General features: G+C 34.6%; 4 protein-coding genes and 1 pseudogene across 6 annotated transcripts in view; 4 read left to right on the top strand and 1 right to left on the bottom strand.

Annotated features, from left to right (window-relative positions):
• Positions 1–9,855, top strand: part of LOC132558458 (NF-kappa-B essential modulator-like) — a 17,490-nt gene extending 7,635 nt beyond the window's left edge. For both annotated transcript variants that reach the window (XM_060223035.1, XM_060223034.1), the window contains exons 6-14: positions 592–731; positions 1,228–1,308; positions 1,658–1,782; positions 2,531–2,680; positions 3,259–3,364; positions 3,560–3,739; positions 4,351–4,671; positions 5,371–5,445; positions 8,625–9,855. In XM_060223035.1, coding sequence (XP_060079018.1) covers positions 592–731; positions 1,228–1,308; positions 1,658–1,782; positions 2,531–2,680; positions 3,259–3,364; positions 3,560–3,739; positions 4,351–4,671; positions 5,371–5,445; positions 8,625–8,756 — 1,310 coding nt within the window. In that variant the 3' untranslated portion in view covers positions 8,757–9,855. The remainder of the gene's footprint in view (positions 1–591; positions 732–1,227; positions 1,309–1,657; positions 1,783–2,530; positions 2,681–3,258; positions 3,365–3,559; positions 3,740–4,350; positions 4,672–5,370; positions 5,446–8,624) is intronic.
• A 4,687-nt stretch (positions 9,856–14,542) lies between these two features.
• LOC132558460 (protein cereblon-like) lies at positions 14,543–24,095 on the bottom strand. Its single transcript, XM_060223036.1, has 9 exons — positions 24,025–24,095; positions 23,273–23,457; positions 22,301–22,503; positions 21,534–21,701; positions 20,508–20,694; positions 19,497–19,562; positions 18,997–19,197; positions 18,552–18,745; positions 14,543–17,993 (listed from the first exon to the last, which is right to left on the bottom strand). The coding sequence occupies exons 1-9, from the start codon at positions 24,089–24,091 to the stop codon at positions 17,819–17,821; spliced, it is 1,446 nt and encodes a 481-aa protein (XP_060079019.1). The 5' UTR covers positions 24,092–24,095; the 3' UTR covers positions 14,543–17,818.
• Positions 24,096–24,217: 122 nt separating this feature from the next.
• Positions 24,218–31,290, top strand: LOC132558418 (dnaJ homolog subfamily B member 9-like). 2 transcript variants are annotated; one of them, XM_060222983.1, is made up of 4 exons: positions 24,218–24,311; positions 25,763–26,016; positions 26,593–26,955; positions 27,458–31,290. In XM_060222983.1, exons 2-4 carry the CDS (start codon positions 25,797–25,799, stop codon positions 27,526–27,528), a joined length of 654 nt encoding a protein of 217 aa, XP_060078966.1. In that variant the 5' UTR covers positions 24,218–24,311; positions 25,763–25,796; the 3' UTR covers positions 27,529–31,290. The 2 variants fall into 2 exon arrangements, with proteins under 2 accessions (XP_060078966.1, XP_060078965.1); XM_060222982.1 differs by having other exon boundaries at positions 26,593–27,141.
• A 7,229-nt stretch (positions 31,291–38,519) lies between these two features.
• On the top strand, positions 38,520–43,344 carry LOC132558428 (protein CLN8-like; annotated as a pseudogene).
• Positions 43,345–44,595: 1,251 nt separating this feature from the next.
• LOC132558466 (protein CLN8-like) lies at positions 44,596–45,435 on the top strand. The gene has a single exon (XM_060223045.1). It carries the CDS (start codon positions 44,596–44,598, stop codon positions 45,433–45,435), a length of 840 nt encoding a protein of 279 aa, XP_060079028.1.
• Positions 45,436–51,505: the final 6,070 nt, after the last annotated feature.

Genomic DNA, 51,505 nt, shown 5'->3' with positions numbered 1-51,505 from the left:
ATGGACATTAGTCACCGGAAATCAAAGTATTCCCATGATGTAGTGCTGATTGCATTGAGTGAATTTTGTTATGGACATAATCAACTTTTAGGTATTTTATTAAATATTGTATTCAAAACTATAACTGGTAAATTTTTTGACAGTAATTAAAAGGTGTTGCGTTTTCATTGATGCCGAGTATATTTGTGTTCATTAAAGATAGCGTAAAATTAGATATCTGCAAATATTTATTGTAAACCATAACCCCTGAAAACCTTTATTTATATGCCTTTGGTAAGATATGCTCTCTCTTTTTCACTGCTTAAGACATAGAATTTAATCTTTTTGAACTAGACCCACCCAGAAGCTGAAATTAGCTCCAGGATATTAAACAAGTATACGGTTTGATAAAAACATCCTTCTTTGCGTTAATTATTGGGTAATGCTGTTGCATGTGACTGCTTTAAATGATGCATATATAATTATATATATATATCTATGTCCAAACAGACCAACAGATTAAAAGATACTTGCTATATAAGTATATAAATAGTTACAGATTTGTGATTGTGTGGAGAAATCCAGTATTGTTTACTTTTTGGCATGTCTCAGGGGAGTTCCCATCTCGAGAAGAAGACCAGCGACAAAGACAGGGCATGCGTGTGGCCACACCCTCAGAGGTCATGGTTCAGATTCAAGATAACAGCAAGGTAGAGCAACTTCAACGACAGCTGTCACAGAAAGAACGACAGGTAATTTATATAATTGTCAATATTCTATGAAATCAGCTGCAACAGGGTTTTAATGAACTAATATTAAGCCCACCCTTGTAATAAGCCCATCTACACCAGAAATTCTATTGCCAGAGTTGTATTAAAATTGTTCGAAAATGCTTTATCTTTTTCTGATAATAAGCCCACACTCTTGCATTGATTCACAGGTAAAAGATTGTTAGTTTGTGGGTTAAAAATTCAGATCTAATCATAAGATTGCCATGCAACGATGGCTCCGTATAAATCTGGATTTTGGGAATTAACAGGTATTTTTATTCTGGAGAGATTCATTCAACTGGGTGCCATGTTGGATGGGATCATTTTGGGAACAACCTGAAATTACAGTGGAGATACCTTTGTAAACATGTCAGTTACATGTAGTATTGGAATATTATTTTATTTTACAAGAAGCAGGATATTTTGAGGATACCTCATTTGATTAGTTACGATTTTTGATACCTTAACTTTACTGTAGATGGATGAGCTTGTTATGGAGCTACACCAGAAGGACCAGGAGTTGCTGCACCTCCGAGATACTAACAGCAAGCAGGTGCAGGTAATTAATCTCAGTAATAAAATACAGTAAAACTTTGATGTGTCAAAGTTCAAGGGACTGTCGAGAAAACTTCAATACATCGGGACTTCGACTCATGAATGGTGACCGTCCAACCACAAAAAATACACCTGTGAAAGATGTGTATTGTACTCAAGGCAGGGGAAGAACCCTTTTCTAATGATAGTTTGTTTTGTTTTTGGTACTCAGAAGAAAAGCTATATGAATTCTTTGTTTTGTGATAAACAAGCAAGGCTCAGTAGGAAAGAGCATTACCTGTTTAATTAAAGTCCTGAAAATTTATTAGATAGATATAAATAAGTAATGAATTGTGTGATTTTTTCTGGTGTAGTCACCAACATACACTGGCGATGTACAGAGTTTGATGTCCCAGAATATGGCGTTGATGTCAGAAATCAAGGAAACAAGTGTGAAATTAGAATCAGCTAAACTGGCTGTGGAAAAGAAAGCAAACAGGTCAGTCTATCAGCTTCATAGCATATTAGAAAAAAAATTACAGAGAAATATTTTAAATCATCATGATATTATTGTTTTTCAACTAAACATTTTTTTTGTCAGAAATGTATTCGATTTAATTAAGATTGTACTTTCCTCTCTATTCAATTGTCTCAATTTAAACCCATCTATGATTCTCTCTATAGTAAAACCTGTTTATTGAGACCACTCATAGCTCCTGTGATCACTATCTGTAGTAAAACATCTTAATTGAGAATACATGCCATTCCTGTGACCACTGTCTATAGTAAGACCTGTTTATTGAGACCACTTGCCAGTCATGTAGCCACTCTTTCTACTGTAAAACCTGCTTATTGAGATTGTCAATCTATCTGGTGACCACTGATGTTGACACTGAACCAGTGTATGAAGACCATTAATCAGTCTTGTGACTACTCTGTCTGAGTAGAACCTGTTTATTGAGACCTCTTGCTAATCTTGCCACTACATACAGTAAAATCTGTTCATTTAGATTAAACTGCTTACAACCTGTTTGATAGGACCATCATGTTCTATAGAGTAAACCCATCCTGTGTCATAAGGGAACTCTTTTAACTAGTAAAATCTGTCTAAAGAAACCTTTTCTTTTGTCAATACTGTTTAGACCCCTTCATTTGAGGTCATTTTCTTGCAATAAAACCTGTCTAATTAAGTAGGGGATGAAATGAACTGAAACCTTCTTGGTAGTGATTGGAAGATTTCCTTACAGAATTGCCGAACTGGAGGAGAGATTAAAGGTGCATGACGGCTTCATGTCACAAAGAGATGAGGACAACGCAATAATGGAATCCTTACGTATGTCTCTCAAAGGATTCGAGGAAGCACTCAATGCAGAACGCAGGGAACACCAGAACACCAAGTATGTATTTACACATCTTATGTAGTGGAAGCAGTACTTTGTATTTCAGAACTATCACAACCAACTTCTAATTTAACCTCAAGTATAGCTCATTAGGGTGGAGACACTGTCAATATCTCATCCTCTAAATTCTAGCCCTCATTCCCAGGACTTTTTAATGTCAAATGGAAAGAAGCATTCTTTTTCTGCTTAGAGCTATTCATTTGTTTTATATCTCCTGCTATCATATGAGGAATGTGATATTAAAAGGAGATATGAGTTTTATCATGACTGTCTTGTTAAATTTCAATGTAGTACTGTTGGGATTGGGTTATTGATAAAAAAATATTCAAAGGCACAGTAGAGAATGCCTCGAATCTGCTTCTATTTTATATTGTTTTATGGTCAAGATAAGGTCATTATGACAAACTGGACCATGTCAAACAATGCAGGGTCATCACTCAAGAAACTGCTTTTCATTAGAGATTCTTACAAAACTTAATACAAAGCGTCGAGTATCATATCAGTATACTTCAGATGAGAATTGAATTTTTTTTTCGACGGTTCTTTAACCTGTTTTTGTGTTGATTTGCTTTCAGAAAACAATTGATGGAATTGAAGCAAACTTTTAATAATCTTACTGCTGACTACAAAAGTATACTGCAGAATTTTGAGTCCTTCAAGGAAAACAGTTTGAAACAACAGGTATGTAAAATAACACTTTACAGAGGGTATTGAGACAGTACACAGTACACAGTTGTCTGAACACCTGACATGGTCTATTTACCTCTATCCTGTACATCATAATAGATATAATCCACTCGCCGGTGAATAAGGAAGGAATGGGTCATGTTTATTCTATAGTCTGACTATAACAACATGTTTATGACTATTTTCCAGAAAATGTCAATTGACCCCTGTGAGAAACAAAGACTACTGGACAAAATCAGCCAGCTTACGGCAGAAATGGTATCTGGAGAAGAAGCTGGGAAATACCGTGATTCACAGATGAAGAGGATGAAAGAAGATATTGAAAAATTGAAAATAGACAATGAAACCATTCCAGTTCTGAGGGCACAGGTAAATATGAAAGTTAAAAAAAGTATTCAATAACATATTTGATTATCTAACTAAAAATACATGTGTTAAATAATACATGTAAGTATTAAAAGTATATTTTAAAAATTCTACTTAATACAAACATTTTTATAATGATAAATAGTGGGTGATCCTACGCTCCTAACGTCGAACTTTGTGATAATGTCTTTTGGATTCAGTAGAGTTCCTTACTAAGTAAACATGATAAAATCTAAAGGAATCTCAACAACACAAAGACCAGTTTTTGTGGTTGAGTTTCATTTTTATTTTATTATGTTAAACATTTTTGTAGTGTAATCAATATTCTGACCACTAGGGTCTACTTGAAATAGCCGGTGACAATCTCACCGAACACTCAGCTGAAGGCCCACCACATTCCATAGAAATCAATTAACAGGTAGTTAACAGTTAATACAAACCACTCAGGTACTGGGATTGAATCACATACCTAAGATCTTCAGTCTGATGCTCTGACGACTGAGCTATTATGCCCCTCCCCCTCATCTCTCACCTCCTTGTGCTAAGTATGTCAAGACTTCCGAATGAAAATGTTTTCATTCATGTAAACTTGATTCCAATTGGTTGGTCTGTAGGCTGATGTTTGGAAGCAGGACTTTGATGCAGAGAGGAATTCCAGAGAAAGACAGCATGCAGAAAACCAACAGTTAAGACAGGAGGTTCACAGTCTACAGCTTCAGAATCAACAGTTAATGGATGAGCTAGAGACACTGTCTAAGGGCCAGTTTGCTGAGATGCAGCGTAAACACGTTGGAGCTGGATCTCACCAGCAACAGATGCAGAACTATCTTCAGGTTGGAGGATCACCCACTCCTGTTGTCCACAGACCCCCTATACAGTACCCATACCAGGAAAATATCAATGTGACACCCCCAGCACCCCACACACAACAACAGGTAAATAGGATATATTGGATTCATGAGTTGATATAAAAAATACTGTATCAGTCTAGTTATCTGTGTATATAGTATTACTAAATATTCTCAAAAATTCTTATGCTCAAATCTTCTTCCATGCATGAGATCGTTTGTCTATAGTATGCATTTTCTTGGTTGTGAAATGCTTGTGTAAAATAGGTAGGTATTTCATTAGCACCTCAAGATATCAAGACACTGTATTATTGATAAATAAGAAATTGATTGTTGTGTATCAAGGTTGAAAAAATCAATATTTAGTAACAATTTCTTCTGATGAGCTTTCACATCTGAATTTATTTTAGTTAATCATGTACACCATTTCCAGATCAAATGTTGGATGATTCTAAGTGAGTTCAGCTCACTTTTTATCTTGTGAAGCAAAGTTGTTATAATTTATCTTTAACGTAAGAGCTTCTTACGCTTAACCTGATGTGCTTCCAATACAAGTCAATGCATCATTAAATTTTTCTTTCAGTATAACTATGGTATGGTTTTCCTAGCCTTTTGTTCCTATTAGCATTGACATGCATTTGTGCTTGCTCAGGTCTTTGAATGTGGTTGTTATACCGTAGAAATAACCCATGTCTCTTTAGGTTTTGAATGCTCAATGGGTTATTGTGTAAATGGATGACAGTGGGAAGAATTGTAGGTTATTTTTGTTTACGATTTTGTTTTCAGCCAGCTCACCGTTATGTAAACTATCCCTACCCCACTCAGCAATATCCAGGTGGGGTGGAGGCTCACCAAGCACAGGTAAATGTGGACAAGCATGCATATCCTACCTGCATTGGTCTGGTCATTGCTGTCGTCATTTAAAGTCTATTTTTTAGCATCTTATATAGTCACAGATCACTAGAGCATGATAATCCATCACGATTACCTCCCCTTTTTGTAGTTAGTAGTTTGTAGATAGAGATAAATATAAATAGAAGTCTAGGTCCCAATTTTTCTTGACAGTTTTTTTTTCAGCTAACATGGGCAGTACAGGTGTTTGTGATCTTACTGGTGTATGTCACAGTCCTGAGTCAATCTTACATAAAATCCTATTTTTAGTTATCTTATTAAACAGGTAGATTGTTGGTGTGACAAACATTAAATATGTTTTGTTTTTTTTTAATAATTCTCTCTAACCTAAATTCAAGATCACATCAGCCATTATTATGATGAGTGGTTCAGAGTCTGATGTTGAAATTTTAGTAAACTTCCTTTTCTCCCCTTATTAATGATACTACACGATGAATTTGTCTCCAAGTGTTGGTTTTCATGTCCAGTTAATAACTTAATTCAAAAGAAAACTTTGGTACTATATTCTTGGCAATATGATGAAACCTACCCTGTAGATATACACTAGATATCATTAGTTAATAGATCACTCACAGCTATAGGGAAATATTCTAATGTTTGTGTTTAGATGTAAGTTTAGTCAAACGTCACTTATTTACTTATCAATATACAAGACAGATATCAAGTATTAAGGTCATCCAAATAATAACAAAACAGAAAATAAATAATGTGTTTTACTAGTATAATATAGACTTAAATTCCATAAAGTAACTTGTTAGAGATTTAGAAATATTCATTCTTCACCAGTTGAGAAAAATCTTTCTAAATGTAAAGTTTGTGAAAATATTTTGTTAAGTGTGGTTGGTACATATTTCATCTAAAAGGTTTTATCCTTATCATAGACAAATTAAAAAAATGGTAAGATTTGTATTGTATTGAATGTTTCCAAATAGAGAATCAGCAACAATAACTTTAAATCAGAATGGTATTTATCCTCGTTAGTTGAATCATGCTATCAAAGGTTCTCATATAATATCATATGTAAATCAGCTGACCAGTGCATACTTACACAGCACACTTAGGGTGGCCAGTCAAGGTTTTAGCATTTATAGCACTGCTGTTAAAATCATGCTTTAAAATTTCAATTAATAAATTTGCTGTTTTTGTAGAAAATTCAGTGTACCATACTACCTTACGTGTTGCGGTATATTTACCCAGTACAGCTTTGTAGCTACTGCTTCACTTCACAAATGATGTTAGCAGATATCATCATTTTCCTTTATCTTTCTTCATCGATGTTGTTTTCGTGGTATTTTTTAATAATAAGTAATTTTAGAAACTATATTTCTGTTGAAATTTCTGTCACATGCAACATTTTGTATATATTGGTGTCATCTTTTTTTTTTTTTTTTTACTTATTATTACCATTAGGATGTAAATACTTCAGATGTTTAGTGATAAGGAAAAAAGATAACTTCAGCTCATTATGATGAGATGCAGTAAAGTTTCTGCACGTGAATTACACAAATGCACATGTGGATTCATAGTAAATGCTAACTGAATTTAGGCATTTTTAACAAGAAATTAATATGTTCCTAATTCTGAAAAAAAATCATATCTTTTTAAATGTTTGTTTGTAAAAGTGAGTAAAGAAAATTAGTACATAAAGTGTCATCAGGGTTTAATTAATGTATTAATTTCTAGCTAATCAATATGTTACTTGAATATTGCTTTTCTTAGGCTTTCTGTGCATACACAGGTAACAAAGTTAGTACTCTGACTAGTGTTAATGATAAAATTCATTTTAGGAATAGTTATGATGTTATAGTTCTCCCCAAATGAAAGTGCTGAAGAGCTAATCATGTTGGTAATGTAGATGTTAATAACTTAAAATGCAAGATATAATCTGTCACATGCAAAACAAGGGTCTATATAGATACAAAGTTCTGTATTACACGGGTAGGAGACACAAGGTTCTGTGTAGATACAAAGTTCTGCATTACACTGGTAGGAGACCCAAGATTCTGTGTAGATACAAAGTTCTGTATTACACAGGTAGGAGACACAAGATTCTGTGTAGATACAAAGTTCTGTATTACACAGGTAGGAGATACAAGGTCTGTGTAGATACAAAGTTCTGTATTACACAGGTAGGAGACACAAGGGTCTGTGTAGATACAAAGTTCTGTATTACACAGGTAGGAGACACAAGGGTCTGTGTAGATACAAAGTTCTGTATTACACAGGTAGGAGACACAAGATTCTGTGTAGATACAAAGTTCTGTATTACACAGGTAGGAGACACAAGATTCTGTGTAGATACAAAGTTCTGTATGACACAGGTAGTAGACACAAGGGTCTGTATAGATACAAAGTTCTGTATTACACAGGTAGGAGACACAAGGTCTGTGTAGATGCAAAGTTCTGTATTACAAGGGAATTGTTGTTATGCACTAAATTATGTTGTAAAGAGCTTAGGCTGCCAACATATCAGCCTTGATTTAAGTCTTGGAACAGGCTAATTACAAGGGTTTATAATAATGCTGAAAAAACAATAGATATGGATGGAGTTACAGAGATTACACAACAAGCCACTGTTGTCCTCCTGTCCCAAGCCTAAATGCACCTTATATTTTAAGACTCCAATGATGTATTCTATCTATTCTACAATATAATTGAAACTGCCAAAACTTCAAAAGTTTGTTACACCTAAGCATTCTTTGTTTTAACTGATGTTGAAGTTATGCTTAATTGTGCCTAATGACACATGTCAAAATAATTGTCGGCGTTGAAATACAGTTCTACACTTCAGTGGATATAACAACAATTTTATGACTTTTCCTAAATAAACTTGATTGATATATCAAATAAAATCTCTTATTTGAGCATTTATCTAGATTTCTAAATCTAATATATAAGTAGATATATATAGAAATGGGTGGGCCTACATACTTGTATATACTTGGTTCTGTCATTGCCAACAAATTTAGTATGTGTGAGAACAAAACATTAGCCACTGATTTCACATCAGGGATGAATTTTAGCCTTATAAACTGTTGATATAAATGTTTATCTGTTTATTAGATTTTTGTTTATGTGTTAATCCTGTTGTTTTTGTAGCTAACATGGTACTGTATTTCTGTTTACAGTCGATGTCACGGGGAAGTGGAAGCCAGCAAGAGGATAATGACTACCAGCCTTACTGTTGTCCTAAGTGTAACGCACAATGTCCTGATGTTGACACCCTCCAGATACATGTTCTAGATTGTATTGATCATTAAACACTCAAAACAACACTCTTAACAAACACATCACAACCCTACAGACTTAACACTCTTAACAAACACCTCACAACCCTACAGACTTAACACTCTTAACAAACACCTCACAACCCTACAGACTTAACATCTAAACAAACACATCACAGCCCTACAGACTTAACATCTAAACAAACACATCACAACCCTACAGACTTAACACTCTTAACAAACACATCACAACACTACAGACTTAACACTCTTAAAAAACACATCACAACCCTACAGACGTAACATCTAAACAAACATATCACAACCCTACAGACTTAACACTCTTACCAAACACATCACAACCTACAGACTTAACACTCTTAACAAACACCTCACAACTCTACAGACTTAACACTCTTAACAAACACATCACAACCCTACAGACTTAACATCTAAACAAACACATCACAACCCTACAGACTTAACACTCTTAACAAACACATCACAACACTACAGACTTAACACTCTTAAAAAACACATCACAACCCTACAGACGTAACATCTAAACAAACATATCACAACCCTACAGACTTAACACTCTTAACAAACACCTCACAACTCTACAGATTTAACACTCTTTACAAACACATCACAGCCCTACAGACTTAACACTTTTAACAAACATATCACAACCCTACAGACTTAACATCTAAACAAACACATCACAACCCTACAAACTTAACACTCTTAACATACACATCACAACCCTACAGACTTAACATCTAAACAAACACATCACAACCCTACAGACTTAACACTCTTACCAAACACATCACAACCCTACAGACTTAACATCTAAACAAACACATCACAACCCTACAGACTTAACATCTAAACAAACACATCACAACCCTACAAACTTAACACTCTTAACATACACATCACAACCCTACAGACTTAACATCTAAACAAACACATCACAACACTACAGGCTTAACACTCTTAACATACACATCACAACCCTACAGACTTAAAATCTAAACAAACACATCACAACACTACAGGCTTAACACTCTTACCAAACACATCACAACACTACAGGCTTAACACTCTTACCAAACACATCACAACACTACAGGCTTAACACTCTTACCAAACACATCACAACACTACAGACTTAACATCTAAACAAACACATCACAACCCTACAGACTTAACACTCTTAACAAACACCTCACAACTCTACAGACTTAACACTCTTACCAAACACATCACAACCCTACAGACTTAACATCTAAACAAACACATCACAACACTACAGACTTAACATCTAAACAAACACATCACAACCCTACAGACTTAAAATCTAAACAAACACATCACAACACTACAGACTTAACATCTAAACAAACACATCACAACCCTGCAGACTTAAAATCTAAACAAACACATCACAACACTACAGACTTAACATCTAAACAAACACATCACAACCCTACAGACTTAAAATCTAAACAAACACATCACAACACTACAGACTTAACACTCTTACCAAACACATCACAACACTACAGACTTAACATCTAACAAACACATCACAACCCTACAGACTTAACACTCTTAACATACACATCACAGCCCTACAGACTTAACACTTTTAACAGACATATCACAACCCTACAGACTTAACATCTAAACAAACACATCACAACCCTACAGGCTTAACACTCTTAACATACACATCACAACCCTACAGACTTAACATCTAAACAAACACATCACAACACTACAGACTTAACACTCTTAACAAACATATCGCAACACTACAGACTTAAAACACTTAACAAACACAGTCCCCACCCTACCGACTTAACACTCAAAACAAACACAGTCCCCACCCTACAGACTTAACACTCAAAACAAACTCAGTCCCCAACCTACCGACTTAACACTCAAAACAAACACAGTCCCCACCCTACAGACTTAACACTCAAAACAAACACAGTCCCCACCCTACAGACTTAACACTCAAAACAAACACAGTCCCCACCCTACCGACTTAACACTCAAAACAAACACAGTCCCCACCCTAACGACTTAACACTCAAAACAAACACAGTCCCCACCCTACCGACTTAACACTCAAAACAAACACAGTCCCCACCCTACAGACTTAACACTCTAAACAAACACAGTCCCCACCCTACCGACATAACACTCTAAACAAACACAGTCCCCACCCTACAGACTTAACACTCTAAACAAACACAGTCCCCACCCTACCGACTTAACACTCAAAACAAACACAGTTCCCACCCTACAGACTTAACACTGTTTATATTGATATGAAGTCATATTTAACAGGCTTCTTTTATAGTTCTGTTGAATGTCTGTTGAGGAAATATCTTTGAGATTTTAATGAAGACGTGGGACATGATCACTGATGACCAGAACATTCCTTTTGTGTTTTGTAATATAATTCTGATATTACATCATTGAATTGGAGGACATTTTGAAAGTGAAGACATTTCCATTTTTTTGAAGACCTAAGTAATGCTTTTGAGAATCACCCCATCAAACTAAAAGAAGTAAAGAAAACTTCTTCACAATTATCATCCACTTAGTAACAGAAATGATTCTTGAACACATGTTATATGCATATATTTGTTACTTTAAGAAATATTTGTAAAAGCTTTACATGTTTCTTGAAGGTATTTGGTGTAATTTTGCACAGCTTTGGTCATAATTTTTGCTCGGTCATATAAGTCTGAGGTGGCCTTATTGGGTATACTGTAACCAGGTTCTGTAATTGTACTTCAAAATGAATATGTCATTTCTGCCTTTAATGGGACACTAAACAAATTAGGATTTCATAAAAATTGTACATAAGAATCTATGTGTGTTCTTATGAATATTGTACGCCTCAATCGTACACACAAAGCACATTACAGTTCCATTTGATTTGTAAATGAAATTTATCACAACATGTTTGTACTACGCAATGCACTGTAAACATATAGAAAATTATTATGTGATAAATATGTTATAGTTAGACATTCAAATTTTTAATTTTCATCAATTTTGTTTGTCCAAACTGACCACAAGAAAGTTGTTTTGATGCCGACAACATTTCGGAAAGTCGTAAGAAAAGATTCTTAAACAGAACATCCTATAACATACCACTAGCCTTCAATATATCGCTATAACAATAGATAGATGAACCAGTCTGTACCTGTTGTTGTGGAATATTGAATTCTTCGTTGAATCACAATATAAGATTACAGTACCAGGAAGGTACTTAAATACCACACTTGTTGCAAATGTTGATAAACCACATGTATATATCTATAAAGAGGGTACAGTTTGAATTTTATTATTTTTTATTTTTTTTGTTTTTATTAACATGGGATTCATGTAGTACAGGTAAACATCTGGCTAAATTTTTTAAGGCCTTTTCTTTCTGTTTTTGCTTTATTTATAGTTGATTCATTTGGATGAAAGGTAAAATAATTTTGTGCGGTTGATAACGTATCAAATTGGTTCACTATTTGATAAAACATAAATGGTTTTGAATGCATGTGTTACAAATTGAACATCAACTAGTATTGCTTATTTTGTGTCATCATATCGTGAGATTAATGTTTCCAGTTGCGTTTAGTTTTTTTCTAAAATTCATAATTGTGTGTGGAAATGTGCCATGAACCAGTTGCAAAGTAGAATTGTGACAAAATTTACTGTAATCATCATGTAATGAGTCAAGGGAGGTAACACCCAAATTTTGACTGAAAGCCCAGGTGAAGGACTAATATTTTAGGACAATGAAACGAAACAGCATTTCTTTGCAATACTACAGAGCAGTAATAGATGTTTTATTGGCTTATTACAAGATAATTCTGGTAATTATTTGAGGCAAACTTGATGTTAACATGTTTGTGTGATAAGCTTCATGTACTCCTACCCATTGAAATACATTGCTGAACATGGCATGTCTTGCTGAATTCTTTTTATAGACATGTGTGCTGCCAACAAGTAAGGAAAGCAGGAAATGAAAGCTGAAGGTGTTTATTTTTGAAATGGCAAGAAAAAGATACAGGATTCAAACACTCTGTAGAAAGTTTTTACAATTTTCTTCATGGAGTATTCCAATTTGGTTAGCGTCACATTGGACATATTTGGCTGGCAGGTTCCACTGACAAAGTCAGACATTTGCAAAAATGGTATGACATTGAGAATTATTTAAGGGTCAGATGTAAAAGTTATTAAAACTTTCCAACAGATTCTTTCATAACAAAAACTTGAATGTCCATGATATGAATCATTAAGGTACCAGGTATTTGTGAAAAGCATTGAATACCAGGTGAGTAATGCAAGCCTGACATTTGACCTCGTTTGTAGAATCAAGCACTTTTGTTTTTACCTTAACACCTAGCACTGTATATTATCTTACACTTTTAATAATACAACTACCGGTAATACCCAAGGAATATTTATGATCCCAGGGCAGTCTGTTGTTGATGGAGGGAATATAACCATGTACATTGTATGTGTGCTGTAGAAAAAGCTTGACAAATCTTTGTTAGTTTCATAGTACACATTATCCCTTAAAGGGTTGTGTATCAAGTAGTTTTATTATAAGTGAATCAAATGTCAGGGGATGATTTTAAGCTCCTATTAAATATTTAGTAAGAAATGTCTGTGATATTTTTCTCTGTATATTCCATATTTTGTGTGATCCTGATGACTATAGAGATGATCAATGTATATAGAGGTCCGTCATAGATGATGTTAAGATGTCCTTGTAATGAGTTTAGTATTATTCCAGTAATACATCTTAGCAAATCAGAAGTGGTAGAACTTTATTTCTAATTTACTGCTAATGTGAGATGCGATTACAATAATTCAACTAAAAGGATGATGTATTGAAGAACTTTATGCTATTTTACATGTACTTCTAGTGTGACAGGGTGAAATAACACATGTATAGTGATAATTAAACGTCATTTGATAAAGGACGTGAGTTTTTGTTGTAGAGGTTCGATATGCCATGAGCATCAGTGTTCAGAGGATATTTGCCAAGGGATAGAACCATTTGTACAGATGTCAGGATGTTGAGTATTTTTGGAAGATAATTCCTGGTTCTAAAGGTACCTTGCTGCCATATCCCACAGGAATACTTTTTATGTCATCTGACCCTGAAGGTCAAGATGACCTTTTTCTATCATGCATCTTTCAATATGCAACGTCCATGAACATTTCCTTTAAAACACTAATACTTCCTGAATTTAAGAATTAATTGCTCACCTCTACAGATGTTTCAGACAAAACTGGAATGAAATCCATTCGAGCATTAAGTAAGAGTAGCATTTTGAATCAAAGTATTGTCTAACTACCCTTTTAGGGCCCAATCTCCCTCAATGAGACATCATTGAGGGTGGAGAATCATTTCTGGAATTCAGAAAGTTGAGGACTTATGGGCGGGGCTCCAAAAGGAGGAGTTAGTCAATATTTTTCTTCTTAATGCTTGGGTAGATTTTAGCTCATTTGAATGGATTTATACCAAATGTGATCTGAATATCATCATGGTAATTCATCAGATTTATCAGACTGTCATCTGCAAATTCTGTAGATGTCCATCCATACCTCGATTGTCAAATGACCATTAAGGGCAATGGCCCTCTTGTTTCTAGTTTCCTTTACTTTGAGTGTTAATTTTGCTCTTTGCCTCAACCATGGTATTTTTCTTCTTAGAAAAGCACTCTTTGTATTGCTTTTTCAGGACATAAAACAAGATTGATGGAAATAAATGACAACAAGGAACATTGAATTGAATTTCTTTTATGTAACATCAGCCAGCTTTAGTGTTTCAGCAAGCCATAACAACATCAATTTATTAATTTCTCAAGGCCAAACAATCACATATGTTTCATGATAAAAGAACCTTAAAACTATATATACCTTGTTAGTGGTGCTGGTTGGGAGATGCTTATGTTTTAGTCTTTTGACTGAACACTCAATGACAAGTATATCTTGTAGATTAGTCATCACAGCATGAAAGTGTTACTGGACAATATAACGGTCACCCCAGCAGAGGCCTTGCCCAGAGCTTTAAAACAGTCACACCAGCGGAGATTTGACCCAGGGATATAAAACAGTCACACCAGCTGATCACATCAGAGAATGCCTTTTCCTCAGTCATAAAGCAGTTACACAAGGAATGCCTAGCACAGGGCCATAAAACAGTCACAAAAAGGTAGGTCTAGCCCTGGGCCATAAAGCAAGTTGCATTATGGGGTATCTAGCCTTGAACCATAAAAAAGTTACACAAGGGAACAACTAGCCAAGCCCAGGACCACAAACACTCACAAATGGAGAATTCGCTCAGTTCTATAAAACAGTCAAAGCTGTGGATGCATTGCCGAGGTCCACAAAAAGTCATACTGGTGGAGACCTAATCCTGGGCCACAAAACTGTCGGACAAATGGAGGCCTAGCCTACTTTCATCTGTGAAAGCCTTACCTAGACTCTGGTGTTAGGTTGTACAAGAGGCCCATAGGGCCTGTATTGCTCACCTAAATCAGTTCACCGAAATTTTGAAAACTATGATTTTTCATTTCTGACTAGTAGCAATTTGTAGGAAATGATGATGGATGCTGCAGTATGCCATAAGCTCACTTGGCCCTTTGGGTCAGGTGGGCAAACCATCCTGAAAATTACCCATACATGATCAGCCTTTCAGTAGCACGGTGAGAATTATCATCAACTGTGATGTAAGAATTAAAGACAAAGGACATGATGTTGAGACATTTGACATTATATTAAGGAAATGACATGTGGAGAGAAAATGGTGACACTGAAGGCTTAGTGATAGAGAAAACATGTACACGCTTCTGTCTAACCTATAAAAATACACCACACCAGTTGAGAACTTCACACACAGAAATTTTGTGTATGAAATGGGAACTGATTTTAGATTTCATATATCATAAAACAATCCAAACAGGATGTTGATATCCCTGTGATAGTCTATATTTGTGTAAAATGACACATTGATGCTAACATTATAGAAACCAGGACCCAGTTTTCAAAGACTCATTAGGGATAACCAGTGGTTAGTGAAAATTTTCAAATATGAATTAAAAAAATTGAGAATATTCTTTATCATTTCACAGTTGTAGATTTGTTAAGACAAGTCAGATTGATGTATTTTGAATGTTAATTTTACCTTGAATGCTTTTGTATTTTCTGTGGTAACAACTTAATTTTTCACGAACTGCAGGTTTTATTCTTACTAATCTTTGAGTAACCTGGACCAGACAGTAAGTTTCACTCGTCTACAATTAACGCTACTGAGGAACAAAAAGTGTGATTCAATTTTAACGGGACTGACTTTGAAGGAATAACTTTAAGATCTGGAGTAGAAATTTACAACAAGGAAAAATAAGTTTCATGATTTATCAGTGATGATTAAATGTCATTTTCTCTGTAAACTTTTTTTTCAAAAAATAACTGATTCGTCAATACATGATTTCTTTACCGCATTTTATAGGATTGAATGAAAGGACACTGGGAGTACTAGTTTTACTATTGGTTTCAACATGGAGAAAATCTCCATGTGGTCAAGCAGTGACCCCCAATCCTTTCATAGCCAATCAATGAATCTAACTATAAATCCTCGCAGCCTTGGTGAAAAGAGTGTGCACTTGCCACACCAACACTAGAGAGTTGGAATTTCAAAAAGACAAACAATGTATTTTCAGTGCATTCATCGTCAATATCACAGACATAGCATAACATACCTTGGTATACAAAATACATTTCTCATTTTCTGGCCAGCGGCCGCCTGCTGCATATATTTCCAATGTACAGACATCAGGGATTCAAGGATATGGAAATTAAAGAAATTTTAAACATCCCCTTGGCCTTCACATGAGCTATACAAAATATAATTTGCAAAACAAATTTATCTATATCTCCAGGAACTTCAAATAAATCCTGATAAATCTTCTATTAAATCTGTCTTCATTTTCACTTGACATCTGGACTCCTTACTAAAACACATGATACAATAACCTGCCAGAGACCTGACACTTGTAATATTTGTACACCAGGTATGCCAGATCTGATCACAGGTAACGAGAAATTCCATGACTATGTAAAGCACAAGCCACATGTGTCCTACAGGTGGTTTTAAAAATCATCGAGATATCAGTAAATTATGTTCCAACGACAATATTTCATCATATCCTCATCAACTTGTCTATCATTCTTATAAAACATTTACACCTTTTCATCCTTCAGACCATTGTATCACAACGCTATGTATACAAGCTTTTGATACTACCTAGTATATTAACAGCATATTCCAGGATCACACAGTAACTTTTCACTATCTAACACATCCTAAAATCATTCAAATCATTCATAAAAAAAACTCACTTCTATTTCAAGTTTGAAAAAAAAGAATGTACATTTCAAGAGTACAAATTTTATCTTACCAGGTACTTTACCTATAACTTTTAATGGAAGCACGGGGATCTCAGTACAGGATAAAACGGGAGACACACATTGTTTGCAGGTGATAATACCTTTTTCACATCCAATCAGTGATCAAAACCTGTTCACCCTGGTGAATTTGGTGAATGTACTAGCATATACATATTGCACCAGGAGACCATTCTATCATGGATGTTGTTTAATGATGCAAATGCAATATGGTTTACAGTGACTTAATGTGCAACGTCCATATATAAGCACCATCATGAATAAGCAGACAAAATACTTCCTTTCTACAAAAGTATAAACTGCTATTAGGTTAGTGCAGTAAGATCAACAAGTAAAATACCACGATATCGATATAGATAAATGTACTGTGACCTTGTACAGCTAAGTATGGCGAAAAACTTTGACGCAGTAACATTGATAGCAAATAATACCCAGTTCATTCTTCACTTAGAAGACATTTTCTCATATGAAGACTTCATGATAAGTACACTATACCACACATTCTTATCATATGATAGGACACTATATATAGCACATTCCCAATCACATGACAAGACATTTCTATTGCAATTTAATATGTAACACATTCCTAATCACATGACTGGCATCCAATCCTCATCACTCTCCTCCAAGTTGTGCAGTCCTGGAACCACAGAGGACCTTGTCAGCCCCCAGAATTTTTGAGGCTTCAATTCCTTCATCGTGGACGTGAATTTCCAGCCCATGTGAGAGTTGCAGCGTCGACACTGGGCAATTGTCCAGGCATAGCTGTAACAGTTAACCATGTTACAACCAAATATAGGCATTCATGGTTCATTACATTACTTCATTACAGATAACTTTTCCTGAAAGTTTCCATTTCAAAAGCAAAATATGAACTACATCAGCCTGTTTTCTGATGTCTTAACTGACATATGTATAAGAATTCTGAATTTTTTGTGGCTGTTATGAAGATATGAAGCTTGAAGTTTATTCCAGCAAAATTAAATTAATTATTTTGAAATATCTGATTCTAGATAAGCAAATTCAATTTACAAATTCATGCTTTTAATGTGTTCTTGGGTTTGGAATATAAGAATGCCTCAATTTTGAATAGAATACCTGAGATCACCTACAATAAGATTCCTTAACTGTATAGCTTTAGTCTGAGATTTCACGACTCAATCCTAATCAAGATAAATGTTATTTACTCATGTTTTACTCCTAATTCTACAATTATTTACATATACATACAGGTATATATTATATATGCATTTACATAATTTTACATATACATTATTACTTTAGAATGTTTTCAAGGTGTCGTAAGATTTTCAAAGCACATACCCTGGAAACCAACTATGTTCTGTTGAAGGTCGTCCAATCAGATTCAAATTTTGAGCTTTATGCACCGTCATAGTTTCATGAACATAACCTCCAGGATTGACATAAGCCCCGAGAGGCCCTTCAATGGACAGACTGAAAACATCATTCTTATTCGCTACCTGGTATCCACAGCCCTTACAGCAGAGTATAGAACACTGAAGAATCAAGCATGACCTTACATGAGCATAATTTACTACAATATCATAATAAATCCTAATCAAGGGATATTGAAGCATAAAACATAAAAATTTAGGTTCAGATAGGATTTTAAAATACCCTAGGCAAATCTTATTGTTTAAATGGATTTTTTTGCCTAGATATGAACAGCATTTTTTACCTAGGTAAAGTTTAGTGTTTGAATAGCATTTTTTTTACTTTTTCTAGCATTTGAATAGCACTTTTTTACTTTTTCTATGATGCTCAGGGCACACCGCAGCCTCTGTACTGCACTGTCTATACTAAGGAGGTTGACACGGAGTCCATCATCGAGAGGCAGGTTCTGTGTGACCCAATATGACAACTCTACTGCATCTTGAGGCATATTCTCTGGTCGAAATGTTTCATTCCATTTGTGAAGTTCCTCTTTTGTCCGCTGCATCACCAGCTCCTGTAAAAAAAAAATTAAAAATTATACATTTTGTATTTCATACAAGTTTGTATATGTACAATATGTCATGGTTTTGGGACTTTGACACATGGGAAGTGAAAACTTGTGTCAAGCCTCACAACATATGAACCATTTGGTCATAGGATATATACATTCAGTCAGGGATGACCTTCCTTTGTGTAATCTTTACAGTGAATGGATTTTCTGAACATTACCTCTTGATTTTCATTTCTTAACTTATCTTTAAAAGTGGATCCTGTGTATCGATAATGTACAGACAGGACTGTATATATACTTACCGCATCGTACATTTTGTAAACCCAAGGTGGCCACCAGGTGAAGCAAGCAGCAGTGAACTTGTTAATCTGTCAATAGATACATTCACAATAAAACATGGACAAGTTAAAGTCTATGGAACCAATGAAATCAGACTTCATCAACTTCACACATGAATACACACACACTTAGTGAAATCCTCATGAGGATTTGCAAGAATAAAACAAAACTTGTTGTTTGCATAAGAACAATTGTTTCCAGTGAATTGTATTAAATCATAAATTTATGTGCCAATGACAATCTGCATCAGCGCAGTAGTTGTCGCTTGTTTTGTCCTTCTGGTTGCCACCAGTCATGCGTACAAAAGAGTAAACAGTATACAGTAGATCTACACTTAACAAATTACAGTGTATTTTATCTAAAATTGGCTGCTTAATTGTTTATAAATTCAAACCTTCATCTATAGACCTGAATGTTTGACAAAAAAAAAATAGCTTGATAGAATTTAGAAGGAATGGAACACAAAATATATTTGACAGAAACTAAATCTAATTCAACAGTGTTCTAATCATCAGTGTTTACTTCACTAAGGCAAAGAAGAAAAAAAATTGGAACCAAACAAAATATTCAACTCATCCAATGTATTTGATTCAAGAGTGAGTTTTACAGTATATTCTGAATACAACACACTATACAATTCAACACAAAATTCTCTTTAATTTCAGTCTCTGGTAAAAGTCTATGTAAGACAGCTCCAGACATTTTGTATGACTTATTTTTTTCCAGTAGTGATCATTGTTAATGTTTCTCAATATTCTCACACGTGTTTCCTAAAAATATTTTGGAATGAATGACAGACAATCCAATGTTTTCATCATAAAGACAAAGCATGCTGCAAGCATCATTTTCCTTGGTATAATTTAATTCCTCTGTATGCATTAATACATTTACAGAGTACACATATGTCTGATATTTGATACTGAACTTCTGACAAAACCCACCTATGTACTTTAGAGTTGCTTAAAAGTACAAACCTGTCTTTTGTTAACCATTGCTACACTGGTCAGAACGTTGCCTTGTCTGTCCACTGCTGTGCAGGTTTTGACCACACTGTCCTGATCAGAAGGACAACAGAACTTGCAGTGGGACGGAGGCCGAGCTCCCTCAAGACAGTCTGGCAAAACCTTCTCGGGCAATATCTTTACTTTTCCAATTAAAATCCTTTAACAAATATCACCAAAATCCTTAAAAATTTGAATGAAATACTCTTGATGAGAGATGCTAATTATAGATTATAACAATGTTAACCAGAGATTCACATAGATATGAATAATGTTACATATATGTACCATGAGACAAGATATACAACAAAACATGTATTTAGCAATTCAATTTTGACAAAACACCTGAAAAATTTGGTGAGTAAGATATATATATCCAACAAAATGCTACAGTTTGTTTGTCTTCCTGGCAAAAATTCACAACTATCAAGAAACAGTCTCTTTCAGCAAATTGCGACAACTCCCCATGTGTTAGTGAAACGAGAGAGGAAGAGAGTATGATAATTGACAAGGCGATATCTGAAGGCACTGAATGAAACAAAAGGCCAATGGGGCCATTATCACTCGCCTCGAAAAAAGAATTATTCTATACTCTTACCCCTACTTCCCATATTAAACTCTGTCACTTTTTAGACCACTGATTTACACAATACTGAATCTCATTCATCAAAGAATATTTCAAGCAAAATGTGGTAAAATACATTCATTGCAATAGAAGACGACCGGTTTCTAAGATTACATTAATCTACCCTACTGAGCCATGTCTCCTAACCATAATGAAGACTGCAATTACACTACTATACCCCACTGGAGGGAGCAAAGACCAACTCTTTCTGCAAAACTAAAGGATGCTTCAGACAAAATTGTGACAAAATCCAGCCATACAGAAAAGAAGTGATTCAAAACTCTGCACATGAACCAATTTCAGCAACAGTTTATATAGACAAGAAATATAACCATCAAGTGTTATTTAAACAATTGTAAATGACTCAAAATTACCCAGTAGGTGAACGTTCTGTGTCAACAATATGAAAGCGCTGACGACCTTTGGCTTTGACTCTCATAGTTGACAATCCCGTGTTGTCATCGGTCTCATCTCTTACAGAGAATATCTCGGCTGTGGTTCCTATGGTTGCCATGGTGTGGGCACCCTCCTCATGAGTATGTCTACAATAGAAGAAGACACTGATCACTGTTGTGTGACAAGAATGATATACGATGTAATATTTAAATCAACAATGTAAAATTTAGAGTTTATCTGTTCAGCTCCCTTTTCATACCATGTACCATAAAAACAAAAAAAATGTGCAGGTCTTTTTTTTTTTGAGAAAATAAAAGTCCAAATTTAGGGGTATGCTCATTACATAGTTACAAGATTTTCGATGTTTTTTATCATGGAAAAATCACAGATCTGATTACTAGCTATTTAGGGCTTGGTGTATTCACTTATACACTAAATTACTTTTTCAGGCAAAGATCTTCTGTTTCAATTATAGTAGTTAAATTCCTGTCTTATTTGCAAAGTTATTGCCAAAGGTTTGATCTATGATGTTTATGCCTATGTCTTGTATGTGAATATAGGTAAAAATGACCCTGATAGGTTTTTTTCTGTGATGGACTGTAGGATACATATGCGGCTTTTGACTTGAATTTAAAATCAAAATGTTTCATTTTTGCCAACTTTGTTATTGACTTACCAGTTAAAGGTGATGTGTGTGGGGACTAAAAGATCTAAAAGCATTCTGTAAACTACATTCTTGTCTTACCTGTAGGCTACAACCCCAAAAGTTTTGTCTGTGTCCACTACACCTTTGATCATGGCTACTGTGTGTTGGTGAAACAGGTGAAGGGGAATGGTCTGGCCGGGGATGAGTACCATTCCTGGTAACTGGATGATGGGTAGCGTCACCAGCGAGTCATCATCAAGGATTGTACGGCCTCTCACATCCTCAAGGTCACTTCCCAGGTACTTCATGAAACATTTTGCAAAATTGATTTTAAGATTAAGACAAAATCTAAAGATAACAACAATATATTATTTCACAAATACCTCGACATGATACAGTGTAGCTGTAGATAGATACAAGTACCTGAACTGGTAATTAAATACATCTCAAATGTCTTACTGTACTTCTATATGCAACAGATGTAACAAAGGTCATTATCTTTTACAATGCCTCTGGTGGAACTCAAACCCAAAACCTCTGGATTAATAGCTATAGTCTTACACTCAACCAATCATGCTATATAGAAGATTTCTCTTGTCAGTGACGTATCATACAGAGTGTTGAGAAACTTTTTATATTTGTTTCTAACACAGTGAAGAAATTTGACTTCTAATTAAGTTGCTGACTAAACTGCTCTGGTTAGACCCGTCAGGGCAAAGTCCACAATAATTACAGCATATGGGGGCATATAGGTTGGTGCAATGTAGGACTAGATAACAACTTGTTTTTACCACGAATCACACATAATTATTGGTTTTCAAATACAGATTACATATTGCTCTAGTTTTTTTATTTAATAATTGTCAAGGTAAGTATACACAAGCATGTTTGTCATTTTAAACACAGAATTCTATCTTTATCATAATTTTATCATGCAAATGTACATGTATACTCTCTCAATTAATAATGTATTAGAGATTGAGAGGGTATACACGTACATTTGTACATTTGCAATATCCAAACAATTAAAAGCTACATGTACATGTTGAAATATATTTGCATCATCATTACCGAGTGAGAAGTTGGAAGAGAAGAATCAAATGTTATAGGTATTGATTGTTGTCTTTTGGTCTTTTTGGTAAATTTCTTTGATTCCTGTTTCTGTGTTGGCCTGTTCTCTGGTATGTCTTCTTCTTCGTCAGATACATTCAGTTCAATTTCAACATCATCCATCATATCTTCTTCAACATCTTCCTCTATCAAATATAGTCACAAACCATGTTCATTTACAAGTATAAAAGTCATACGAATTTTACGAAGATTGATAAATGTTTGATACTTCCAAACAATAGTCATGACAATCACTGATCCTGTAGTGAAATATGATAGTCTGGCAACCATTTCGATTTTTATGTTTGCACCAAAAGAGATGCGCATTACAATAATTTTACAAATAAACGACATTTTTTAAAAAAAAAAAAAAGGTTGATCCGTCAAAACTGGAGATGCTATTGTATACGACAGCAAGAATGTTTCGACTATCAGCCTCGTGACAAGAAAGGAAACTATTGATGTTACAGATAAATTTAATTTTTGGTTCGCCACAACAAATGTCATTGTTGAACTGAATTACATAATATATTTATTTAAATTTATTTTATCCTGAAATTATATTCATCTAGGAATTCGTCAAAACTAGAAACGCCACAACATTGACGTAAAAGACAATTATTCTACATGACAAAAACGCAGAAAAACAACATGCTGACAAGTCTGTCTATTGTAACGTATGCTCTTCTGTTAATGTTTCTAAAGTTTCATACCGTCATCCTCATCCCCATCTCCGTTCCCCATGTTTACTCCTAACAGCGGTAAGAGATCGTCAGCCATTTCTTGTTTATATTCAAGAATTCTGGGTATTATTTCTTCAGTTTCCTAATCAGGGTCACGTGCTTGATTTCCACCAATCATTTTAACAGTCGTGTACTTCCGGTTCTATTTTGGAGACCGACGTGTGTTTCTGTCTGTCAAGCTGTCATCATACGCTTCAGACGAGTAAGAGACCGGTTACAAAGTTTTAAATCCGACAACAGCTCGAGGAATCAATAAGGTATCTTTAAATGTTTGCTTCCCACTTGTTACGGTATTGCTTTGTGGTAACTTTGAGAGTTTTCCCAGTACCTTATGTCATAATGACTGATGTTGCATCGAAGTAGAACTGAAAAAATAGACACATATTGAATCACACTGTATACCTTTGGACTATAGACAGCTGACGTATCATTTCCTTGTACGCGTATTGCGACCAAAAAGATAACAATCTCTTCAAACATACAACTCGTCAGTCAAAGGAAACTACACCAGATATTTAGCACAGTAGGCATGTAATATTTTTGAATGTAACTTACAATATCAATACTTATTTGATAGGCAAGTGTATGTTATACAGTGGTTTCACAATTGTTGTAACTTGCCCCTGTGCTGATGAGATTTATAGCAAAGAAGCTGAAAGTACAGGTTGCCATACTAACCTCACAATCAGCTTGTTGGAATTTTGGTTTAGTGGTACATTAACTTAAGAGCTTCAAATTAGAAACTAAAGGATCACTAATTTGAACACCAGCTGGCGCATGGTGCGTTTCATTTCTCCTTCCTATTAAAGATTTTGTGCTGTGATGAGGATCCTGGTCACGTAACCTAATTTGTAATAGGAAGTAGTAAGGAAACGTACTGTAACATCTGGTAATTTATCGACTAGTTGTGCCTGCCTGACAAAAGTAATAGATGTTGTTGAGCCTCACTCTCGAGTTGTTGTCATGTCTGACAGTCTACGAGGAAACATATATTTATAAGAAATATGACAAACACAACACATACTAAACCTGACAGGTGTCAAACTAGTGAACCTTCGTTCTCTAGCCGGACAATCCACAGCTTGCTAAAGGGAAATTCCCACTAACAGAGACTCACAAGACGACATATGCCCTGAAATTCTAAAATAGCAAGCTAATGTGTGCTAGTTTGTTATTTGCTGCAGATTACATAAATCTCGTGTGCTCTTGCTTATAGCTCAAATAATCATATGCACTACACCAAAACTCTTTTCAATTTAAAGCACTCCAGAGAAGGATATTGTGCTAAATATCAGACCATAGACTGGTTGACAAATGTTTCTTGACATAAAACCAGAATGAAATCATGGTGTTCTCTGTGTGTAAAATAAATGAGTCAGTGTGGATTATACATATACAGATGTACAGTATGTGTTGATAGGGCCATGGAACCCAGAGAACTGGGTTTGATTCCTACTGGAGTTCATTGAAATAATGTGATTGTCCTTGTGACCCTATGAGCACTTATTACTGTGTTAAAGAAATCATTAGCATGGAATGGATGAAGGAGGGGGGGTTAAAACATGTACATTTGATAGGTGCAAAGACCACAGTAAGGCATACATAGTGGCATTGTATTTAGTCAATGTTATAACTAATTTAATATATTTGATTTATTTTTGTATTATCAATTTGCATACTGTCTATTCACAGCTTATTTTTGTTTCAGAAAACAAAACGAGGTCAGATTTCCCTGTGTAACGATGAAGTGTGAGAATCTGTTCTACCTTAGTGCCTTGTTTAGTGTATATACTGTAAGTATCATACTTGCTAAACAGGCAGACTACTATGAAGTCCTGGGTCTTAAAAAAGGTGCTTCAGATAAACAGATCAAGAGAGCATTCAGAAAGCTAGCACTGAAGTTTCATCCAGATAAAAATAAGGAGAAAGGAGCAGAAGAAAAGTTCAGGGAAATAGCTAAAGGTATGTTTAAATTTCAATCTTAAGAAAAGACAGAAGTATTTTCTTTGCATACATGTGAAACAATGCCTAAAGTTGATCTGACTGTAAGGTTCTGTGTCTCGGTTACAACACCATTGTACTAGCTTCCAAATTCACACATACAGCTGTCAGAGGTTGAGGTGAACATTTCTTAAGATATAGCCACTGACAAGTGAAAGAGAATATTCAAATCCCCCTAAAGCTCAGTCAGCTGAGCTCTCGACTAGTAATTAAACTATAGTTTGACACCTAGTGGACATGTATTTTGAGAAAGTGATATCTTACACATTGATGCTTGTATTTTATTTGTTTGAAACAACTTCTTCTCAATAACCAAAAGGCTCAGATTGCTGATATTGTGCCAGTGGCATGCTGGGATGAAGGGCTATACATGTGCATTGTAACTGTCATGCTCTTGTATTCATGCAATATGTTACATGTGTTTCATACTTAAATTTGATAAACAGATCATAAAGGCATTCATTTTGGACTGATATTAATTGCAGAATTCCATATTTAGAATGAATTGAAACGTTTTGAATTAATAACTTGTTCCAGCCTATGAGGTACTGGGTGATCCTGAGAAAAAGAAGAAATATGACACATATGGCCACATGGATGACCAGCCGTTTGGAGGTGGAGGTGGTGGATTCCCGTCTCATAGTTTTGACTTTGGAGATTTCTTTAAAGGATTTGATGATGCATTCAGTGCTCATAAACAAGGCCATCATAAACACCAACAGGGTTTCAAATTCTCATTTGGTGGAAATGGTGGAAATTTTTTCAATTTCGATGATTTATTTGATGATGATGATGACGAAGATGATGATAACGGAAGTCATTTTTTCCACGACTTTTTTCATGACGATGATGATGATGACTTCTATCAAGATGCATTTGGATTTGAAGACGATTTATTTGGTAATCTTCATCATCACAGTCAGTATGACCATGCTTCAAACCATCATCAGAATATCCGTAATCAACATCAAAGACTTCATAAACATAATCATGAAAAGCACCAAAGGAATCATCAGCGAGCACGCATGCATCACCATCACCCACATCACAACCATGCCCAAGCACATGCTTCAAGCTACACACAAGGTAATGTACCATCAGTAGAAATACAATAACTAATTCCCTATCTAAAGTGGATATCTTGTGATAGAAAAGCTCTCTGCAAGAAAGCAGGATGGGTTTAGTATTGGTCAATGAAATTTGTACAAATTGGATTGTTGCTGAAAAATTACGGGATTGTCAACACTGCTACAGAGATATAAAAATAATTTTGTTTTGGGGAACATTTCAACTTCATAAATATTGGTCTATCAAAATAATTTCATTAAGTTTACATTTGTTTTGATGAGGATTAAGATAAGGAAAGATATGAAACTAACCTTTACCTTTCTAATTTTTGCAGGTGGAAGAACATGTAGAACCGTAACACAGAGAATAGGAAATATGGTGACTACACACACTGAGTGTTCCTGAGTCAGTGATCAGTATCACACATCACACTGAGTGCTACAAAGTCTCATCATTTCATGAAACATACCTGAGGTGTTCCTGAGTGCCACACATCACTTACACATAGTGATCTAGAGTAACATTGTTAGGTTAATTAAACAGAAAAGAGTGTTCCCTCAACTGTGAAAACTTTCAATGAATCTGTGATATCTGTGAAATTAGACATGTGCTAAATGTTTATATCCATAAACTAGGTTGTCACATATCACAAGATTTTTTATCTTGGCCCCCGAGTCTATGACAAGTAAGGATCTGCTGGAATATTTCATACCTCAGTGCTCACCTTAGAATTGAGAGTAGAGTGTGAATGCTGAATAGAAGGATATATAGAGGGCAATCGTGCTTTAGAGGAGAGTACAGGGTTGTGTAATTTTCTATATAAAAATCAACGGAAAATATAATGCGTAATAAGATAACTCACATGGTGCCTTGAAAGTAGTTCATAAGGCAGGAACATATGATTAAATTATTCTGTTATTACCACAGTATACTTAGTCAAATAGTTTTTCATTGGACCTTTTTTTGTCTGAATGATTTAACTGCAGTGAACTAATTGATTTTCTCTACTATTTGTTGATAAACAAGCAATACTTTCAATAATGTTATGAATCCAGTTTATATTCTTGTCTAATTGTACTGTTCTGAATATACATCTTAAAACAAATTACGACAGATGACAGTTTTTTACTCCAGCAGAGATGTGTATTCTGTTCTTTCGTAATGTAAAGTTATCTGCCCTTTTGAGAAGATAATGATAATTAGTTTGTGACATTGTTAGGTTCTGTGGGAAACTCACATCATTTTCTCATGACTTTACTCTTACAAACAAATGACAACTATCTATACCTGCTCACAAGAGCAGATAACTCTGCATTACAAAAAGACAAAATATCTTTCTTTAGTGTGTATGTGATCAATGTGAAATGAGATGTTTCCATGGATAGGATGCAATTTTTTGGTATTTTACTGCATGGCTAGTGTTTTAGGAAATAACTGAAGGCTGTCAGAATTTGTTTTTATTATTTCTAGTTGATATAGAATGTTTAAAAGCAGTTTTAAAGCCTAAATATGTAATAGTATTGATTGATTTGTATTATTCTCTCTTTAGAGTTAAACAGGACAAATTGGGTTTCATGATTCGTGAGAACTTTTCCAGTCCACTAGGCCATAATGTGTACTCTTCAAGTAGTGAAAGCTTAACATAAAAATCTTTTATTATGTTTGTTGATTTCTAAGACTTCATTTGATTTGTAAGACTTGCTTGCTGTGATACAAAATTTGGTCGAATTTTAGACCATTTGTTAAGGAGAGATAACTGTTGTATAATTAAAGGACTTAACTGTCAAAATGGATTAATCAAAGTATATCATTACATATAAAAGAATTCTCATACATGCTGTCAAAAATGAGTAACAGGCATGTTGAGTTAGAAACTAATAAATAGATATATTATACCCAGTCAATGTACTGCATTTAGTTTAATGTATGATGTTATGACAAAACTTGGACTGGTGAAGATTAAATTTATTTAAAATCTATAGCTGTATATCTTATTGCAAGAATATAGTTCTAAAATATCGGTAAACTGTGGTGACCTACCTAATGTATAGTTATATTGTTGATTCAAATTGTTAGGAACATGTTAATAATTAAGTCAACACTCCATAAATAAACAGAGTTTAAAAACATATCACTGTGGGTTTAATCGATTGTAGGATTTATAATCATTGTAATTTGAATATTTTGTCAAAAATTCTCTCATTGTTGCTTCATTGATTATAGAATAAATATCTTCTCCATATAATTATTGATTTGAAAAAAAAAATTATTTACAAGCTTGAATTATTCAGTTCTAAGTAGTATATTTGCTAAACTATTTACATTTTTTTAAATGCTTAGGAATCAAAACTGCATCAGTAAGCAGATCCCACCAAGCACATCACAATAGATGTTCTTGACAGTGATGAGAATTCAGCTAATTTGATATAAATTCAAAACTATTGTAATATCCATCATGTGTCTATCTACTTACTTCTGCATATACACATGTATTTTTATGTAATATTGTATATTATCAACACTACGCCAAAAAATGGTTCCTGAAAATTCAGTTTTATTCTTTGGAAAATTTGCTCAAAAAATTGATAACGAAAAATCAAGAATTTAGTTTGATATTGTTATGAACTTTTGAGGTACTTATTAATGTATAATAAGAATTAGTATGATTTGTAATTTTCTGTAAGGTTACCAGTACATTGTTGTATCATCCAAAAAAAATTTGTATACCAAGGGTATTTGTATTCTGTTTCAGAATGCTCAGTTATTAATGGACACAATTTGTATATGTTGGTGACAGAAATTGTCGGCTAAAGAGAATTCCAAAAATTCAAATATTGAACCTTTGTTAATGTTGGGAAAGTTGTTGAAGCTTATAAACCAGTGTGAATGTGGAGCTTTATTGTATGCTGAGGTTACTGTATTCTGTAAGCATGCTTTCTACGCACCAATTCGAATATACCCATTAGTCTTTCAAATATGTGCAATGAAATCATATGATTGATTTTAATGTGTCCTTTTTATTGTTGATTGATTAAAGAGTTTTGTCCTGTAGTCCGATGGATCTTGTTGATCTCAATAATAAATGGTAAGTGAATATGAAACTCTGTATCGCAAAACAGAACAAAATTGAGGAAAATGAAAAAATGAAATATTTTTATTTTGAGACATAGCTACCAACTTTCCTTTCATAAAGTTTTGTGAAGACTATTTTGAAAATCGAAAGCATTGATTATAATTTGGAAGATCAAAACTATTGGGAAGTTTGGAAGACAGAGACTACAGATATAAGCTGTGTGTATTGGATTGTTTGTTTGTTGTTTTTTTCGTTTGCTGTTTACCTTTATCGTTTATACAACTTTGAGTTGTTTTGATGATTTCCATTCTGGATTACATTGTTAAAGGTATGATGTTATATAACTGGTAATCCTTCCTTATCCGAAACCCATTTAAACCAAATCTTTAATTTATTTACAAATCACTGAATTTTATTCAAATCAATATTTTTTTTTTCAAAGCAATGCTTCATTTCTGGTTTCAGATGTATATTTAAACAGACTCTTTATCATTCATGTATGTCAAGATTTCATTTCTAGTGGATCTATTTTCATTATTTGATTAATTCATATGAAATCTGATTTTTATGAAATTCTTTATTGCTAAGAGACAACAACCATTGTCTGTGTCATAAAGAATTTACAATAAATACAAATATAGAAGCACTTCGTATAGGTGAATTTGAATATTGTTTTTGTAATCACAATAGCTCATAATACTTTGCCAAAAAATGCACATTTACTTTAAATATTGGTTCGTAACAGCAGAAACTACATGCTTTTAAAATTGAATATATTAAGTTTGCTACATCAGTATAATGCAATGTATATGCAAATGGCTAAATGCTACTTTGAGAGCAAGATATATACTGTTTCTGATAGAAAATTCCCATTCAAAATATTCTATTTTCGTGTTATTTTAATGTATGTAGGGCCATTTTTGATTTATAGCTTGATCCAAATAGATGTATTTATAGTGTTTCAACATATATATGTGTTTGCTCATGTTAAATGTTTCTTCATTATCAAACCTGTTTATGGTCTTCCTGACATTAAATGATATTATGGTTATTCATGAAATGTTGAATTTATGAAATAAAGTATTTAAATGATATGTAAATAGTTTGACTTTATGGAGAGAAATTATAATTGAGGGAAGAACACATGTCAGACTTCTTTCTTTCCTTTATTTCTTTCTTTCAAAGCTTATGGCACCTTTTTTCTTTCCTTCTTTCCTTTTTTCTTTCTTTCTTTAAAAACTTACTGCATCTTTCTTTCTTTTCTTTCTTTCTCTCTCTTTCTTCCTTTCAAAGCTTACCGCATTTTCTTTCTTTTATCTTCCAAGGTCTTTGTATCAAAGCTTACTGTATCACTTAGCTAAGCATTACTTGGAACTCAACACTTTTCATGGAAAGACGCTAGCTAATCTCAGTAATTTAAGTAGAGACACTAACACAAAACAATTTTACTATGAACTGTTATCAAATTGGAAGGCATAAACAACACAATGTGGATGAAAAGGGTTGGGAGCTTGTAGTAGATACAAGAGGTTTACTTTGCTTGGCAATGATGGCAGGCAATTCTTATTGGTGCTTGTATTGCAATGTCCATATTTGTGCCTCAGGCGAACGATATCCTAGTTTCAGAGAGATTCATATGATATACATCTTTATATAACATATCTTAGAAATTGTACCATGCAGATGCTATAAAAGATTAACAAACCTGAATTCTGGTCTTTTTTTTTGGGGGGGGGGGGTGGAAAGACAAAAGGACAGGATTTATGGTTGTAAATTCTGGTCTCTTTGAGTCAGAAAGACAAATGGAAAAGAATAAAGGTTTGTTTATTTCTTTTAGGGCAAAAAGGCGAAGAATTAAGGTTTGTTAATTCTTATCCTTTTTGGGCAATAAAAAGAAAGGACAAAACTTGAGGAGTGTTAATTCTTGCCTTTTTGAAGAGAAAACATGAAAAGACAAGATTATTGAACCCAAAAATTAAGGTCGCTAATTAGCTGCATTTACTTCCTTTACTTTGCGTATGATTTGTCTGAAAAGACAAGAAGCAAGGTTTGTTAAATCTCGTCTTTCGGGAGAAAAAACATGCCCCGAAAGACAAAAGAACAGTAATTAAGATTTTCATGTCGCGCAAGACCGAAAGACGATTTACAAGATCGGGCAGAATCGTCTTTCGGTCTTTCGCGGCGCAGTACGTTCTGCGAGAAAAATACAATATTTTCGCCATTTTTGGTAAATTTGAAACTTAAATATCTAAATATTGGTCATTTAAAAACAAAATATTTACACTAAGAACAATTTAATGCCCAAATTCTACATGTAAACCGCCCGATTCTGCCCGATCCTGTAAATCGTCTTTCGGTCTTGCGCGACAAAAACAGATATGAATGTTTTATGTAATACGTCTTCATTTTTCCTTAAAAACTATTCATAATGTGTAACATATGATGATATCAATGCAGAAGAAATTAATAAAAATAATTAAAACGGCACTATTCTAGTCCGGTTCTGCATGATCCTTCCCGATTCTGCCCGATCCTTAAAATCGTCTAACCGGACCGAGTGCAATTTGAGTACAATAGGTGTGTCAGAAGTATTACCTTAGGGATATCCCTACCCACGCGTTGGGCTACGCCTGTCTGAATCGGTCACTGTAGCCTTCTCATTAACATAACAGAAGATAAATTAATATAATCTCAGAACTGACCAATCAGATATTAAGAAAATTTCTCACCTTCGAAGACAGAGTGTTAAAGTTGATACCAAGCCGAAATCTGGCACTTCCGGCTGAGACGCAATAAAGAACACATCAACTTTAACACCGGTCTTCGTTGTATTACAGGTGAGATAATCGTCGTCCGTGAAATTTTCATTCAAAAAACTTCTTCTCAAATACTAGAAGGCCTAGGGGGCTAATACTTGGCCCATAGCATGCTGGCATGGAGCCCTACCAAGTTTGTTCAAATGAATGACCTTGACCCATTTTCAAGGTCACAGGGGTCAAATATGTTGAAAATTTTAAACAACTCCTTCTCAACAACCAAAAGGCTCAGAACGCTGATATTGGGTCTGTAGCATGCTGGGATGAAGGGCTACCAAATTTGTTTAAATAAATGACCTTGACCCACTTTCAAGGTCACAGGGGTCAAATATGTTAAAATATACAAACGACTTCTCAATAAGCAAAAGTTCAAGAGTGCTGATATTGGACCTGTAGGATGCTTGGAGGAAAGGCTACCAAGTTTGTTCAAGTGAATGACCTTGACCCACTTTCAAGGTCACAGGGGCCAAATATGTAAAAAAAAATTAAACAACTTCTTCTCAACAACCAAAAGGCTCAGAATGCTGATATTGGGTCTGTAGGATGCTGGGATGAAGGGCTACCAAGTTTGTTCAAATGAATTACCTTGACCCACTTTCAAGTTCACAGGGGTCAAATATATCAAAATATACAAACGACTTCTCAATAAGCAAAAGTTCAAGAGTGCTGATAATGGACCTGTAGGATGCATGGATGACATGCTACCAAGTTTGTTCAAATGAATGACCTCGACCCACTTTCTAGGTCACAGGGGTCAAATATGTTAAAATATACAAATGACTTCTAAATAACCAAAATGATTAGAGTGCTGATATTGGGCCTGTAGGATGCTTTGAGGAAGTGTTACCAAATGTGTTCAAGTGAATGACCTTGACCCACTTTCAAGATCACAGGGTTCAAATATGTTAAAATCTGTAAACGACTTCTTCTCAGTAACCAAGAGGCTCAGAGTGCTGATATTGGGCCTGTAGGATGCTGGGAGGAAGGGCTACCAAGTTTATTCAAATGAATAAAGCCCAGACTCACTGTTGTTAGAGTTTGGCTTGCTTTTTGTCAGATGACCGTTAAGGCCCATGGGCCTCTTGTTTTATTTTATCTTAAAATTCTAAATTGTTGTATTTGTTTCAGTTATTTTCAGCATTATAACTATTGTTTTGTTTATTATGTGTCATTCAATAGTTCAATATGTATAAGATGTGTTAGAAATAATTATTGCATTTTTGGAATTTGTGTCTGAATTCTTCTAATTGTTCAACTTCACATTGTCCAATTTTTATTATATTATCCAGGTTCATGTTCTGTTTGTGCAATAGACACTATATGTAAGCGTTAAGCTTGGAAATGTTGATTTATGTACAGTTTAATGAAATTACATATTGCTGATTTCGTGAGTTTGGACGGGTTCATTAAGGTGTGATATAACTATAATTCTAGTCTGTAATTTTGTTGCCTTGTATCATTTCTGAATGATTAGAATTATTGGTTAATTAATTGCTATTCTTTACAATTATTGCACAAGTAAATTTGCATATATGACCATATATATATCTTTCAAATTATAATGATAAACAGCATGTTGCTTTGGTCAGCATTGCCATAAATATTCAATAATTCAGACAGGAAGTGGTGAACCGGAAGTGATATAGGAAGTTGAATATATTACTAGAACATGTAAACAAAAGCGAGATCTTACAGTGATAGTCATATAAACTATTTTTGACTTGACATTTAGGATTTTAAAAAGATCATATTGTAGAATATCTTTGTTTTATTATTTAAATGGCTAATGTCTTCATCCTACACTCCACATGTCATGCCATGTGTTGCTCTACCGTCATTCCCCATGTCATAAGCAGTCATATATAATGTGACTCTATCTCATATAATTCTCTATATAATTCTTCATATTATTGTGTAAAGTACTAAATCTTACTATTAGCATTGATTTCTAAGAAACACTCTATCATCATTTGTACATTTCATTAATTATTGTTGTCTATGTAAACTTCCGGCTGAGACGCAATGAAGAGCACACAACTTTAACACCGGTCTTCGTTGTATTACAGAATACCCCAAAATAACTCGATGAAACATACACCAGTAGGAAGCTTAAGAGAGGTGAACTTGCGTATTTGCGTTTGGAGAAGGAATTTCTAGCAGTTGTGTGGGTAATTTCCAAATTCCAGTATTATCTTTACTGTCGTCAATTCTTCTTGGGAACAGACCTTCACCCATTGCCGTATCTCGACAAATTCAAATGCACTAATGCACGGCTAATGAGATATTAATGAGTCACACTGATACAGACTATCAAGAGAACAGTATGGGAGGTGATCCGGACTTTCTCAGCAGAGTGTAGGCACTAGATTAAAATGATTTAGATGTGGTATGAGAAATAAAAAGTTTACTTCTAGAGATGGGTTAATATATCACAGTCCCAACCAGGTAATTGTCCAGTTTACAGATGTTTAAGGCCTAAATTTTAAAGCCTTGTAGGCAACATAGGAAAATCCAAGTTAACAGAAAGTAAAGTCAAAATCTAGAAGGGGATGCATTAGCCCCATTATTAAGTAAATTTCGTAATTTTTAACATCAAATGATTTTAGAACAATAATGAGTACATGTTTGTATTCTGAATCGTGGTTCTATTTGAACTACTGTGCACAAGAAACAAGTGAATAGCACATTTTAACGCAAATTTCGAGTTAGATACAGTAAACCAAACAATAAATTTAATTGCACCCTACAGCTGTTTCGTCCTTCTAGGACTCGTCAGTGAATGCTAAGGGGCTAAATGTTTAAGCCTAGGAAGCAATTGGGGAAAATACAAAGTGTCTGAAAGAAATCAGAATCTACATGGGAAGATGCACTAAAACCGATTCTATTGACGATTTACAGGGTTATGGCCCTTTGCATTTGTATTACATTTGGGCATTGTGAAATCGATAATTTGAGTAAATATGAACAGATGTTGATAAAACTTTGTATACATCCTCATATTTAAAAATATATATATCTGGTGAGTTTGACACTTGTACTACTAGTAGTAAACTTGAGGTTCAACTCGACCGGTCTACAGGTATAACGGCTGATGTGCGGTACTACCAGGTACCCTTGTCCCCAACTGCCCTGGGGTACAACTAGACCCTATCCGCACCCGTCACGTGGTGTTAACACCAGGTATCCCTATCCCCGCCCGTCATGGTGTGGTAGCACCAGGTGAGTCTGTCTCCACCTGCCATGGTGTGTGTGGTAGCAGGTGACACATGACCCCATCCGTCCCCGTATGTTGCTATAGGTAATAAGATGTCTGAAGATAAAAATAGGTGTCCACATCGATGCCATAATATGGCCATTTTGCCAAATTGTGTACGTTCCCCGCAAAGTGAAGGTGAGCTGTGTGTATTAGATCGAGTTTAGATAAGGATGTAAAAATGTGTATTTGAACTCTCTGAGTCCAGTGTAAGAACAGGTCAAGATTTCATTCGTACACATCGATGACGTAAAGGGGGTCCGTTTATACACCGAAATAAACATCTATTGTAAACTCTCTGTGGTCATCTTCAGCATGTATAAACCTAATGGAACATTCCCAGCCTTAGGTTAAACCGATTGGTAAGAAAAACAAGTTTTGAATTATTAACAGATAAAATTTAAACAAAGTATAGACTTCATAGATAATTTGTCATAATGTTTATTTTGTAATATTGAAAATAAAGTTTTAGTAAAATCAAACCAGCTTCGAAATGAAATAAAACTTCATAGAAAAATTACAGATTTTTTCCTATGAAAGAAACATCAAATATAGAGTTGTTTCCCTTCAATCAAATCTCTGACGGCTCCTGTGAAGACGGTTTTATCTAAAACAATAATTATTTTAAATTCATTGATATTTTTGACAAAACTAACGTTATTTGGAAAGCAGCTTCTGTCAATATATGGAACTTTTTGCATGTATGATCTATTTAATATTTATATATTTTTCTTTCGTGGGATTTTATTGGAAAGGGATTACACCTGGTGTTTATAAACATATAGAATTGCGAAAGGTCAATCCAGCACTTTTCTAGAAATAACAAAAATAAAAATAAATTTTATTTTTCTGATAATACTAAAATGGGAGACGTTTCGATTAATTTTATTTGGAATACAACATATTTGGGGATGGATACGTTATGGTTTGGATGGGAATTTCCAATGGGTTTAAGGCACATTTAGTGATCATTAACGGCAACTTAACGGCTGCACGCTATCGATACGACATTCCGGGGCTTCATGTTGTGCACCAATACCATTCCTCAATGGACAGCCAATTTCCTTATGAACTCCTTACTACGCAGTTCAGGGAGAGCACACAATATATCAGGGCTCGGTCTGATTTTTAAACTCTGTGTACATTAAGGGTACCATAATTCATGGCGGACTAATGACGTCATCATTAGTTGAAATTCTCAGAAAGTTTGAAGACGGATTGCCTAATATTCGAAGTATTAAATTCCACATGAATATTGCTCATAAGTATTATTTTATTAAACCGTCAAGTTGAAGTTGAGTCTCTCTTTGTTTTTTTTTTTTTTTTTCGAGTTATGATATAAACTAAGGAATATATAAATAATTATTCTTCTGTCAATTCACCAATTTTATCTTTGTTACATGCATTTCATAAAATTTATATACAGTTTAGCTATTATTGTTGAATAATATACATGTACATTACTTAATGATATATATATACTTTATTTTAAACAGAGTTACGGTTCTTTGCGGTCAATCTGGTCCACCTCACTATTAAGACCACCTCGCTATTAAGACCACTTTTGTCCAGTCCCCAAAGCGGTCTTAATAGCGAAGTTTCACTGTATATATAGATGGGAATCCAACTACATAAAATGTGTAAAACCAGTGAACCGAGTAATTCCTAGTGTTGTTCATATGGATGGTTAGTAACCCCACATCCGATCAAATATCAAGGATAATAATATATAATGGAACTGACCATTGTCGTGATGTTGGCACTTGAACATATATATAATTGAGTTAAGTGACACGAAAGAGGAGCAGACTTAGACAATTACAATTCAGTTTTAATGTTTGCCAAGGTTTTCCTGACGCCATTCAAAACGTTACGTGAGAGGTATATTGTGTTGTGTACAGTCAAACTCGGATTTGGATTTTTTTTTTTAATTTTTTTATTTCATATCATATAAATATGATAGAACGAAAAAAAAGGACAAAAATCTGTTGTGTTCAATAGCTGGTGGTAAAGACAGGTTTCAGAATCTGAAACGTATATTATGTTAAATACGTCTCTATTGAAATAGAATATTATGATCGTATAAGATAAAATGTATTCACATTGAAGATAGTGTATATACATCAGAGTTTGTGATAACAACAATGCCACTGTTAAGATATTTATACTTATATACATGTATCTTATCTGGCCATAGGCCGCCCCGTGATTATCCCTCGTGACTGACGCCGACACCACACTATGGGCGTGTGTGTCGGCGACTGGACCTCATAATACACGGTATGTACACACGTACAGGACACCGGATTTAACAAACTGACCACACAACAGGTATGTACAAAATCCTTTAACCCTATGAGGACGATAACGACTGGCTACAGTTAGAATACTTATACTTATTATACTTAATGGGGGCGATAACGACTGGCTACATGTAGAATACATCTTCATGTATAATTATTAATCATGAACATTCGAAATTTTAATTCTGTTGTGTGACCGTTGTCAAACTATCCAGTATAACCGAGATGAGTTCAAATAAGGTAAAACCATCCACATTAGATATTACTACCAGCAAGGTTTATATCGGTTACGAGACTTTTTTCACTTAAAATTGTGTTTTTTGTTCAATTCCTCTAAGATTTTTTTTAAGTTAAATCTACAAACAAACTGTAGAGACAATGAAGGGTTCTTGCATATCACAAATAATATCAAGAAAATACCAACATGATAAAATCATAACTCAAACTCAAATTCCACAAAACTAGGGCAAACATGAACTAAAGAAAGATCTACACGGAGACGGTTGAAAAAGTACAAGGAGAATAAGACCAAGTGTTCCGGGAAAGTAAGCTCTTTTGCTTCATCGACGACACCCGCCAAGTAAATCTTGGTCAATCCAAGTTAGTAATGTCACGTTCTCAAATGAGAGCAAGGTATGCAACAACCGAACCAACAGGCAAACTAATGAACATAAAATATGAAAGATAAAAACATGATAACACTGAAATACAAGATAAACATATATTGGTGGAGTTAATGATCGTTTTCGAGTTGTAAAGTGGTCTAGGGGAGATAACTTTGTCAGCGAAGCAAAGTGACGTAAATGGGAAGTTGATTACGAAGAAAATTCAGTATACCTTATTTTGACTTATAGTTTCATTTATGTTTAAAATCATAGTAAATGGTATGTTTTGTTTGAATCATGGAAAATACTATTATTTACGACATAAGCCTCCCCTTGACTGGCAGACGACGAACGTTAACAAAAACGCGCTAACGCTGTCAGACAACAGGGCAGCGTGACAAGATGAAGGCATTTATGTACACACAAATTATAGCTATGTTAAAGTAACTAACAACATTTTCTGCATCTCAAACTTTGTGCCCGTAATACGAGGAAACTCCACGTGAAGAGGTTATGCCGAGCTGAAAACCATCTTGTTTGCTCTCGTTTTCTCTTCTTTTCTTTCCATCCTATCATCTCATCTTTTCCTCCTTTTGACAAAATGATTTAAACTTACAATTATACGTCTACGAATTACTTATCTTCATATTTATAGTATGAATATGTGTCACGTGCAATATATTGATTTTTTGTAATTTTATTTATGGAGAAGAGGTCATAAGTTACTAGAACTTGTCTCTGATCAATTTTTCTGCTACTGATGATAAAATATGTTTAAATCACTCAGTCCGAGATTCGTGATTTACCGATCCAACGTCGGCTATTTTATTCCAATGATCGCTGTTGATATGTTTTTGATCGTGACTATTTGTACACTGATTCAAAATCAAGTCGATAAAGAAACTATACAGAAGAAATCACAAAAAATGGACCAGACATAGAGAAGGGGAGCTGGGATTGTGTTCATGTTTATCCTCTAGATGCGACAGAAATGCAGACTGGCGTCCTGTCTATATAAAAGTAAGTGCCATGAAGATTTTGTGAATTGTATGAAATATGAGTTTGCATTTGAATCCTTCAATGTCAATATTAGTTCTTATTGAATCCCTCAACCTCACGTGCTTTATCAAAGCTCCCGACTGCTAAAAGTCACATGACACACTTGTATATAAATGTAGGCCTACTGTTCAGTCATAAAGTAATACAAACTCATATCAATTACCAGGGGCTTACACATAAAAAAAATCCGTGCATAGATTATGTCGTACAAAATTACAAAACTAAGGTTGAAAATAAATATCAGGGTTTGAAGTTTGTTGTTAAATAAATAAAAAAAAAACTGTCTCAGAAAACGATTCAAAACATCTTTGAAATCATGAAATTCAGACCCCTCGTCTGGGCTTACACATTTCTGCTGGGCTAGCTACGCCCCTGATTACTATCTGCAACATGTAGAAGTATGTTGTCATTTGCAGTAGTCAAATCCATAAATTTAAATAATCGAGAAATAAATACTTTGGAAAAAATATTATTAATGTATTTGCGGTAATGAAATATACTTTTCAGTACAGAGTAGCGATCACAACAGCGTCAGAATAGGTTCTTTAGCTACTTGTTTAAGTTTGTTGTGTTTATAACAACAACAATATCGAAATCATTTCATTTATTACAAAAATATACACACTTGTATGTTATAATTGTGTGCCTCGATATATTGTTTACTTTGTTTCAGATTTCATGTTCATGCTGTCAACATGTAGATGATGATCACACAAACAAAAGACACAACATGATATGGGGTGCCAACATAAAGATTCCATCAGGTAAACCTATAGCGTAATCTGTTTTTCCTGAATAAAACTGTTTTTACATTTAATTAGTGTTTTTAGTTAAACCAATCACTGGATGCATTACTGATAAATGATAAAATATCGTAAAAATCTCAATGTGCAGTGAATGTTTTTTCGTCCAAAGCAGTTGTGTATTTTACTAAAAATTAAAAAGTTAAATACAAAAGAGATGCAAGGAAAACAAGCTCTCATTGAAAACATTGAACTTGGTTGTCAGTTTAGCTTTCTCTTTAGCCATAGCAGGTTTACAATCATTTGATCATCATCAGTTCTCCAACTCTTGCTTATTTCAGCTCACACATCACACATCACAAAATGGCGATCCTTTGTAGAGACAAACAACACAATTCCTATGTTATTCCAAAGATGTTTACCTCAACTTCTGCCTCAGAGCATAGATATTACCAGTATTACCATACATTTTAAGGCAAAAGGTGTTGTTGCAAGCGGATAGAGGTGGCAACCCCTCTAGGCCTGCTTATCCTGTGCACTGGGGGATTTTTTAAAAAATTAATTGATGGACTTCCATATTTTATAATTACTGGACAGAACATACAAATCTTTGTTTAAAAGAATCGTCTGTTAAAATCTCCGAATAATGTGTCATGGAATTTCCATTGTTTAATTTCAAAAGATTGTTCACATTTCAACGGTCTTTTTTACAACTTGTCTCTTAAGAAGGAATGTACTTGTTTATATTTATTTTCATGTTTCATGTTTGACCATTTCAAGTAAAAGAAATACATGGCATGTTCTCACAGTGGCTTTCCATTGATCATCTTAATGCAAATCCAGATGCATGATGATGAACACAATAAAATATCACACTTTGAAAATATGAAAAAGACAATGTATCAGAGTGAAAAGACGTGTCATGGGAAAACGAGCATACAGCCCTATTCTTTTCATTTTTGATATCTCTATATTCTCCCCTTTAAAATGGGGTATGACTTTCAAAAAGTTTTTCACAAGAGCATATCTTCAAGTTAATTCTTGTGTTTTGAAACTGTAAGAAAAAAGTACTTGCTAGTAGGCTTTGCGAAGATTGCTTTTACCAAAGACACAAATTTAGATTTGGATACATTAGAGGCAGATAGTGAATCAAACTGCATCATAAAGCTGGGCTCGTCAGTGATTCCAAGGACCTAAGATTTAAAGTTTTTCAAAGTTTTAAAGCCAAGTAATGTACCGATAATACTAATACTAAAGCAGATTATATAAGTCTACAGCAATTTGAGTTGTCACATAACCAGGTCGTACAAGTCTATAGTAAGTTAGAGTTGTCACATAACCAGATCGTACATAACCATGTGTTTTGTTCCTGGTGGTTATAAATTTATATATCAAACCTTGGGTTTTGGCGCTGCCGAGTTTACGCATTGTTTGGGAACGTTGTTGATACTGCCGATAATCTCTTCTTTCTTGCAGATTTCCACAATTAAGACAAGCACAAGAACTCTAGGATGGGCTTAGTTGAACATATCCACCCCTACCTGACGGAGGTAGATACCGGAATCCTTTGGTCAAACTAAAATTCGTTGGTTCGTCCTTTGTATTTTTCGCCTTCCTCTACCTCCTCTCCGCTATACTAGGATCCAGAACGAAGACGTACAGAAACCTTCGACAGAAGGAGAAGATCTTTTGGAATCTGGCTATTGTCAGTGGTGCCTATGGTATTTTCTGTATTATAGTTGGAATATGGGCTATTTTCTATGACACAACTCGTGAAAGATGCAGTGTTTTCTACAACGCCCACAAGTTATTTTGCTTTGACAACGACCGTCGGCTTTTTCGTGTTTGAATGTGGAACACTACTGATTTCTGACCTTATTTACCAAAAAGTTAATATTTTATTAAACCTACATCACTGGCTCTCACTGAGTGGGTACTCGTTACTCTTATACCTAGAAAGTACTCATTGTTTTGGTACAAAAGGTCTCATTCTAGAAATGAGCACGCCCTTCTCTGGCATCTGTTGGACACTCCTTAAGGCGGGTAAGGCACATACATTGTTATGGAAGGCAAACCAATTCTTTTTGGTACACACCTTCCATCTACGATCTGTGGCAGAATGTTATCTGTGGTACTTGACCTATCAGAACTGGGAACGAATCTGGTCCGCCATGCCCATCGCTATATTCATATCCCTTTACACTCAGCTTGTGCTTGTCACATTCCTTATGACGCCATATTGGACTTACAAGAAGACGCAGCAGATGATTAACCCGGTCGACTGGAACTTCGAAGACTCGAACAAAACCAAAAATAAGACAGAAAAAAAATACATATATATTTACGTGCAAAAATCAAAGAGAAATTAGCTGGATCCCTAGGTCAAAGGTCAAGGTAACATTTAAACTAGAATGTATTATATTGGCAAATATTTTGATATACAATTATAAAGCTAAGCTCGCCAGAATCAAACGACCATCAGGTAAAGATGAATTATATTTAATCTAAAGACTTATCACGTTAGTAAGGAAGGTGCTAGTTGTGTAATCCTGATAAATTAAGGCGGATTAGATACCTTTAAAGCCAACTTTCACATCTCATGTATATTTAGCATCGTGTGAAATAGCACAAGCTTCATTGATTATATGTACTTCATATCAAGTTTCCAATTAAGCATGCGACTGTACTTTACAATCAGTAATGTATAATGTCTGTTGGTGTTAGGTATTGAAAAAGTTAGTAGAAATATGACAGATTTACATTTGAAGGTAAACTTTAATGTTGTTGTTTTGTGATAATTCTTTTTGTCATCAATGATATTGATTGTGAAATAAATACAAATTATTTGGAAGAAGGATCTTGCTTATATGTTTTACTAAAACAATATCGGGTGTTACATCAGAAAGGAACAGATGATGATGATGAACACAATAAAATATCACACTTTGAAAACATGAAAAAGACGATGTATCAGAGTGAAAAAGCTCTAAAATGCATCGAGATTACAACCGAAGTTCAGAGACATGTCACGGGAAAACAAAACAAAAAAGAGCATACTGCGCTATTCTTTTCTTTAATCTCTCTATTATACCCTTTAAAATGAAGTATGACTTTCAAAAGATTAGTCATCAGAAAACGCTGACTTTTCACAAAGACTAGATCCTTAAATTAATAACCAATGCTTGCGGTTTTGAAACTGTAAGACAAAGAAAAAAGTACTTACTAGTAGGCTCTGCAAAGACTTCTTTTACCAAAGACACAAATTTAGATTTGGATACATTAGAGGCAGATAGTGAATCAAACTGCATCATAAAGCTGGGCTCGTCAGCGATTCGAAGGACCTAAGTATTAAAGTTTTTCAAAATTTTAGAGCCAAGTAATGTACCGTTAATATTTATCTAAAGCAGATTATATAAGTCTACAGCAAGTTAGAGTTGTCACATAAAAAGATCTTGCATAACCATGTGTTTTGTTCCTGTTGGTTATGAATTGATATATCAAACCTTGTGTTTTGGCGCTGCCGAGTTTACGCACTGTTTGGGAACGTTGTTGATACTGCCGATAACAATCTCTTCTTTCTTGCAGATTTCCACAATTAAGACAAGCACAAGAACTCTAGGATGGGCTTAGTTGAACATATCCACCCTTACTTGACGGAGGTAGATTACCGGAATCCTTTGGTCAAACTAAAATTCGTTGGTTCGTCCTTTGTATTTTTCGCCTTCCTCTACCTCCTCTCCGCTATACTAGGATCCAGAACGAAAACGTACAGAAACCTCCGACAGAAGGAGAAGATCTTTTGGAATCTGGCTATTGTCCGTGGTGCCTATGGTATTTTCTGTATTATAGTTGGAATATGGGCTATTTTCTATGACACAGAACTCGTGAAAGATGCAGTGTTTTCCACAACGCCCACAAGTTATTTTGCTTTGACAACGACCGTCGGATTTTTCGTGTTTGAATGTGGAACATTACTGATTTCTGACCTTATTTACAAAAAAGCTAGTATTTTATTAAACCTACACCATTGGCTCTCACTGAGTGGGTACTCGTTACTCTTATACCTAGAAAGTACTCATTGCTTTGGTACAAAAGGTCTCATTCTAGAAATGAGTACGCCCTTCTCTGGCATCTGTTGGACACTCCTTAAGGCGGGTAAGGCACATACATTGTTATGGAAGGCAAACCAATTCATTTTGGTACACACCTTCCATCTTCGATCTGTGGCAGAATGTTATCTGTGGTACTTGACCTATCAGAACTGGGAACGAATCTGGTCCGCCATGCCCAACGCTATGTTCATATCCCTTTACACTCAGCTATTGCTTGTCACGTTCCTTATGACGCCATATTGGACTTACAAGAAGACGCAGCAGATGATTAACCCGGTCGACTGGAACTTCGAAGACTCGAACAAAAATAAGACAGAAAACGGCTCAGCGACCAAAAAGGCTGTTTAGATTCTCGAATGAACTGAAATGACATCCTTTTCTATCAAAGACCAAGAGCAACTCCGTTTTTGTTGCGAAGTTATTTTCAGATCAACATCAAATCTTGAGACCAATTTCTCCTAGTTTTTCAAATTTGATTTCTTTTGTACTTATAGGCTGCTAGATTTTTTTTACTACGTTTCATATTTAAACTAAAATTTAGAAATTATGTTCTTAATAACCAGTCATGAAATAAAAGGGAAAAACAATATTATTTAGCCAACAAGCAATCGATTATGTCAATGTTTGGTGTTTACATATTATGTTTCATCACTATCTGTCTTGATAAGGGGAGATGGCTTTGACAGTCTGCCTCTTGTCAAATGTTACTGACTAATTGTGATGTTAGCAAGATAAGGTCGACATTGACTTTAAAAGCAGACGATTTTGATTTGGAACTTTTAACGGATTTTGGTCTGTAACTCGTGTGAAACATTCTTTCCAACGTAAAGTGCAATAGTTCGTTATTTATATACCTCAAGATGAGAACGAAAATGATGTAATTTGAACAATTGTGGTGAAAGATTAATAAAATAAATGTTTTGCATTAATGCTAAGAGAGAGAGAGAGAGAGAGAGAGAGAGAGAGAGAGAGAGAGAGAGAGAGAGAGAGAGAGAACTTCCGATGTACATGGTTGATTCTTTTTTCCAGTTTTCCCTTTTCGTGATCATAGTGTATCAGTGTTTGAAGTGGATAAATATGAAGCTGTTTCTATTGTAGAAGCTGAATTATATGTGAAGTCTTTGACATGTGTGTAGAGTAAACTATGTGGAACAATGTGGGTTTAGTGACCTGATCACTGATTACTGTATAACACGTTTAAGACGAACACAGAACGAATGTATTAATGTAATGTAGTTATTAACTTTTACTAATGACAGTTGACGGATGATAAGCGGGTGCTTCAAAGCAAGTAATCAAACCTGAATGCAACTAAAGATTGGTGAACTATGCCATCTGTATAATGTTGATTACTATGGTATACATAACTTCTCCAGAGCAACGATATTTATAACGATATTCGTGTTAATAGTGTATTAACTAGGAATGTTTAAAACTTTTTTATAACGATATTACGTGCATGTTTAATTTAGAAGACGTAACTGAATATCATCTTCAATAAAACAATTAATGATAATTAGTAAAATACGTGATAATTACATATCGATTTTAACGTTCTATCTTGTTAGATTACCATAACTTTCACCATGTTATCATCTAAGTTAACATGTTAAATGACATTAATACCGGAATTGATAGTATTAATCATTGTGAGGTCATCACTTAATAAATATTGGCGCCATATGTGTTTTGTGTTTATTTGGTTTTGTTTTTATCATTATTAATATTATTATCATTTATTATTATTATTATTATTATAACATTATCAATAAATTTTGCACAATTCACAAGCATGATATTTGAGTCACCAATTCCCATTCATTTATGTGATTTGTACGTTAAAAAAGGGAAAAAATGAAACTCAAGCAGTTCATACCATCTGTAAACCCAATTTAAATTCATACATTTAAATATTTCCAGCCATGTTATAAAGTGCTGTTGTAAGATCTGAAATCAAAATGAAATATACAAGAAGTGATCGCTGTCCATTAATTAGCGCACTTTTGTCAATATATTACCTACAATGGTTTCTGGTAAAGGAAAATAAAATTCATCTTGATAATAATCATTGTGCTTGTAATCCTGTTGGTCGTATTTGACAGGTTGTTATTTTGTTGCAATCTATTGGTACGGATGTAGATGTAATTGGTAGAAATTATTCATCAAATAAATAACATAAATTGATATAGAAATAAATAATACAGCTTTATTAACAAAACTATATTCCGTTTGGGCATTAAGTTTTATTCTCCCTGGTCGACCTGCAATTAAAATGGCAAAACCCTAACAGAGTTTGCATACTTCATTGCAGAAGTACATGACACAAGTTCAATAATATTTTACACACCGGATATATTGTATAAGGATGTGACACCTGTATATAAAATAATACCCCACAAACTCTGATCATACTATTATTTCGTACAATGTTTGTCGTAATACTTTATACAATGTCACACATACAATCACATACAATACATTGTAAGAAAGGATGTCACTCAAAATTTATATAAATATTAAACATACGAAGTATGCAATATAATACCACAATGTTTATAATAACAAGCAAATATTAACATTTCAACAATTATAATCCAAATTTATAAAACTAGAGCAAAATAGAAACAAAAGAAATATAGAGACGGAGACTGCAGAAAAAGTACTAGGTGAATAAGAACAAGTGTTCCGGAGAAGTTACCGTCTTCTGCTTTAACCACGACACTCATGTAAGCATGTAAGTCTTTGTCAATCCAAGTAGGTAATATTACGTTGTGAAATGAGAACAAGGTATGCAACAACGGAACCAACAAGCAAACAAACGAGCATTTAACATGACCAGTCCCGTGGCGTATAAGGAAATAGAATATTTCCCAATGATTTCACTATAGCGACCAGAAAACTTCCCCATGATTTTCAGTGACCTGCGTCTTTTGAAACTCTGTGTTGTGAATTTGTCCCAACGTTAACGGACTACGACAATGCAGTACGACACATGAATAATCACACATTGAAGACATGAACACTTGCTATTGTGTTTGTTTGAAATCATTTAGCTTTAGAAAGTTTCTTAATTTCCAGAATTTTAAGATTTCAAAACGATAATTTTGAGATGAAATGTGTATTGTTTGGATAACATGTAGTTGTATCTACTGTGTACATTTCATGGTTTAACATTAAACCCACAAATTTGTGTGACGGTAAAAGGAATGTACAAATTGTCTTTTTGTTCATTTTTTCTTAAAAAGAAATGATGCCAAAAACACAATATGGAAACGAAATTTTAAAAAAAAATGTCTTTCTTTTTAAAAGCGATATCTACAATGATGTCATCGTGACAGGTTATATATAGTGGTTACGTGGTCAAATAGGGTCAACAAATACTGCATCTTCAATACTCGAGGAGTTATGTTCACTTCACTCTCTGCACCCCTGGAAAATGTCATGTCAGTTTCCAGTATTTTGAAAACTTTTTATCCCATAGCATTAGAAATAACCTTTGTTCCTTGGACGTGAACATCTTACAAGGCCAGCGGGCGAATGATATACATAACTGTACATATATTTTTATTTTTAGGAGTTCTAATCAAAAGCTCCATGGAATCTCCTAGTGTGGTCAGAAAAGCGGAACTATTTGAAGTTCATGAGCATAACCCTGTATAATGGTTACATTCTGGACGAAGTAGGGCCTTTTCATGGACGTAATAATGATGCGAAGTTTACAAAAGACATCATGAATAGTCTCTCCTGCCTGGAGAAAGGTGACAACGTCATTGTTGATCGAGGGTTTACGGACGTTGTATCAGATTTGGAATCGCATGGTCTTGTCTGAAGCCTGGACAGACTCAACATGACGACCTGCAAGCTAACCATGATAGATCCATGATTAAATCCAGATGGTAGTGGAGTCATATCACTGACGATTCAAGCAATGGCTGTTTTTCAAAACACAACTTCCCTCCTACTATTTCATTGATACCATCCAGGCACTCGATAGAATAGTAACAGCTTGTCTCATTGGAACCGATGAGGAACCATGTAGGTTAGAGCACAAGAGCAAGACGCAAAGGATAGGGCACTGGCTGCCAAAATGAAAGCGCCTTAGTGTTCACAGCAGCTAAACTCAGCGTGTGAAAAACGCGCCAGATCTTACCAGAAGGGCCAAGTCACTATCTGTCAAATTGTGACTTTCCAAATTTAGACATGGAATATTTTCGGACAGTATCCTGTAGCACATATCAAATATCATTGGCAGCTGGTTACATAATTAGTGCCTCAGTGATGATGGTTACTAAGAGATCTGGATCTATAGGCACTCACGAAACATTGTAGGCATAAGAGCAGTGTTTGGATCGTAACAGCTCCGACGCCATTAATCACATAAAGGATGGTTATTGCCTATGTCCTGCTGGACAGAGAACCATGGAGTATGTGCCCAGGTAGCCAGTACCCTGTACTATTTAGGATACTACATGCATTTGAAAACCAGTAAGCCTTTGCATCCAAATGTCAAAAGGTTGAAGACAAACTTCAAATAAAGCAGATTTCGCTACCAGCCGCCATTTTTTAGACATTAGGTATGGCCGACTTGGACAATTAGAACTACATTGCTGTACGATATACATCACCACAGACATGGTCAATCAGATTTCAGGATCGAAAAGCCTTATTGGATTCCAGATTTCTTAATTTAATATGTAAACCAATTTAAATCTAGCCTTTGGCATTCTCGGTAGAATATTGTTTCAGCAGTTTTAAGAATATTTAATTTTTGTGGTAATTAGAGAATATGATCGCCATTTTGAATGTTGATATTTTACTTTCGTTTGCTATAAGTGTAGATGACGGTCTCATTTTACCAACAAAACCAAGTGTAAACAGTTTATTTCAGTTCATTTTACAACACTTCAACCTAGAACAAACTTTCCACTTTGCTCGATTTTCCTTTAAAAATACATAGCAATATCGTCAATCAAGTATAATTACCTTGCACAAAACTCCTAATTACTATTTTTGGGCCATTTATCTAATACTTAATGGAAATGTTTTAGCATATAATTACGAATGGACTCCAATAGGAAGTTTTATTTTTTGACCTTCAGAAAATTTCGCTTAATGTAAAAAGAGTGTTCTTTCTCAGTATCCATCACCTGCTAATCTGTTCCCAATGTATTCAAAACTGTGACTTCGTGCTTTGCTTGAAAAAATAGAAATAGTTTTCTAGAGAGGCTACCAAAAGAACATACAAGCTGTTGTATTTGCTTCGTAAGCAAATGGGGAAATTAGCAAATATCTTGCTTCAAAACACTACTCCTTCCTAAGCCTTGAATGAATTCCAACCAAACTTGGTCTGAAACATCATTGAGGGTGGGGAATCATTTCTGAAACTCAGAACGTTGATGCGACCACAGGGATTTGGGGGCGGGGCCCCAAATTGGGAAGTTAAATAATATTTTGCTTCAAATTTCTAGTACTTGTTAACGCCTGGGTAGAATTCAGCCAAATTTGGTTTGAAATGCCATTGCAAATGGGTTATCATTTCTTATTTTCAGAAAGTTGAATAGATCCCTAGGGACCTGCTTGCGGGGCTCTAAATTAGAAAGTTAGTCAATAAATTTGCTTCAAAATGCTACTCTTTCTTAATACTTGAAAAAAAAAACTTCAACCAAATTTTATCTAAATATCATTCGGGTGGGTAATTTATTCTTAAATTCGGAAAGTATATTTGACAACTTGGGACTTAGGGGCGGGTCGCAAATGGGTAAGTCAGTTAACATTTTAATTAAAAACGTTACTCTTCCTTAATGCTTCAATGAATTTCATCCAAATTTGATCTGAAACATCACTGTGGGTAGAGGGGGAGGGTGCGTGAGGTGTGTGTGTGTGCTCTTTACATTGACTACAGAAAATTTTAGGGAATGTATATTTCATTGTTGGCTACCTAAGTGTGGTCTATATACTGACCCTAACCCTTATCTCTAATAGCACTGATCAATTGTATGCATATCGTCACGTGTACGGGACGTATGATATATATGTATACATATGCAGAAAGTAGAGATACTGCTTCAGACACGTGTCCTAACTCGTTATTGGACGAACTAATATTGTTCTTCTGTATCTGATAAATGGTACAAGTGAAACTCGAGCGACGAGTACATTTCAAAACAAATTTACCATGAACTGCGCCATACATCTGTTTTGTCCCGACTCGTCATTGATGTTAAACGCCTAAATTATTGAAACAAGACAGAATAACAGTATACCGATGCACAATGGAGAGTTTATATAGTACAGTCAGTTTTCTATTTTACAGTAAAATATGTATTTTTTACTATTTACTGATTATCAATAACCACAAAAACAAACATAGATATTATGCAAAATTTGTATTTCGTCATAATTAACGTTAACCAATCAG

This window comes from Ylistrum balloti, unplaced genomic scaffold (genome assembly GCF_031769215.1).
Source record: "Ylistrum balloti isolate Yb309-2 unplaced genomic scaffold, AGI_CSIRO_Ybal_v1 Utg370790, whole genome shotgun sequence".
In the NCBI taxonomy this organism is placed as follows: domain Eukaryota; kingdom Metazoa; phylum Mollusca; class Bivalvia; order Pectinida; family Pectinidae; genus Ylistrum; species Ylistrum balloti.
Note: the sequence above shows the minus strand (reverse complement) of the source record. Positions and strands in the feature narration are given on the sequence as shown.

Coding starts and splice junctions, on each gene's coding strand:
- LOC132558418 (XM_060222982.1), top strand. CDS start 25,797: ATGAAGTGTGAGAATCTGTTCTACCTTAGTGCCTTGTTTAGTGTATAT. Junction 26,017..26,592: donor GTTCAGGGAAATAGCTAAAG/GTATGTTTAAAT, acceptor AACTTGTTCCAG/CCTATGAGGTACTGGGTGAT. Junction 27,142..27,457: donor TGCTTCAAGCTACACACAAG/GTAATGTACCAT, acceptor TAATTTTTGCAG/GTGGAAGAACATGTAGAACC.
- LOC132558460 (XM_060223036.1), bottom strand. CDS start 24,091: ATGGCTGACGATCTCTTACCGCTGTTAGGAGTAAACATGGGGAACGGA. Junction 23,458..24,024: donor AGATGGGGATGAGGATGACG/GTATGAAACTTT, acceptor TATATTTGATAG/AGGAAGATGTTGAAGAAGAT. Junction 18,746..18,996: donor CCCTGAGCATCATAGAAAAA/GTAAAAAAGTGC, acceptor TTGATTCTTCAG/TGTTCTATACTCTGCTGTAA.
- LOC132558466 (XM_060223045.1), top strand. CDS start 44,596: ATGGGCTTAGTTGAACATATCCACCCTTACTTGACGGAGGTAGATTAC.